This window comes from Platalea leucorodia, assembly GCF_965183815.1.
Source record: "Platalea leucorodia genome assembly, contig: HAP1_HAP1_SCAFFOLD_155, whole genome shotgun sequence".
Taxonomy (NCBI): Eukaryota; Metazoa; Chordata; class Aves; order Pelecaniformes; family Threskiornithidae; genus Platalea; species Platalea leucorodia.
Window position 1 is genome coordinate 43756 of NW_028121391.1, and position 71667 is coordinate 115422.

The 71667-nt window shown below is 53.0% G+C and overlaps 1 protein-coding gene across 2 annotated transcripts; it reads right to left on the bottom strand.

Annotated features, from left to right (window-relative positions):
• Positions 1-8436: 8436 nt before the first annotated feature.
• On the bottom strand, positions 8437-13104 carry LOC309603623 (uncharacterized protein). 2 transcript variants are annotated; one of them, XR_014230797.1, is made up of 5 exons: positions 12411-13104; positions 11498-11689; positions 11139-11245; positions 8544-8907; positions 8437-8463 (listed from the first exon to the last, which is right to left on the bottom strand). XR_014230797.1 is itself a non-coding variant. In XM_082338420.1 (4 exons), exons 1-4 carry the CDS (start codon positions 12436-12438, stop codon positions 8896-8898), a joined length of 339 nt encoding a protein of 112 aa, XP_082194546.1. In that variant the 5' UTR covers positions 12439-13104; the 3' UTR covers positions 8482-8895. The 2 variants fall into 2 exon arrangements, 1 of the variants encoding a protein (XP_082194546.1); XM_082338420.1 differs by lacking the exon at positions 8437-8463 and having other exon boundaries at positions 8482-8907.
• Between the last annotated feature and the right edge of the window lie 58563 nt (positions 13105-71667).

Genomic DNA, 71667 nt, shown 5'->3' on the forward strand with positions numbered 1-71667 from the left:
ACAAAATGTTAAAGGCAACAGCACCAAGGAAAGAGAAGAAATAATTAAAAAATAAAGGCATCAAAAGTAATAAAAGTAAGCATAGGAAGAACATTTTAAAAGGGGGCGATAAGGGAAAAATTAAAACATAGAGACAGCAGGCTGGAACAGATTAAAATAGAACATATAAAAAGCAAAGGAACTAAAGAAAGGCAAGAAGTAATTAAAAGAACAGCATAATAAAGACTGGGAACAGGATAAAAGAAAATTTTAAAAAGTAACAGGAATTAGAGAAATAAATGGAAAAATTAAAAAATAGTGGCAGCGAACTTAAAGAGATGGAGAAGGAAAATTTAAAAAGTGAGGGCACTATGGAAAGACAAGAAATAATTACAACATAAATACAGGGAAATAATGACAGCTAATGGAATAAAAGGAGACAGAAAACTTTAAAAGAAACTGTGATTAAGGAAATAAGGATAACATTCAAAAATAGCATCACTGAATTAAAAGGGAGATGATGAAAGAAAATCTAAAAAGCAATAGCACTAAGGAAAGACAAGAAAGGACAATTAAAAACTAACAACAGCAAATGGGATAAAAGTAGAACATTTTAAAAGCCAAAGGACGGAGAAAGGAAAGAACTAAAAAACAGCAGCAGTGAACTACAATGCAGAAATAAAATAAAAAATGCACTAAGGAAATACAAGAAATCATTCAAAACTACAAACGGTGAACAGGAGAAAAGCGGGCATAGAAAGAAAATTTGCAAAGCCATGAGCATTAGGGAAAAGAAGGGGAGGGAACTAAAAACTAGGGACAGCAAACTAAAGGCGGAGCAAGAAAATTTAAAACGGGAGGGCCCTAAGGAAAGACAAGAAATAATTAACTACAGCACAATAAAGACAGCAAAGGGGATAAAAGGAGACAGAAAATTTAAAAGCAATGGAGATTAAAGACATATTGAGCAAATGAAAAAACAGCGATGGCAAACTCTAAGGAAAATAAGGAAAAAAATTAATCGAAACTGTGAACTGAAAGAGAGATGTAGAATTAAAAAATTGTAAAAGCAATGGCAGTAACGAAAAACAAGAAAAAATAATTAACATCTCATGACAGCAAAGGAGATAAAAGTAGAAAATTTTAAAAACCAATGATCAAGATTAAGAAAGGAAAAAAGGAAGAACCAAATATTAAGATTAAGAAAGGAAAGCACTAAAAATAGTGACAGCTAACTACAACACAGACATAAATAGAAATTTTAAAAAGCAAAGGCACTAAGGAAAGACAAGAAATCGTTAAAAAATAAAGACCGTGAACAGGATAAAAGTAGGCATAGAAAGAAAACTAAAAGAAAAAGAAAGCAAACTAAAAGAGAGCTGTGGAAAGAAAATTTTAAAAGGTAGGGCACTAAGGAAAGACAAAAAATAATTAAGGATAAATACATCAAAATAAAGACAGGAAATGGTATAAAAACAGACAAACTTTTAAAAGCAATGGTGATTAAGGAAATAAGGAAAAAATTTTAAAATCGCATTGGTGAACTAAAATGGAGATGGAAAAGAAGATTTAAAAAGTGATGGCACTAAGGAAAAACAAGAAAGAATAATTAAAAATTAATGACAGCAAACAAGATGCAAGTAGAAATTTTAAAAGCCAAAGGATTAAGGGAGGAAAGCAGTACAAAGCAGCAACATTGAACTAAAATGCAGACATAGACAGAAATTTTTAAAAGCAACAGTGCTAAGGAAAGACAAGAAATCATTAAAAATAAAGACAGTGAACAGAATAAAAGTAGGCATAGAAAGAAAACTTAAAAAGCAATGAGCATTAGGGACAGTGCACTAAAACAGAGATGCAGAAACAAAATTTTAAAAAGCGAGGGCACTAAGGAAAGACAAGAAAGAATTAAAGACAACAATTGGAATAAAAGCAGACAGAAAAATTTAGAAGCAATGGTGATTAAAGAAATAAGGAAAAGTTAATAAACAGTGATGGCAAACTAAAACAGAGATGTAGAAATAAAATTTTAAAAGTGAGGGCACTGAAGAAAGAGAAGAAATAATTAAAAGTAAAGACATCGAAGGGAAAAAAGTAGGCATAGAAAGAACATTTTTAAAGCAATGAGGATTAGGGAAATGAAGGGAAAAATTCAAAAATAGGGACAGCAAATTAAAAGAGATGGAGAAAGAAAATTTGATTTTTTTTTTAAGTTAAAGTACGCATGGAAATGTAACTTTAAAAGTGACAGGGTACACAACACAGGAATAAATTAAAAAATACAGATAGGGATCTTTATAAAATAGACATAGAATGAAAATTAAAAAAACAACGGGGTTCAGGACAGGCAGGGGAAAAATTAAAAATAAAGACAGTAAAATCGTTAAAGTAGACACAGAAAGAAAATTTTAAAAGCAACTGGGTAAAAGACAAGGAGGAAAAAAATTAAAAATGGGTAAAGAAAGCTGGTTAAAACTTGACATAGAAAGAAAATTTTAAAAGCAAAGGCATTAAGATGTGAAGAAAAATTAAAATAAGGGTAGGGTGATAGAGAGAGACATAGGAAGAAGATTATACAAGCGGAGGCATTAAGGAAAGACAAGGGAAAAGTTACAAAATAAGAATAGGGAGAAAAATACAGAGAGACATAGGAAGAAAATTTCAAAAGCAATTAGGTGCAAGACAGATGAGAAACAAATAAAAAGACAGTGAATTGGTTAAAGGAGACAGAAAATTTTAAAAGCTACAGGGTACAGGATAGACAGGAAAACAAAAAATAGGGACAGCAAAGTAGATAAACTTTGACGTAGAAAGAAAATGTAAAATGTGATGGCTTTAAGGAAAGACAGGAATAAATCAAAAAACAAGAATGGGGAAAAAACTAGAGACACATAAAAGTAAATTTTAAAGTCAACAGGGTACACAACACAGGAAAGAATTAAAAACTATGGATAGGGAGCTTGATAAAAGCAGACATAGAAAGAAAATTGAAGCAGCAACAGGGTACAGGACAGACAGGAGAGAATTAGAAAATAAAGACAGTAAACTGGCTAAAAGTAGCCATAAAACAAAATTTTAAATTGACAGAGTACTGACAGAAAAAAAAATAAAAAGAAGAACAGGAAACTACATAAATGGAGACATAGAAAGAAATTTTTTACAGCAACTGGGTACAGGACAGAGAGGGAGGAATTAAAAAATAGGGACAAGGAATCAGATAGCGGGAGACATAGAAAGAAATTTTAAAAAGCAACAGGCTACAAGAAATATAGGAAAGAATTAAAAAATAGGAACAGGGATGACAATAGAAGGAAATATTGAAAGGAAATTTTAAAAGCGAGGAGGTATGCAGATGAAAGGGAGGAATTAAAATTCAGGGAAAGGGAGCCAGATAAAAGGAATTCTTGAAAGAGACATCAAATAGCAATGGGGTACAAGAAATAGAGGGAAGAATTTTAAAAATCAAGAAAGGAAGCCTGATAGAGAGAGACCTAGAAGGAGTTTTAAAAAGCAACTAAGTACAAGAAACATAGACAAGAATTATAACATAGGGACAGGGAGATGGATAGAGGACAACGTAGAAAGAAAATTTAAACAGTGATCAGGTACAAGAAATGGGAATATTAGAAAAGCAGGGACAGGAAGATGGATAGAAGGAACCATAGAAAGAAAATGTTAAAAGCTATGGGGTGCAGGACAGAGGGAGGAATTAAAAAATAGGGACAAGGCACTGGAGAGAGGGAAATGTAGAGAGAGAAATTAAAATGCAATGGGGTACAAAAAATACAGGAAAGCATTAAAAAATAGGGAGAGGGAGCCAGAAAGAGGGAAACAGAAAAAAATTAATAGGTGAAGTGGTACAGGGCAGAGTTCATAGCAGAGTAACAAGCTTCGGGGAGCCACACAGGTAGGTGGGCCAGCAGAGAGGGAGACAGAAGCAGGGACAGGCAGGGAGGCAGGCAGGCAGAGATCTGGGGAAGGGCAGCAGAGATGGACCAGGATGCACACGAGAGAACACGCGACTCAACGCAGCTCCTGGCACCGGCAAGAGACCTTCACTGCCCTGACGCTTTTCTGTCTGCCTCGGCAGCAGGTGCCTCAACACTCCTCCACCACCAAGCTTCCCGGCGGCTCTCCCGTGCAGCCGATGGAGGCACTGAGCTCCCAGCACTGCGTGCTGGTAGTGCGCTCTGTCAGGGACGGCTCGGAGGGATGCTTCCTCGCTGCAGGCACTGGCCATTCATTGCTGGAGGCAACCGCCTGCAGGACTCCCTTGGATTCCCTCCTTGGACAGCTCCCCTTCATCAGCTCCCTCAGGCAGGCATGCCTGGACAGACCCTTCCCCAACCAAAGGGAGGGATTAAAAAAATAGGGACAGTGAGCCGCATAGTGGGAGACACAGAAATAAAACTTAAAAAGCAACGGGGTACAGGACAAATAGGAAAACATTAAGAAATAACGACAAGGAGACAAATAAGGGGATACACAGAAAGAGAAAGTGGCGGGGTACAGGAAACACAGGAAAGAATTTTAAAACAGGGACAGGGTGGAAGATAGAGGGACAAATAGAAAGAAAATTCAAAAAGCAATGGGATACAATTCGCACAGGCGAGAATTAAAAAATAAGGCCAGGGAGCTGGTGAGAGACATACATATATATAAAGGCATTTTAAAACAAACAGGGTGAAGGAAAGAGTGAGAAGAAATTAAAAATAGCAAAATGGAGCCAAATAGAGGGAGGCATAGAAAGTAAGTTTGAAAAGCAATGGGGTACAGAGCAGAGGGAGATATTAAAAAAGATAGGGTCAGGGAGCTGGATAGGGAGGAGATATAGAAATGAAAGTTTAAAAGTAATAGGCTACAAGGCAGTGCAGAAAAACTAAATAATAGGGAGAGGGAGCTGGCTAGAGACACACATAGAAAAAATTTAAAATGCAACGGGGTATTCTCCAGAGTTGGCAGAAGAATAACAAGTTTTGGGGAGCCATACAGGTAGGTGGGCAGAGAGGGAGATCGAGAAAGGGAGGCAGGCAGACATCTGGAGAAGGGTGGCAGAGATGGGCCAGGATGCAGAGGAGAGGACGCGTGACTCACCACAGCTCCTGGTGCCAGCAGGAGACCTTCATCGCCTCGACGCTTCTCTCTCTGCCTCTGCCCCTTCCTCCTCTGCAGTGCTGCATGCCGGGACCCTCGCCCATTCAGCAGCATGCAGCGGACACCTCTATGCTCCTCATCTGCAAGGCTTCCTCAATACCTGGTGGCTCACCCACATAGCCAACAGAGGCACTGAGCTCCTAGCACTGTGTGCTGGTGTCTGCCCTGTCAGGGACAGCTCGGAGGGATCCTTCCTCACCACACAGACTGGCCATTCCTTGCTGGAGGCACCTGCCTGCAGGACTCCCTCCTCAGCCCATTCCCCTTCATCAGCTTTCTCAAGCAGGCATGCCCAGGCAGCCTCCTTTACAGCTAAAGCCCCTTCACACAGCAGGGCCAGCCCCATCCTCAGCCTCACTGGCCACACCTGGGGCTGCCCCAGCGAGGGCCCATCAGGAATAGGGGCCATTGCCAAAGCCCCACAGCATATCACCCCCTCCCCTGCACCTCTCCACAGCCACATGCTCTGCACCCAGGGGCTGCAAACACATCCAGGGGCACAGACAAGGCAGGAAAAGTTTATTCACTAATGCACGTAAGAACTCTTGGCAGTGAGTTGGCTGCAAGGCTCAGTGCCCAAATGCAGCAGGACAGAGGGAGAAAAGAGAAAAGCAGGAGGAAGGACAGAGGGACATAGCGGTGTGGGACAGGGAGCCAGAAAATGGGATGCTGCGAACAAGAGAGGGACAGGGAGCAGGACAACTGTGTAGAGAGAGGAGAGCAGAAGAAAGACTGCAGGGGTGAACAGGGACAGAGAGATGGAGGAATAAATAAGAGAGACAGGGAGCAGGAGAGAGAGGCAGAAGGGACCAGCAGGACAACAAGACAGACAAGACAAGGGACAGGGAAAATTCTAAAGTGACAGGGGAAAGGAAACATAGGCAAGAAATAAAAAAATAGAAACAGCGGGATAGAGGTAGACGTAGAAAGAAAATTTTCTAAAAGCAACAGGGTACAAGAAACATAGGGAAGAACTAACACATAGGGACAGGGAGCTAGAAAGAGGGAGATGTAGAAAGTGTAAAAAGTGACAGGGTAGAGGACAGAGAGGGAAGAATTACCAATTAGAGACAGGAAGATGGATAGAGGGAGACATAAATAGATTTTACAAGCAACAGTATACAAGAATCATACACGAGAATTAAAAAAACAGGTACACGGAGCTGCAGAGAGGGAGAAGTAGGAAGAAAATTTGAAAAGCGATGGGGTACAAGAAACACTGGCAAGAAATTAAAATTAGGTCAGGGAGACAGAGAGAGGGAAAGGTAGCAAGAAAATTTAAAAAGCAACTGGGTTTGAGAAACCTATGCAAGAATTTAAAAAATAAGGATGGAGAAGTAGAAAGAAAGTTTCAAAAGCGATGGGGTACAAGAAACATAGGCAAGAATTAAAAGATGGGGACAGGGAGCCTGATAGAAGGCAACTGTGGTGCGTTGACCTCGGCTGGCCACCGGGTACTCACCAAGCCGCTCTATCGCTCCCCCTCCTCAACAAGACAGGGGGACAAAATACAACAAAAAAAACTTGGAGGTCAAGAACAGGACAGAGAGGTCACTCACCAATTACTGTAACAGGCAAAACAGACTCAGCTTGGGGAAATTAATTCCATTTATTGTCAATCAAAATCAAGAGTAGGACAAGATTTGTTGTTATCTTATTCTGTTTTGTTTTATTTGTTCTTATCTTATTTGTTCTTATCTTATCAACAGATAAGAACAAATCTAAAAACCGCCTTGCTCTTTTTTCCTGGGCTCATCTCCATGACTCCTGACTTCCCTACATCCCACCCCCAAGCAATGCAGGGGGACAGGGAGCAGGGGTCGCACTCAGTTCATCACACATCATCTCTGCCGCTCCTTCCTCCTCATGCTCTTCTTCTGCTCCAGTGTGGGCTCCTCTCCATGGGGCCACAGGTGCTGCCAGGAGCCTGCTCCAGCGCAAGCTCTCCATGGGGTCACAGCTTCCTTCAGGCACATCCACCTGTTGCGGCGTGGGGTCCTCCATGGGCTGCAAGTGCATGTCTGCTCCACCGCGGACCTCCACGGGCTCCAGGAGGACGACCTGCCTCACCATGGCCTTCACCACAGCCTGCAGGGGAATCTCTGCTCCGGTGCCTGGAGCACCTCCTCCCCCTCCTTCGTCACCGACCTTAGTGTCTGCAGGGCTGTTTCACACTCACGTTTTCCCTGTCACAGCATCTGCGCAGCATTTTTTACCCCTTCTTAAATGTCCATCCCAGAGGCACAACCAGCATTGCCGATGGACTCAGCTTGGACCGGCTGCAGATCCATCTCGGAGCTGGAAGTGGCTGTGCCTGACATAGGGGCAACTCCTGGTGTCTTCTCACAGAACCCACCCCTGCAGCCCCTGCCCTGCCCCAGCTAACAAAACCTTGCCACGTAAACCCAATCCAACAGCAATCGCCTACAGGACAGAGAAAGGGGACTGAAAAATAGGGAAATGGAACCACGGGGGGGGGGGGCGCGGAAATAGCGATGGGCTACAGGCCAGAGAGGAGGAAGCGACAAGGAATCAGCCTGAGAGAGATGGAGAAAAACAAAGAATAGCGATGGGCCACAGGGCAGAGAGGGAGGATTTTAAAAAGGGGACAGTGAGGTGGACAGAGATAAACTGAGAAATGCCAAAAAACCTTGATGAGCTGAAGGGGAAAGACTGAAGCTGAAGGGGAATTAAAGAATAGGGACATGGAGCCAGACAGAGAGAGAACAATAAAGACAAAAAGCAGCTGTGGGACAGAGAGGGAAGAAGTTAAAAGACAGGGACAGGGACCTGGAACAAGAGAATTGAAGAAAGAAAAAGTCTATTTAGAATACAGAGCAGGGATAAAGGAATTAAAAAATAGGGACATGAAGATAGAGAGGTAAGGGGTGGGAACTGTGAAGGGCTAAAGGGCAGGCGAGGAAAAATTTTCAAAGTTGGGATAGGAAGACAGACATAGATGAAAAAAGACAAAAATAGTTATGGGCTGCAGGACAGAGACAGAGGATGAAAAAAGGACAGGGAACAGGACAGAAGCACAGAGAGAGGAAAAAAACATAGGGGTAGAACAACAGATAAAGAGGGGGACTTGGAGAATGAGGGAGGGAGAGGTGCAGGGAAGCGGAAAAAAATGACAGCAGCGAGAGAAAGAGAAGGCGGGGCAGGGAAGGACCAGGATGCAGAATAGGGACGACACGGCCCCAAGGGTCCAGGACTCACTGCAGCTCCCGCTCTCCAAGCCGCTTGGAAAACTGGACAGCTCGGACGTGTCTTTGTCTCTCTCTCTCTCTCCCCTGGCCCCATGGCTCCGGTTGCTTGACTGTCATCCACCTACGAGAACAGACTGGTGTCTTACAGCTCTTACAATACAAGGCTTCCCAGATACGTAGCCTCACACGTGCACGTGTTACCTGGCTGTACTGTGCTTCCAGTTACGCATACGGACCCTGCAGTGCACGTTGGCAATTGGGTCTGCTGAGGGCTACACTAAGAGGGATCCTTCCTCACACTGAGAGGCAGGCTGTCTCCTGTCTGCAGCTGGAGGCAGCTGCCGGCTGGCTCCTCTTTATTTTATTCTTCAGCTGCTTTACCTTTTTCTGGCCTCTCCAGCTTCAGCTGCGGCAGCTCCTGTCCACAGCCAGGAAGCGTCCAGCTGTCCATTTTTGCCCATGCCGCTAGGAGAATGAAGCCAAAGGCAACCCACACAAACCTGAGCCAGATGCAATCACCAGCATCCCTGGAGAGGAACCGCCAACCGAGTCCTCAGTGCTGCCTCTGGGAGAGGGAAAGAACAAGCAACCATTATCCACAGGGATGACTGTAGCTTTCCTCAGGCAGAAACCCCTTCTTCTGCAGGAGCTGCTGGAGACGTCGCTCTTTCCCTGAACTGATGCTAATAGCACCTGCATTTAAGGAGAATAAAGCATATTCAAGGGCCAGCTTGCTGCCATGAGGACAGGGTTTGTGGGCAGACCATGCCTACAGGACAGGCTTCAGGGGAGGTGCTGGAGCTGGGGACAGCTGCATGGGGCGAGCAGGGCTGGAGAAGTTTTGCTGAGTTGGGGAGGCACCCAGTGCCTTTTCCAGAGGGTGGGCACCCAGAGGGGTGGGGGCAGCCATCTCCTGCCCCTCTTCCCGCATCCTCTCCACCAGCTCTCAGAAAATCCCTGGGACCTGCCCTGATGGGGCCTGACTCCAACTGACTTCAGCCTGTTGCACCGGTGGGTTGGAAACATCCTTGCAACTCATCAGCATTCTCCAGCAGGCATGCCCCAGCAGCACCATCCTCTGGGGCTGCAGCCCTTTTACACAGAGGGGCCATCACCATCAGCCTCACTGGCCCCCCTGGGGCTCCTCCAGCCCCAGCCCACAGCTGCAGCCATGGCCCCTGACACCCACCGTGTAACCTGCTCCCTTGGACTCTCTGACAGCCACTCACCAAGTACAAAGGAGTACAAGCACAGCCATGAGTGCAAAGGAGACAGCAAGTGCTTATTCATTAATGCGTAGAAGTCCCAGGAGTGAGTCTGCTATGGGGTTCGCTGCCTGTACCCTCATCCTTCCCCTAGGACAAGTTGGCAGTTGTTTCTGGAGCAGCAGATACAGAAAACGAAAATACAGCAATAGGGAGCAGGACAGAAGAACAGAAAGAGGAAAAATAAAATGAGGGAGGAGTGAGGAGCAGAGAAAGAAAGGTACAGGGAAAAGGACAGGGAGATGGATAAGTCAATAAAAAAGGGGATGAGGAGCCTGCAAGGACATGGCAGAAGAAAAACAGGGTCAGGGAGCAGGACAGAGGGAAAGAGAGAGAAAATGATGAGCAAGGAGCCAAACAGACAGATCAAGAGAGAAATCAAATGAGAGGAATAAGGGAGGGAGGGAGGGAGACAAAAAGACAGGGAACAAGCCAGAGGGATTGAAGAGAGAGATCGGGACAAAGAGAGGGAGAAAGAAAAACCATCGCTGGGCTGCAGGATGAGAAAAAAGGGAGCAGAACAGAGGGGAATAATGGGACAGCGAGCTGGGCCGGGGGGTTATAGTGAGAAACAATGGGAGAACAAGTGGTATGGAGATATACAGACAAAGAGTTACAGGGAAGATGGAGGACAGAGAGAAAAGAGAGAAGGAGCAGGGAGCAGGGAAGAGATGGTGAAAGAAACATTAGAGACAGAGAGAGGAGGAGAGTGACAGCAGCAAGGCAGAGAGACGACGAAAGAACGAACCAGTGACGGGTAGCAGGCCAGAGGGACAAGGAAAGACTGGAGGAAGGACAGAGCGATCTAGAAAACAGGTGAGGGACAGGGAGCCAGAAAGCGGGATACTGCAAGAGAGAGAGGGACAGGGAGCAGGATGCTGAGATGGAGAACATACGAGAGCAACAGAAAGAACAACAGAGAGGTGGACCACGAGAACAAACAGGAACAGAGAGGGGAAGCAATAAAAAATAGGGACAGGGAGCAGCACAAAGGGTCAGTAAGAGAAGAACAGGAAGGAGAACAGGGACAGTGAGATACAGAATAGAAAAAATTCGTAGCAACACTTAGCAACAGTGAGCAAGACAAGGGGATAGAGAGAGGAAGGGAAGAAGGGAGGGAGGACAGACACAGGGAGGCAGGGACACAGAGCGGCATGTACAGGTGCAAAGAGGAAAAGAACATCAGGGAACAGGACAGAAAAAGAGATGGATTCAGATCAGGACAAAAAGATGGAAAAGGGAAAAACAACAATGGGCTGCAGGACAGAGACAGAGGATAACAAAAGGAAGGAGAAGGAGCAGGCCAAAGGTGCAGAGAGAGAAAAAAAAGCAGGGGGTGGTAGAACAAGATGGATGAAGGGAGAGAGGAAAAGGGAGCAGGACAGAAGAACAGTGAAAAGAGAACAGGTACAGGGAAGAACAAAAAAAGAAAAATCACAGCAGCACGCAAAAGAGAGAGGGCCAGGGAAGGGGCAGGGAGGGACCAGGGCACAGACAAGGGGTGACAGGTCCCTGAGGGGCCGGGGCTCACCACAGCTCTCGCTCTCAGTGCTGCTGGGAGAATTGGCCAGTTCAGATGCTTCTTCCTCCTTCTCTCCTCCCTTCCTCTTCTGTAACTCCAGTCACTCGGCTGTCCACCTAAAAGAATACGTGGATGTCTTACAGCTCTTACGAGACAAGGTTTCCTAGACACGTAGCCTCGCTTGCTCGTGCACTACGCGGCTGTACCACGCTTTGGGTTATGCCTACAGGCCCTGTGGTGCACACTGGTGGTCTGGCCTGTGGTGCACTACACAGAGAGATCCCTTCCCACCCGGAGAGGCAGGCTCTCTCTTGCCTGCAGCGGGAGGCAGCGGTCAGCCAGATGGCCTTCCGTTTCTTCTTCTTTACCTTTCTCCAGCTTCTCCGGCTTCAGCCGCAGCAGCTCCTGTCCGCAGCCAGTAAGCGCTCCTCCTGTCCCTTTTCGCCCCCACACCACGAGGAGAGCGAGGTCAGGCAGAGACAACCCACGCAAGCCTGAGGCAGGTGCTGTCAGCAGCATCCCCACGGGAGGAATGGACAACCGCGTCCTCAGCGCGGCCTCTGGGACAGGGAAAGAAGAAGCGGCGACCGTTATTACCATAGGTCGCACCTGGCCAAAGCCCTTCCTTCTGCAGGGGCTTCTGGAGACGCTGCTCCTTCCCCGCACTGCTGGTAACGGCACCCGCATTAAGAGAGAATCCAGCCCACTTGAGAGCCAGCTTGTGGTCTTCACAACAGGGCTTGGGGGCAATCTCGTGCTATGGGACAGGCTTCAGGGGAGGTGCTGGAGCAGGGGGCAGCTGCACGGGGTGAGCAGGGCCAGGAGAGGCTCAGGGGGAGCTCTGGCGAGTCGGGGAGGCGCCCCGCCTCTGCGCCTAGGGGATATCCGCCTCCTTCCTCTCTTCCCTTCTATCAGCTTTTAGGTAACTCCCTGGGGCTGCCCTGGCCCAGCTCGCCTGCAGCAGACCAAGAGCCTGCTGCAGCGGGCAGGTTGAAGCTTCCTGTCCCACCACCCCCGGGCAGCCAGCAGGCAGGAGACACCCCTGCACACTCAAAGGAGCTCGCTCGCCTCCCTGGTGCTCCTGGCCCTCACCCACCACCGCCAATCGCGCCCGGCACGCCACCACGCTGTGGTAACAGCGAAGAAGGTGGCGTCGGCGGCAGCAGCGAGCACCCAGTGCACAGCGCTTGCCCAGGGGCGGCGGCAGCGCTGCCGTCTGCGTTTTGGGCGCCAAGCACCTGCCGACAGCGCGCCCGTGGGGCGGAAGCGGCGTTTCCTTACCGGCAGGCAGCAACAATCGCAGCGGCATGACTCCACAGGCACCGCAGTATCACACTGCCGTTACCGGTGCTGGCAGCATGGATCATGTGGGCTGCACTGCGCCTGCGCAGATCCCGGGCGGCAGCACTGAGAGTCCGGAGGCGCGCCGCTTCTTGGGGAGTAGCCATAGCTGGAAGCCCGCAGAAAACCACAGAAAACCTGCAACAAAACTGCACCTCGTGCCGCAGGGGCCACAGCGGTAGCAACGACTACGGTGCACCGAAAGTGCCCGAGAGCAGTCCGGCTTCCAGGCAGCCACGTCCATATAAACTACACCTCCCGGCATGCCCCGGGGAACGAACATGGCCGACCGGAAGCCCCGTGCAGCAATCCATGCTTTCTGAGCCTGCGGGGACACCGTTCCCCTTGCCGCCGACGTACCCGGAAGCCCTGCCGAGACCCCCCGCGGCTCCGGGTACCCCCACCGCCGGCAACGACCCAGGGCAGCGCCAACCTGCCCGGCTCGGGGCAGCCCCTCCCGCTCGGCTCCGGCCAGGGGCAGTGCAGAAAGTCCCTCGCCTTTCTCTGTGCCAGGTCCCCAGGGAACAGGGTCTCGGTCAGACTGGAGCATGCAGCAGCCTCCGGTCGTCCCAGCCCCTCGCCCGTCCAGAAAGCGCCTGCCTGTAGCAGCGGCAGAACCGCTGCTGCCCAGGGGGGAAAGGAACGGCTCGGGGTGAAGCTCCCCAGGCTGCCCGTGGCCCATGCGGAGCTGGGGGTCCAGAAGCAAAGGGGTTAGGGGAGGGGTGGAGCAGGGGAGCGGGGGCGCGAGACTGGAGGGCAGGGGACGCGGGGGGCACGGCCCAGGGAAAAAAAAAAAAACAAACCCGCACGGGGGGAAAAACCTTGTGTGGGGGGACGTTCGGGTGGAGAGCACTCGGGAGGGCGGAGAGACACGCAGAGGAGGACAGGGGGGAGGAGACGGACACGGACGGACGGCGGCTATGTGTGGGTACAAAGGTGCACGGGGGGACACGGGTGGGGATGACCTACACCAGGGGGTCCACCCGGCATAATCCACAGCAGATAACTCACCTGGGATAACCCGCAACGGATATTCCGCTCCGGAGAAGGAATCCACGCCAGATAATCCCCAGCAATGCCCCTCAAACTGTCCGCGGTTCACCCCAGATTTGGCCCAAATTGGCGCCGGTTTTTCGTTTGGGGTTTTTTTGTTTGTTGTTGTTGTTGTTTTTTGTTTTTTCTTTTACATCATACAAAACTTGGGGGTTTCTGCTTTTCCAAAATATTCAGTTCTGGGGTTTTCCGGCGCTTTTCCACATCATAACAATGGGTCATTTTTGGTTTTCTGCGTTAAAATGCGGGGGGGCGGGGGGGGTGTGAGTGTGTGCGTGTGCGGTGTGGTGTGTTTGTGCTTGCTTTCCAGCTGCACAAATCCAGGCGGATTCAGCTTTCCTGGGAGCCCCAAACTGTGTTGCTCTTGGATATTGGATATTTTGCTCTTGGACTTGCATATTTTGACACTTTGATATCTTCGACTTCTCTCTTTAGACTTCGGTATCTACTTACAATCCTACCTCTTTAGACTTAGTTATCTGTTTACACTTCCATAGAACCTTTACTTCGATTACACGGGATACCTACTTAGGCTTACTCGGTGACACAGGGTAAGCGTAGGTACTTCTACCTATCCAGACTGACTTCTGGTTTAAATTCCTTCACCTACATCATCTCTTTTTGCAATTTAAACTCCTTTATTTCTTAACATAGAGACAAGTTCTTTTTTATTTTAAAACCTTATCTATCTCCATTGAGATTTTTTAATAATTTCTATAACATAGCAGGTACAGGTTTGTATTTTGAAATCCTTTTACATATATACACACACATAAAAACGAATATTATTTTTCAATATATATATATATATATAAAGGCGAGAGATTTTTTTCTACTGCAATGCCTCGCACCCGTATTTCCAGTTCTTCACATGGTTAATCACACACACACACACACACACGAGTTTTCAGGCATTTTGGGACTGTGACCCCCCTTCTCTGGGGGGAAACCTCCCCGTGACACCTTCATCCCCCACTCACCTGCTCCTCTGTTTCATCATCACGCCCCCGCCCCCCGTGACGTTGGGGGGCCCCAAATGACATCATCACCCCCCAGGCCCCTCCACACTTTTTAATCACCCCCCCCAAAAAGGCACAGAACAAGGAAAACAGCTACTTTAATAATGCCATTTACATATGTAGGCGCCCCCCCGAAAAGGGGAGCTCCGCCAGAAAAATAAAATGGGGGCAGCCCCCCCAAACGGCTGCAGCCCCCCCCGGCCCCCGTCCCGCAAGCCGGCGGCTGCCCCACGCCGCGGGGGGAGCCTGCCGGGGGACGGTGCCGCACCTCTCGCTCAGGCTCTGCTCTGCCGTGCTCCCCCTCCGTTCCCGCGCTGGGACGGGCTCCCCGGGGCAACGAACCTCCCCGCTCCCTCTTGGCCCGGGACTCGCCCCACCACGCAGCCCTCGCTGCCGCACCCGCGGGGCACCCGCCGGAGACAGAGCCGGGAGCCTCCAGGCACGGGGCCGGCCCCTTACCCTCGGGACGCTTCACGACAGGCAGGCCAACCTGGGCCGGGGGGTACCTAGCGAGCACCACGAGACGCTTGCAACAAGACACCTGAAAAACAAAAAGCCCAAGCGATATTTCAGCATGTGAAAAAAATAGCACAGCAGCGAGTACAGGAATTCAGTCAGAGCAAGGGAGAGGAGAGCAGCTGAGCTCAAGGAGGATTCGAGGTAAGCAGGTCAGCTCCAAATACAAGACATCCTTTAAAAGCTAGAGCGACCTGAACGCTTCCCATCAGCATTAAGACTAACCGGTACGATTCCGAACATGTTCTTCGCATACAAGCACACGCTCTTGCCGGCGTTGGAAAACGTCTCACCCCTTCCTTACGGCACGGCTGCAGGGAGACGTCCCTGCGAGGCTGCAGGACGAGGGCGTACCGCAATCAGAATCTACGCTTACAGGTCCGCCGCAACAGCTACGGCCCTCGCAGCTGCTGCTGCACATCTTGCTGGCTCGGTCGACAAAGCTGGAAGCGAAGCGTAACGCTTTCGAGGGGAAAAGGAAAAGCAAAGGACAAATCGCAGCAATTCGCTTCATACTAAAAAAGCTGTGCGTGTGTTTATAAACATCCAATAAAAATACTTCTGCTGGAGAAGGACTGGATTTTCCTTTGGCGTTAATTTAACTTGCACAGCTGTGAATCGATACCAGTAGATTATCTGTCTCCAAGATACGCAGTTATCATTTGACCAGGGGTTTTTTGCGCCTTACGTCATTAGGAGCGACATCTGGCCAGCCACGCCGCCCAAGAGAGATGCTGCTGAACTGCCAGAGAAACGCACCCTTGAAAGCCAGACAGAAAGAAAGTACTTCAGAGCACTCCGTCAAAAGAGCGGGGGGGAAAACACCCCGTAACGTTCAGTTGCCTCTCCTGGTCAACGTTCAGAACAAATACCTAACTGCTTAAACACACCTAAGCAATTGTACGCCACAGCTAGTTGGTAGTTACAGCTGAAACAACGCAAGGCAGTTTCTAGATCCAATTTTAACTTTTTTTTCCTGAAGTTACATCTAGGAGAGAAAAATCCGTGACAGAAGAGATCCCCCATACGGTTTTACTTTGGGGGCAGAATCCAATCCCCGGGGCTGCAACGCGTAAGGCTACCAAAAAGGACCGGCAGATTTGCTAACGCTTTTGGCTGCGCCGAAGCACGCAGAGGAACGCGTGTTGATGACATCTCGGCTGTTGCAACTGAGAACCAGCGATGCCATCAACTTCTGGAAGACGTGCTGTGCTCGGGTCTTTGGAAGCAAACGGACTTTTTTTTTTTTTTTTTTTTAAGAGAGTGGAAAGTCTTGCTGCTGCTGACTTCCACTGCCAAGCGCATCATCTCTGAAGATCCCCACTCTGATGGGGAGCTCATAAAACACAACTTCTTTGAATGAGAAAGATTTCCATTCTGGAAAATCTCTTTCCAGCTGAAGTAAGAAATCACACGCTGTAGGTTAAGAAAAAAGGATGCTGCCGAAGCAGTAACTCACCGAAACCACGTCAGGACTCGCTGTCGCTACTTACAAGGCTGGCAATGCTTCTCGGGAAAGCGACGCCGATTCCTCCTCTTTTGTCCACGTCTCTCCTTGGACCTTGATCGCTTTTAGTACGGACGCTAGTATCGCAGTAAGCTTTTCAAGACCTACTGTAAGATATTTTAAAAACTTATTGACTGAAAAAGCACACAGCTTTTATGACAAAAACAAAGCCTGTTTCTTCCGAACGCCTGAACTCTCACAAACATTGCCTTTCCTCTTTTCGGATAAAATTGTTTTCCCGATATCCTTTCCTAGTAAGCGCACAGAAACACAAGATTGCGCTTTCGGGAAGGCAAAATAAACGGAGGGAAGCCGACTTTGCACAGGCGTTAACACGCTCCAGCGCAGACCTTCTTTGACTTTTAGTATCTGCCTTAAAACAGTTCCTAGAAAAACTACAGAAGGAAGGAGAGCCGGCACATTCTTGACGTTAACTTTGAAGTCCGTACTACAAGCGCCTTAGGAAAAACGCGGACACGCATCGCGGACGTACCTTGTACTCGCAGACCGCTATGGAGCCTTTCCGTCCGTCTTGCACTTTCACGGCAGAAGAAAGGGCGACCACGGTGAAACGGCGGCAGCTGACACTCTGCTGAGAGAGGAAAAAAAAAAAACCCGTAGCATAAAGCTGGGTAGGAGTCCCAAGCTTCCTGGTTTTGTGAAGTTTTGCAAAGACTACAACCGAGGGAAGGAAAAAATAGCCGTTTGGAACATGTTGCCAAACAACATTTGGCCGTAAAACTCGGATGCGTTTGACACGCGCCCATTTTTTGGGAACTTGCTATTTGCTTCCCGTTATCGTTGTTCTTCCTTCAGAACCTCTGCTTGTAGCCAACTTGATTTGCTACCGGTTCAAGCGCTTCCCTTCCCGGTATTACTGGCACACGGACCCAGGCAAGTCACTGAACCGCTCTTCTGAACTTCTCCAAACGACAATTACAGCCACGAAAGAGGAGTTCAAGAGAGGAAAAGGAGAGGTCGGGCAGCAAAAGAGCCCTGCAGGCTGCCACCAGTCAACACTGCGCTCTTTTTTTTCTTTTAAATCCACCCCCCCCCCCCGCCCCCAAATACAAACAAAACCAACCCCCACGACCTTGTATTTTTTGCCTTTGGGAGCTCATCCCTGTCTCAGCACGAAGCGCAGACGACCTGTATCCCGATTTGCACGTGACGAATCCGTGTTCGGAAGAAATAGGCCAGATCCGTAAGACTGGTGTTATTTTGCGGGTTTTAACAATCGCAACGCAATCGCATCGACCGACGCGTTTGTGACAAAACTCATTAACTTCTAAACGTAGCACCTCCTTGGGTAAAAAAACGTGTTTGAGACTGAAAACAAAATGATGATTCAGAGCTCCCGCTCCTGATGGAGCCGTGGGGGAAGGAAGGAAAGTGAAGACAAACAGCAGCAACATCAAGTGAAATTCGCCTCCAATTCCGAGCACGTGCCTAAGAGACTCTGCAAGTCCACACCTCAATCCTAGGAGCGACTAGCCCTTTTCTGGAAGGACAAACTTCCTTACTTCAAAGTCCTAGACCGAAGGCTCCACGGAACAGAACGTGGACCGAGCCACAGGACACCGTGCCATCCACGCCCGTACGGCAAAGAAAAATCACGGAAAACTAAATTTAAGTATCAGTTCCCATCGAGCTTCATTCCTTACGTTTCCACTGGCACCTGGGTGCTCAAAAATGAACTCTACTGACACCGCGTATTACTAACAATTGACTTCTGCGTATCAAAACAAAAGGCTATTTCCAGCTCGCCCATCCAATTAGCACGACCAACCAGAAGTGAAACACCGGAGCCTAAAGAAGGGAACAGGCAGCTCTTCATTTCTCCTAAGGCAAAGTCTGTTCTTTTGCCTGGAAGGCAAACATCCGTAACTCCCAAGGGAGCACTGCAGGAACGAGGTGCGCTCTCTTACCTGCAGTTTGTCCTCGGCTTTTCTGCACGGGCAGCAGATTTGCCTTTCCTCTGGCTTTGATGTGGCGCACCTGTGGCGTCCTTGAACCGGCAAGTGTTTCTCCCCGCTCCCGCAGCCCCAGACGCGCCATTACCTGAGCAGCGAGCGGAATCAAGCACGCAGGATTTTCTGCACGGGACGCAGAAGGTGACACTGGAAAGGAGGAGGCAAAAAGAGAAGCGGTTTGCCCGGCAGCCACGACCATAGAAACTACACCTGCCGGCACGGCCCGGGGAACCAACGTGGCCGACCAAAAGCCCCGGGCTCCAAGATGCCGCGAGACGCAGCCCTCCCTGCTTTTGACCCTGCGGGGACACCGTTCCCCACGCCATCGCCGCACGTGGAAGCCCCGCCGAGCCCCCAGCACGGCTCCGGGCAGCCCCCGCCACCGGCTCCGGCCGGCCTCCCACCACCGGCGCCGACCCGCCGACCCCCGCCGCCCGGCCCCGAAGCGGCGCGGTGCCCCCCGCCGCCCGGCCCCGGAGCGGCGCGGCGCAGCGCCTCCCCGCCGCCCGGCCCCGGAGCGGCGCGGCGCGGCTCGGCGCCTCCCCGCCGCCCGGCCCCGGAGCGGAGCGGCTCGGCGCCCGGCCCCGGAGCGGCTCGGCGCGGCGCGGCGCCTCCCCGCCGCCCGGCCCCGGAGCGGCGCGGCTCGGCGCCCGGCCCCGGAGCGGCGCGGCCCCCCCCCCCGCCGCCCGTCCCGGAGCGGCGCGGCTCGGCGCGGCGCCTCCCCGCCGCCCGGCCCCGGAGCGGCGCGGCTCGGCGTCCGGCCCCGGAGCGGCTCGGCGCCTCCCCGCCGCCCGGCCCCGGAGCGGCGCGGCTCGGCGCCCGGCCCCGGAGCGGCTCGGCGCGGCGCGGCGCCTCCCCGCCGCCCGGCCCCGGAGCGGCGCGGCTCGGCGCCCCCCCGCCGCCTGGCCCCGGAGCGGCGCGGCTCGGCGCCCGGCCCCGGAGCGGCGCGGCGCCTCCCCGCCGCCCGGCCCCGGAGCGGCACGGCTCCCCCCCGCCGCCCGGCCCCGGAGCGGCACGGCTCCCCCCCGCCGCCCGGCCCCGGAGCGGCGCGGCCCCCCCCCCGCCGCCAGGCCCCGGAGCGGCGCGGCTCGGCTCGGCGCCCCCCCGCCGCCCGGCCCCCGAGCGGAGCGGCGCGGCGCCCCCGGCCCCGACCGGCTCCAGGAAGCTCCGCCCGCCGGCTCCCACACGGCACCGCACCTTCCCCGCTCCGTGCCTCCCGCCGGCCCGGCCGCTCCCCCGCAGGCACCGCCGTCCTCCTCGGGGCTTTCCCCGCTCACCTCCTCGCTGCCTGCAGCCGCAGCCCAACGACCGCGCCGCTCCGCTCCGCGCGGGGAACCTCCGCCCACCGCCCCATGCCCGCCCCCGACGCACCGCGCATGCGCCGGTTGGGACCGCCAGTTTAATCTCGAGGCGCTCGGCGACCTTCTGGATCATCCAGGGGACCTCTGGTTTCATCTCTATGCTCTGGACGACCTTCTCTATCGTCTGGGTCGACTTTCGCTGTCATCTCGATGGTCTGCGGAGCCGCTCTATACTCCGGGAGGACTTCTCCTTGCAGCTCTATGGTCTGAAGGACAGTCTTTCTCATCGGGGAGGACTTTCTGGCTCATCTCTATGCTCTGGAGGACCTTCTCTGTCATCCGGGAGGACTGTGTCGGCTAGTTTGGTGCTTTGGACGAGTTCGGTTTTTGCCGCGCTGGGTTTTGCTTTTTACACTTTTGTGTGCTGTGTACAATTTTGTTTGAATGATTGTGGTTGCATTTCTCGTTGTTTATTGTTTCTTTTGTTTTGTAGGGGGTGCCAGAGAAATGTAACTGCTTTGAATAATTAGTTGATTCAGTTTCATAACAAGATGGTAATTGCCCTTCCATGTGGGAGGAATGAATTGTTATAGGAAGATGTGGTGTTACTAGTTTAATCATTGCTTCCTCCCACCTGGGAGGGTGTATGTATATATTTGTATACATATTTATATAGTACAAAGGAAAAAAAAACCAAATAACAAACACTATAAAAAAAATGAACTAAAAAAAAAATTAAAAAATGGTAAGGCTGGTGCAGCAGTAGCAACCAGCTCCTACCCTGGGAGTAATTTTTTTTTTAATTTAAATTAATTATGACTCCCAGGGATAATTGTCATAATTGTCATTTTGTTTTCATTTCTACATGTCTGCAAAGGAAAAATTTCAATTCCACCTGGAACCTGCAAAGAAACAAAGCACCCCCACACCATCATAAAAGGTTAGATACATTCCAAACGCACCGCTCATTCAGCTACCACCCAAACCACGCCTCGGTCTCGGCCGATCCATTCCACCACCAGCACGCCACAACGGACCGTCGCCCTGCCTCTGCGGCGCTCCCTGGGAACGGTGTTCCCGAGGGCCTCAAAAAAAAAAAAAAAAAAAATCGCCCTGCCTGAGAAAACCCCGGCCCGAGCCTGACCTCCGCCCAAACCTTGGCGATGATCATCGCCTCGCAGAGCAGCCGGGACCGGGGGAAAAAAAACGCAGCGGGGGGGAGGGAAATGCCCCAGCTGGGGTTTTTTTATTCTATAGTATATATGAAATAAATTACTCTCAACATTACATACGACCTGCAATAAAATACTTCACACGTACAAGGTTAGGCACATTCAGGAACCGAACAATCCTTCAACCACCGCTCACTCAAACCACTACACTTACACCACCCAGCTGCCACTGCAGCACAGCCCCCCGGTTCCAGAGCTATCCCTGCAACTGCCTCGCCGCGCACCTCTAAACAACCTTGGGCTCCGTACGATTCCCAAGTTTCACCTTCCGCTACGGCAAGGCGAAGAAGACGCTTCGCTACGTGCGCCGGTCCAGCCTCCGGCACCCGCAAAACACAACAGAAGTAACTGCGGCACCTGTCTACAGCTGCTTGCCTCGAGATGGCCCGTACAATCTTTGCCTACAGATACTGTACAAATGGACGTATCACCGTGAGGCTATGCTACCCCCAACTCCAATATCGCAACGCTCCTGGGCAGAGCGGCTCCAACCCCGACACACAGACAGACACTGCACACAGATGCCACAAACGACGTGACCTCGAGACCCGAGAAGATCACGAGCGGGAACGACTCCGGTAGGGAAGACGCCTCCGGCACGGAACCCCTACGGTGCCTGCCGTGGCCCAGGAGATAAAACTACCATCTAAAAAAGATAAATGGATGCATGACAAGCCAGGATTTAAGACCTAAGACCATTAAGGAACCAGGGATGAAACCCCTGAAGACGACCGTAGAAACGTAACTCTCAAAAGCAGACCTGCGGAGACCGCCCGGCCGGCCACCGCAACAGACGATCCCTCGGAAACATCTGGAACGCGACGCTTCCCGGACACGTCCGTGCTTTAAGCTACGACGGCAAGATAAGCAGGGCTCAAGAAACGCTATGCCGATGAGGCGATGCGTTCGAGACGCCCTCGAGGTAAGCCTCCCGAGGGGCCCGATGATCACAAAGAGCTACGGAAACATCGAGACCTGAGAAAGCCATGGTACGAGACACAGAAGACAGACAGACTACGCAAAAGCAAAACGCACAGACACAGGATGGAACTGCCCTGCTCAGCAAACGTCAGCAGCGCGCTAACAACAGTAACCCGCTCCTTTGCCCTTCCCAAAGGAGACTGCTCCTGGACAGGCCTCTCCCCGACACCAACTTTATAACCCCTCCCTGCAATTCCTATCCTTGTTACCTCCTCAGCCCTGATCCCGCAACTGAGCTTTCAGAGGGCCAGGGATCTGAATCCACCCTCAAAAAAAAAAGAAAACCACCACACACCTAACTAGAACATTCCTGCACTCACCCAGTTCCTCTTCGTCATCTAAAACAAAACAAAAAAAACACAAAAACCACACAACAAAAAAAACAAAAAAAACCAAACCAAAACAAAAAACCACAGAAACCACAGAAACCACAGAAACCACAGAAACCACAGAAACCACACAAACCACAGAAACCACAGAAACCACAGAAACCACAGAAACCACACAAACCACAGAAACCACACAAACCACACAAACCACACAAACCACAGAAACCACACAAACCACACAAACCACAGAAACCACACAAACCACACAAACCACACAAACCACACAAACCACAGAAACCACAGAAACCACACAAACCACACAAACCACACAAACCACACAAACCACACAAACCACACAAACCACACAAACCACACAAACCACACAAACCACACAAACCACACAAACCACACAAACCACACAAACCACACAAACCACACAAACCACACAAACCACACAAACCACACAAACCACACAAAAACAACAAAAAAACCCAAAACAAACAAAAAAACCAACACCAAACTCCCAACCCACAAACCCACAACCCACTAACAAACTAAAACACAGCGCTGGTATTCAGCATCGGTCTGGTTACTGCCAACCGCTTCTGCGACACCCTCCTCCTCAAAAGCACCCTACCGCTCCGCTCACCTGCTCCACGCCTATTCTAAAGAAAGATGCTGCGACTGTCACTCGGTGCGCCTAGGATGCCAGGAGACACAAAGTGTCCGTGGCGCTCGGGTGAAATAGCCAGCCCCGGGTGCCTCCCCTCTACAACCCAGCTCACCTCAAATTCTCAGCTGATTCTAAAGGCAGCCAGCACAGCTCCCACAAAACCAAAAGGTAAATGATTAATCAACGTGCCATTTCATACTTTACTATTAAATGATGACCCGGCTGACAACCACCTCGCCTCCTCCAACCGCTCCTCAGCGGGAAGCTACGCCCCCTCCGAGGCTGTTAAAAGGGAGGACCCTAAGGAAAGAGAAGAACTAACTGCAAACTAAAGACAGGGAACGGGATAAAAGCAAAAAAAAATTCAAGAGTGACGGGAATTAGGGCAACAAAGAGAAAAAAATGAAAAACAGGGACAGTGAACTAAAAGAGAGACGTAGGAAGAAAACGGACAAAGCAAAGGTACTAATAGAGACAAGGAAGAATTAAAAAATGGAAACGGCAGACGGAATACAAGTCGACAGAAGCTTTTGTCGTGGTTTAACCCCAGCCAGCAGCTAAGCACCACGCAGCCGCTACGCGGGAGAAAATTGCAAGGGTCGAAGTCAGAAAACTCGGGGGTTAAGGTAAGAACAGTTTAACAATTGAAGGAAAAGACAACAGAATAGTAGTAACACTAGTAGTAGCAGTAGTAGCAGTAATAAACCAATAAGAGTATACAAAGCAAGCGCTTCACTAGACAGGGGCTCACCACTCGCCGACCGATGCCAAGCACGTCCCCGAGCTGCCATCGCTGACTCCTGGCCAACGCCCCCCCAGTTTCCATACCGAGCGTGACGTCCCACGGTAGGGAATAGCGCTGCAGCCGGTCTGGGGCAGCTGAGCTGCCTGTGGCGCCTCCCAGCTTCTTGCGCACCGGGCAGAGCACGGGAAGCTGAAAGGTCCTTGAGTGGTGTCAGCGCTACTTAGCGACAAACAAAACGTCAGCGCGTTACCAACATGATGCTCATCCGAAATCCAAACGGCAGCACTGTGCCAGCTACTAGGAAGAACCTTAACTCTCTGCCAGCCGAAAGCAGGACGTTTGAACAACAAGGGCGACGGAAGAAATAAGGAAAAAACTTAATAAATAGCGACAGGGAGCTCCATCGGGGAAGGAAAATTTAGAAAGCGAGGGCACTGAGGGAACACTAAGGGAAGAGAAGAAACAATTAAACCCAGCTAAACCCCCAGGGGAAAAGTCAACCTAGAACATGGAAAAAGCCACAGGGATTAGGGAAATAAATGGGAAAATTAAAAAACAGGACAGCGAACTAGAGGGACGGAGAAGGAAGATTCAAAAAACGAGGGCCCTAAGGAAAGACAAGAAAGAATTAAAACAGAAATACAGGGGAATAAAGGCAGCAGCAAAGAGGAGAAAAGGAGTCAGGAAAGTGTTTAAAGGAAGCGGCGATTAAGAACATCGGGAAGTGATTTAAAAACCCGCATGGGTGAACTAAAACGGAGACGGAAAAAAGGGAAAAAGACAGAAAATTATTTTTTAATAATTTATATAATACAGCAGATACAGGTTTGTATTTTGAAATCCTCCTTTTTAAAAACTTATTGACTGAAAAAGCACACAGCTTTTATGACAAAAACAAAGCCTGTTTCTTCTGAACTCTTGCAAACATTGCCTTTCCTCTTTTCGGATAAAATTGTTTTCCCGATATCCTTTCCTAGTAAGCGCACAGAAACACAAGATTGCGCTTTCGGGAAGGCAAAATAAACGGAGGGAAGCCGACTTTGCACAGGCGTTAACACGCTCCAGCGCAGACCTTCTTTGACTTTTAGTATCTGCCTTAAAACAGTTCCTAGAAAAACTACAGAAGGAAGGAGAGCCGGCACATTCTTGACGTTAACTTTGAAGTCCGTACTACAAGCGCCTTAGGAAAAACGCGGACACGCATCGCGGACGTACCTTGTACTCGCAGACCGCTATGGAGCCTTTCCGTCCGTCTTGCACTTTCACGGCAGAAGAAAGGGCGACCACGGTGAAACGGCGGCAGCTGACGCTCTGCTGAGAGAGGAAAAAAAAAAAACCCGTAGCATAAAGCTGGGTAGGAGTCCCAAGCTTCCTGGTTTTGTGAAGTTTTGCAAAGACTACAACCGAGGGAAGGAAAAAATAGCCGTTTGGAACATGTTGCCAAACAACATTTGGCCGTAAAACTCGGATGCGTTTGACACGCGCCCATTTTTTGGGAACTTGCTATTTGCTTCCCGTTATCGTTGTTCTTCCTTCAGAACCTCTGCTTGTAGCCAACTTGATTTGCTACCGGTTCAAGCGCTTCCCTTCCCGGTATTACTGGCACACGGACCCAGGCAAGTCACTGAACCGCTCTTCTGAACTTCTCCAAACGACAATTACAGCCACGAAAGAGGAGTTCAAGAGAGGAAAAGGAGAGGTCGGGCAGCAAAAGAGCCCTGCAGGCTGCCACCAGTCAACACTGCGCTCTTTTTTTTCTTTTAAATCCACCCCCCTCCGCCCCCAAATACAAACAAAACCAACCCCCACGACCTTGTATTTTTTGCCTTTGGGAGCTCATCCCTGTCTCAGCACGAAGCGCAGACGACCTGTATCCCGATTTGCACGTGACGAATCCGTGTTCGGAAGAAATAGGCCAGATCCGTAAGACTGGTGTTATTTTGCGGGTTTTAACAATCGCAACGCAATCGCATCGACCGACGCGTTTGTGACAAAACTCATTAACTTCTAAACGTAGCACCTCCTTGGGTAAAAAAACGTGTTTGAGACTGAAAACAAAATGATGATTCAGAGCTCCCGCTCCTGATGGAGCCGTGGGGAAAGGAAGGAAAGTGAAGACAAACAGCAGCAACATCAAGTGAAATTCGCCTCCAATTCCGAGCACGTGCCTAAGAGACTCTGCAAGTCCACACCTCAATCCTAGGAGCGACTAGCCCTTTTCTGGAAGGACAAACTTCCTTACTTCAAAGTCCTAGACCGAAGGCTCCACGGAACAGAACGTGGACCGAGCCACAGGACACCGTGCCATCCACGCCCGTACGGCAAAGAAAAATCACGGAAAACTAAATTTAAGTATCAGTTCCCATCGAGCTTCATTCCTTACGTTTCCACTGGCACCTGGGTGCTCAAAAATGAACTCTACTGACACCGCGTATTACTAACAATTTACTTCTGCGTATCAAAACAAAAGGCTATTTCCAGCTCGCCCATCCAATTAGCACGACCAACCAGAAGTGAAACACCGGAGCCTAAAGAAGGGAACAGGCAGCTCTTCATTTCTCCTAAGGCAAAGTCTGTTCTTTTGCCTGGAAGGCAAACATCCGTAACTCCCAAGGGAGCACTGCAGGAACGAGGTGCGCTCTCTTACCTGCAGTTTGTCCTCGGCTTTTCTGCACGGGCAGCAGATTTGCCTTTCCTCTGGCTTTGATGTGGCGCACCCGTGGCGTCCTTGAACCGGCAAGTGTTTCTCCCCGCTCCCGCAGCCCCAGACGCGCCATTACCTGAGCAGCGAGCGGAATCAAGCACGCAGGATTTTCTGCACGGGACGCAGAAGGTGACACTGGAAAGGAGGAGGCAAAAAGAGAAGCGGTTTGCCCGGCGGCCACGACCATAGAAACTACACCTGCCGGCACGGCCCGGGGAACCAACGTGGCCGACCAAAAGCCCCGGGCTCCAAGATGCCGCGAGACGCAGCCCTCCCTGCTTTTGACCCTGCGGGGACACCGTTCCCCACGCCATCGCCGCACGTGGAAGCCCCGCCGAGCCCCCAGCACGGCTCCGGGCAGCCCCCGCCACCGGCTCCGGCCGGCCTCCCACCACCGGCGCCGACCCGCCGACCCCCGCCGCCCGGCCCCGAAGCGGCGCGGTGCCCCCCGCCGCCCGGCCCCGGAGCGGCGCGGCGCAGCGCCTCCCCACCGCCCGGCCCCGGAGCGGCGCGGCGCGGCTCGGCGCCTCCCCGCCGCCCGGCCCCGGAGCGGAGCGGCTCGGCGCCCGGCCCCGGAGCGGCTCGGCGCGGCGCGGCGCCTCCCCGCCGCCCGGCCCCGGAGCGGCGCGGCTCGGCGCCCGGCCCCGGAGCGGCGCGGCCCCCCCCCCCGCCGCCCGGCCCCGGAGCGGCGCGGCTCGGCGCGGCGCCTCCCCGCCGCCCGGCCCCGGAGCGGCGCGGCTCGGCGTCCGGCCCCGGAGCGGCTCGGCGCCTCCCCGCCGCCCGGCCCCGGAGCGGCGCGGCTCGGCGCCCGGCCCCGGAGCGGCTCGGCGCGGCGCGGCGCCTCCCCGCCGCCCGGCCCCGGAGCGGCGCGGCTCGGCGCCCGGCCCCGGAGCGGCGCGGCTCGGCGCCCCCCCCGCCGCCCGGCCCCGGAGCGGCGCGGCTCGGCGCCCGGCCCCGGAGCGGCGCGGCGCCTCCCCGCCGCCCGGCCCCGGAGCGGCACGGCTCCCCCCCCGCCGCCCGGCCCCGGAGCGGCGCGGCCCCCCCCCGCCGCCAGGCCCCGGAGCGGCGCGGCTCGGCTCGGCGCCCCCCCCGCCGCCCGGCCCCCGAGCGGAGCGGCGCGGCGCCCCCGGCCCCGACCGGCTCCAGGAAGCTCCGCCCGCCGGCTCCCACACGGCACCGCACCTTCCCCGCTCCGTGCCTCCCGCCGGCCCGGCCGCTCCCCCTCGGGGCTTTCCCCGCTCACCTCCTCGCTGTCTGCAGCCGCAGCCCAACGACCGCGCCGCTCCGCTCCGCGCGGGGAACCTCCGCCCACCGCCCCATGCCCGCCCCCGACGCACCGCGCATGCGCCGGTTGGGACCGCCAGTTTAATCTCGAGGCGCTCGGCGACCTTCTGGATCATCCAGGGGACCTCTGGTTTCATCTCTATGCTCTGGACGACCTTCTCTATCGTCTGGGTCGACTTTCGCTGTCATCTCGATGGTCTGCGGAGCCGCTCTATACTCCGGGAGGACTTCTCCTTGCAGCTCTATGGTCTGAAGGACAGTCTTTCTCATCGGGGAGGACTTTCTGGCTCATCTCTATGCTCTGGAGGACCTTCTCTGTCATCCGGGAGGACTGTGTCGGCTAGTTTGGTGCTTTGGACGAGTTCGGTTTTTGCCGCGCTGGGTTTTGCTTTTTACACTTTTGTGTGCTGTGTACAATTTTGTTTGAATGATTGTGGTTGCATTTCTCGTTGTTTATTGTTTCTTTTGTTTTGTAGGGGGTGCCAGAGAAATGTAACTGCTTTGAATAATTAGTTGATTCAGTTTCATAACAAGATGGTAATTGCCCTTCCATGTGGGAGGAATGAATTGTTATAGGAAGATGTGGTGTTACTAGTTTAATCATTGCTTCCTCCCACCTGGGAGGGTGTATGTATATATTTGTATACATATTTATATAGTACAAAGGAAAAAAAAACCAAATAACAAACACTATAAAAAAAATGAACTAAAAAAAAAATTAAAAAATGGTAAGGCTGGTGCAGCAGTAGCAACCAGCTCCTACCCTGGGAGTAATTTTTTTTTTAATTTAAATTAATTATGACTCCCAGGGATAATTGTCATAATTGTCATTTTGTTTTCATTTCTACATGTCTGCAAAGGAAAAATTTCAATTCCACCTGGAACCTGCAAAGAAACAAAGCACCCCCACACCATCATAAAAGGTTAGATACATTCCAAACGCACCGCTCATTCAGCTACCACCCAAACCACGCCTCGGTCTCGGCCGATCCATTCCACCACCAGCACGCCACAACGGACCGTCGCCCTGCCTCTGCGGCGCTCCCTGGGAACGGTGTTCCCGAGGGCCTCAAAAAAAAAAAAAAAAAAAATCGCCCTGCCTGAGAAAACCCCGGCCCGAGCCTGACCTCCGCCCAAACCTTGGCGATGATCATCGCCTCGCAGAGCAGCCGGGACCGGGGGAAAAAAAACGCAGCGGGGGGGAGGGAAATGCCCCAGCTGGGGTTTTTTTATTCTATAGTATATATGAAATAAATTACTCTCAACATTACATACGACCTGCAATAAAATACTTCACACGTACAAGGTTAGGCACATTCAGGAACCGAACAATCCTTCAACCACCGCTCACTCAAACCACTACACTTACACCACCCAGCTGCCACTGCAGCACAGCCCCCCGGTTCCAGAGCTATCCCTGCAACTGCCTCGCCGCGCACCTCTAAACAACCTTGGGCTCCGTACGATTCCCAAGTTTCACCTTCCGCTACGGCAAGGCGAAGAAGACGCTTCGCTACGTGCGCCGGTCCAGCCTCCGGCACCCGCAAAACACAACAGAAGTAACTGCGGCACCTGTCTACAGCTGCTTGCCTCGAGATGGCCCGTACAATCTTTGCCTACAGATACTGTACAAATGGACGTATCACCGTGAGGCTATGCTACCCCCAACTCCAATATCGCAACGCTCCTGGGCAGAGCGGCTCCAACCCCGACACACAGACAGACACTGCACACAGATGCCACAAACGACGTGACCTCGAGACCCGAGAAGATCACGAGCGGGAACGACTCCGGTAGGGAAGACGCCTCCGGCACGGAACCCCTACGGTGCCTGCCGTGGCCCAGGAGATAAAACTACCATCTAAAAAAGATAAATGGATGCATGACAAGCCAGGATTTAAGACCTAAGACCATTAAGGAACCAGGGATGAAACCCCTGAAGACGACCGTAGAAACGTAACTCTCAAAAGCAGACCTGCGGAGACCGCCCGGCCGGCCACCGCAACAGACGATCCCTCGGAAACATCTGGAACGCGACGCTTCCCGGACACGTCCGTGCTTTAAGCTACGACGGCAAGATAAGCAGGGCTCAAGAAACGCTATGCCGATGAGGCGATGCGTTCGAGACGCCCTCGAGGTAAGCCTCCCGAGGGGCCCGATGATCACAAAGAGCTACGGAAACATCGAGACCTGAGAAAGCCATGGTACGAGACACAGAAGACAGACAGACTACGCAAAAGCAAAACGCACAGACACAGGATGGAACTGCCCTGCTCAGCAAACGTCAGCAGCGCGCTAACAACAGTAACCCGCTCCTTTGCCCTTCCCAAAGGAGACTGCTCCTGGACAGGCCTCTCCCCGACACCAACTTTATAACCCCTCCCTGCAATTCCTATCCTTGTTACCTCCTCAGCCCTGATCCCGCAACTGAGCTTTCAGAGGGCCAGGGATCTGAATCCACCCTCAAAAAAAAAAGAAAACCACCACACACCTAACTAGAACATTCCTGCACTCACCCAGTTCCTCTTCGTCATCTAAAACAAAACAAAAAAAACACAAAAACCACACAACAAAAAAAACAAAAAAAACCAAACCAAAACAAAAAACCACAGAAACCACAGAAACCACAGAAACCACAGAAACCACAGAAACCACAGAAACCACAGAAACCACAGAAACCACAGAAACCACAGAAACCACACAAACCACACAAACCACACAAACCACACAAACCACACAAACCACACAAACCACACAAACCACACAAACCACACAAACCACACAAACCACACAAACCACAGAAACCACAGAAACCACAGAAACCACAGAAACCACAGAAACCACACAAACCACACAAACCACACAAACCACACAAACCACACAAACCACACAAACCACACAAACCACACAAACCACACAAACCACACAAACCACACAAACCACACAAACCACACAAACCACACAAACCACACAAACCACACAAACCACACAAACCACACAAACCACACAAACCACACAAACCACACAAACCACACAAACCACACAAACCACACAAACCACACAAACCACACAAAAACAACAAAAAAACCCAAAACAAACAAAAAAACCAACACCAAACTCCCAACCCACAAACCCACAACCCACTAACAAACTAAAACACAGCGCTGGTATTCAGCATCGGTCTGGTTACTGCCAACCGCTTCTGCGACACCCTCCTCCTCAAAAGCACCCTACCGCTCCGCTCACCTGCTCCACGCCTATTCTAAAGAAAGATGCTGCGACTGTCACTCGGTGCGCCTAGGATGCCAGGAGACACAAAGTGTCCGTGGCGCTCGGGTGAAATAGCCAGCCCCGGGTGCCTCCCCTCTACAACCCAGCTCACCTCAAATTCTCAGCTGATTCTAAAGGCAGCCAGCACAGCTCCCACAAAACCAAAAGGTAAATGATTAATCAACGTGCCATTTCATACTTTACTATTAAATGATGACCCGGCTGACAACCACCTCGCCTCCTCCAACCGCTCCTCAGCGGGAAGCTACGCCCCCTCCGAGGCTGTTAAAAGGGAGGACCCTAAGGAAAGAGAAGAACTAACTGCAAACTAAAGACAGGGAACGGGATAAAAGCAAAAAAAAATTCAAGAGTGACGGGAATTAGGGCAACAAAGAGAAAAAAATGAAAAACAGGGACAGTGAACTAAAAGAGAGACGTAGGAAGAAAACGGACAAAGCAAAGGTACTAATAGAGACAAGGAAGAATTAAAAAATGGAAACGGCAGACGGAATACAAGTCGACAGAAGCTTTTGTCGTGGTTTAACCCCAGCCAGCAGCTAAGCACCACGCAGCCGCTACGCGGGAGAAAATTGCAAGGGTCGAAGTCAGAAAACTCGGGGGTTAAGGTAAGAACAGTTTAACAATTGAAGGAAAAGACAACAGAATAGTAGTAACGCTAGTAGTAGCAGTAGTAGCAGTAATAAACCAATAAGAGTATACAAAGCAAGCGCTTCACTAGACAGGGGCTCACCACTCGCCGACTGATGCCAAGCACGTCCCCGAGCTGCCATCGCTGACTCCTGGCCAACGCCCCCCCAGTTTCCATACCGAGCGTGACGTCCCATGGTAGGGAATAGCGCTGCAGCCGGTCTGGGGCAGCTGAGCTGCCTGTGGCGCCTCCCAGCTTCTTGCGCACCGGGCAGAGCACGGGAAGCTGAAAGGTCCTTGAGTGGTGTCAGCGCTACTTAGCGACAAACAAAACGTCAGCGCGTTACCAACATGATGCTCATCCGAAATCCAAACGGCAGCACTGTGCCAGCTACTAGGAAGAACCTTAACTCTCTGCCAGCCGAAAGCAGGACGTTTGAACAGCAAGGGCGACGGAAGAAATAAGGAAAAAACTTAATAAATAGCGACAGGGAGCTCCATCGGGGAAGGAAAATTTAGAAAGCGAGGGCACTGAGGGAACACTAAGGGAAGAGAAGAAACAATTAAACCCAGCTAAACCCCCAGGGGAAAAGTCAACCTAGAACATGGAAAAAGCCACAGGGATTAGGGAAATAAATGGGAAAATTAAAAAACAGGACAGCGAACTAGAGGGACGGAGAAGGAAGATTCAAAAAACGAGGGCCCTAAGGAAAGACAAGAAAGAATTAAAACAGAAATACAGGGGAATAAAGGCAGCAGCAAAGAGGAGAAAAGGAGTCAGGAAAGTGTTTAAAGGAAGCGGCGATTAAGAACATCGGGAAGTGATTTAAAAACCCGCATGGGTGAACTAAAACGGAGACGGAAAAAAGGGAAAAAGACAGAAAATTATTTTTTAATAATTTATATAATACAGCAGATACAGGTTTGTATTTTGAAATCCTCCTTTTTAAAAACTTATTGACTGAAAAAGCACACAGCTTTTATGACAAAAACAAAGCCTGTTTCTTCTGAACTCTTGCAAACATTGCCTTTCCTCTTTTCGGATAAAATTGTTTTCCCGATATCCTTTCCTAGTAAGCGCACAGAAACACAAGATTGCGCTTTCGGGAAGGCAAAATAAACGGAGGGAAGCCGACTTTGCACAGGCGTTAACACGCTCCAGCGCAGACCTTCTTTGACTTTTAGTATCTGCCTTAAAACAGTTCCTAGAAAAACTACAGAAGGAAGGAGAGCCGGCACATTCTTGACGTTAACTTTGAAGTCCGTACTACAAGCGCCTTAGGAAAAACGCGGACACGCATCGCGGACGTACCTTGTACTCGCAGACCGCTATGGAGCCTTTCCGTCCGTCTTGCACTTTCACGGCAGAAGAAAGGGCGACCATGGTGAAACGGCGGCAGCTGACGCTCTGCTGAGAGAGGAAAAAAAAAAACCCGTAGCATAAAGCTGGGTAGGAGTCCCAAGCTTCCTGGTTTTGTGAAGTTTTGCAAAGACTACAACCGAGGGAAGGAAAAAATAGCCGTTTGGAACATGTTGCCAAACAACATTTGGCCGTAAAACTCGGATGCGTTTGACACGCGCCCATTTTTTGGGAACTTGCTATTTGCTTCCCGTTATCGTTGTTCTTCCTTCAGAACCTCTGCTTGTAGCCAACTTGATTTGCTACCGGTTCAAGCGCTTCCCTTCCCGGTATTACTGGCACACGGACCCAGGCAAGTCACTGAACCGCTCTTCTGAACTTCTCCAAACGACAATTACAGCCACGAAAGAGGAGTTCAAGAGAGGAAAAGGAGAGGTCGGGCAGCAAAAGAGCTCTGCAGGCTGCCACCAGTCAACACTGCGCTCTTTTTTTTCTTTTAAATCCACCCCCCCCCGCCCCCAAATACAAACAAAACCAACCCCCACGACCTTGTATTTTTTGCCTTTGGGAGCTCATCCCTGTCTCAGCACGAAGCGCAGACGACCCGTATCCCGATTTGCACGTGACGAATCCGTGTTCGGAAGAAATAGGCCAGATCCGTAAGACTGGTGTTATTTTGCGGGTTTTAACAATCGCAACGCAATCGCATCGACCGACGCGTTTGTGACAAAACTCATTAACTTCTAAACGTAGCACCTCCTTGGGTAAAAAAACGTGTTTGAGACTGAAAACAAAATGATGATTCAGAGCTCCCGCTCCTGATGGAGCCGTGGGGAAAGGAAGGAAAGTGAAGACAAACAGCAGCAACATCAAGTGAAATTCGCCTCCAATTCCGAGCACGTGCCTAAGAGACTCTGCAAGTCCACACCTCAATCCTAGGAGCGACTAGCCCTTTTCTGGAAGGACAAACTTCCTTACTTCAAAGTCCTAGACCGAAGGCTCCACGGAACAGAACGTGGACCGAGCCACAGGACACCGTGCCATCCACGCCCGTACGGCAAAGAAAAATCACGGAAAACTAAATTTAAGTATCAGTTCCCATCGAGCTTCATTCCTTACGTTTCCACTGGCACCTGGGTGCTCAAAAATGAACTCTACTGACACCGCGTATTACTAACAATTGACTTCTGCGTATCAAAACAAAAGGCTATTTCCAGCTCGCCCATCCAATTAGCACGACCAACCAGAAGTGAAACACCGGAGCCTAAAGAAGGGAACAGGCAGCTCTTCATTTCTCCTAAGGCAAAGTCTGTTCTTTTGCCTGGAAGGCAAACATCCGTAACTCCCAAGGGAGCACTGCAGGAACGAGGTGCGCTCTCTTACCTGCAGTTTGTCCTCGGCTTTTCTGCACGGGCAGCAGATTTGCCTTTCCTCTGGCTTTGATGTGGCGCACCCGTGGCGTCCTTGAACCGGCAAGTGTTTCTCCCCGCTCCCGCAGCCCCAGACGCGCCATTACCTGAGCAGCGAGCGGAATCAAGCACGCAGGATTTTCTGCACGGGACGCAGAAGGTGACACTGGAAAGGAGGAGGCAAAAAGAGAAGCGGTTTGCCCGGCGGCCACGACCATAGAAACTACACCTGCCGGCACGGCCCGGGGAACCAACGTGGCCGACCAAAAGCCCCGGGCTCCAAGATGCCGCGAGACGCAGCCCTCCCTGCTTTTGACCCTGCGGGGACACCGTTCCCCACGCCATCGCCGCACGTGGAAGCCCCGCCGAGCCCCCAGCACGGCTCCGGGCAGCCCCCGCCACCGGCTCCGGCCGGCCTCCCACCACCGGCGCCGACCCGCCGACCCCCGCCGCCCGGCCCCGAAGCGGCGCGGTGCCCCCCGCCGCCCGGCCCCGGAGCGGCGCGGCGCAGCGCCTCCCCGCCGCCCGGCCCCGGAGCGGCGCGGCGCGGCTCGGCGCCTCCCCGCCGCCCGGCCCCGGAGCGGAGCGGCTCGGCGCCCGGCCCCGGAGCGGCTCGGCGCGGCGCGGCGCCTCCCCGCCGCCCGGCCCCGGAGCGGCGCGGCTCGGCGCCCGGCCCCGGAGCGGCGCGGCCCCCCCCCCCGCCGCCCGGCCCCGGAGCGGCGCGGCTCGGCGCGGCGCCTCCCCGCCGCCCGGCCCCGGAGCGGCGCGGCTCGGCGTCCGGCCCCGGAGCGGCTCGGCGCCTCCCCGCCGCCCGGCCCCGGAGCGGCGCGGCTCGGCGCCCGGCCCCGGAGCGGCTCGGCGCGGCGCGGCGCCTCCCCGCCGCCCGGCCCCGGAGCGGCGCGGCTCGGCGCCCGGCCCCGGAGCGGCGCGGCTCGGCGCCCCCCCGCCGCCCGGCCCCGGAGCGGCGCGGCTCGGCGCCCGGCCCCGGAGCGGCGCGGCGCCTCCCCGCCGCCCGGCCCCGGAGCGGCACGGCTCCCCCCCGCCGCCCGGCCCCGGAGCGGCGCGGCCCCCCCCCCGCCGCCAGGCCCCGGAGCGGCGCGGCTCGGCTCGGCGCCCCCCCCGCCGCCCGGCCCCCGAGCGGAGCGGCGCGGCGCCCCCGGCCCCGACCGGCTCCAGGAAGCTCCGCCCGCCGGCTCCCACACGGCACCGCACCTTCCCCGCTCCGTGCCTCCCGCCGGCCCGGCCGCTCCCCCGCAGGCACCGCCGTCCTCCTCGGGGCTTTCCCCGCTCACCTCCTCGCTGCCTGCAGCCGCAGCCCAACGACCGCGCCGCTCCGCTCCGCGCGGGGAACCTCCGCCCACCGCCCCATGCCCGCCCCCGACGCACCGCGCATGCGCCGGTTGGGACCGCCAGTTTAATCTCGAGGCGCTCGGCGACCTTCTGGATCATCCAGGGGACCTCTGGTTTCATCTCTATGCTCTGGACGACCTTCTCTATCGTCTGGGTCGACTTTCGCTGTCATCTCGATGGTCTGCGGAGCCGCTCTATACTCCGGGAGGACTTCTCCTTGCAGCTCTATGGTCTGAAGGACAGTCTTTCTCATCGGGGAGGACTTTCTGGCTCATCTCTATGCTCTGGAGGACCTTCTCTGTCATCCGGGAGGACTGTGTCGGCTAGTTTGGTGCTTTGGACGAGTTCGGTTTTTGCCGCGCTGGGTTTTGCTTTTTACACTTTTGTGTGCTGTGTACAATTTTGTTTGAATGATTGTGGTTGCATTTCTCGTTGTTTATTGTTTCTTTTGTTTTGTAGGGGGTGCCAGAGAAATGTAACTGCTTTGAATAATTAGTTGATTCAGTTTCATAACAAGATGGTAATTGCCCTTCCATGTGGGAGGAATGAATTGTTATAGGAAGATGTGGTGTTACTAGTTTAATCATTGCTTCCTCCCACCTGGGAGGGTGTATGTATATATTTGTATACATATTTATATAGTACAAAGGAAAAAAAAACCAAATAACAAACACTATAAAAAAAATGAACTAAAAAAAAAATTAAAAAATGGTAAGGCTGGTGCAGCAGTAGCAACCAGCTCCTACCCTGGGAGTAATTTTTTTTTTAATTTAAATTAATTATGACTCCCAGGGATAATTGTCATAATTGTCATTTTGTTTTCATTTCTACATGTCTGCAAAGGAAAAATTTCAATTCCACCTGGAACCTGCAAAGAAACAAAGCACCCCCACACCATCATAAAAGGTTAGATACATTCCAAACGCACCGCTCATTCAGCTACCACCCAAACCACGCCTCGGTCTCGGCCGATCCATTCCACCACCAGCACGCCACAACGGACCGTCGCCCTGCCTCTGCGGCGCTCCCTGGGAACGGTGTTCCCGAGGGCCTCAAAAAAAAAAAAAAAAAAAATCGCCCTGCCTGAGAAAACCCCGGCCCGAGCCTGACCTCCGCCCAAACCTTGGCGATGATCATCGCCTCGCAGAGCAGCCGGGACCGGGGGAAAAAAAACGCAGCGGGGGGGAGGGAAATGCCCCAGCTGGGGTTTTTTTATTCTATAGTATATATGAAATAAATTACTCTCAACATTACATACGACCTGCAATAAAATACTTCACACGTACAAGGTTAGGCACATTCAGGAACCGAACAATCCTTCAACCACCGCTCACTCAAACCACTACACTTACACCACCCAGCTGCCACTGCAGCACAGCCCCCCGGTTCCAGAGCTATCCCTGCAACTGCCTCGCCGCGCACCTCTAAACAACCTTGGGCTCCGTACGATTCCCAAGTTTCACCTTCCGCTACGGCAAGGCGAAGAAGACGCTTCGCTACGTGCGCCGGTCCAGCCTCCGGCACCCGCAAAACACAACAGAAGTAACTGCGGCACCTGTCTACAGCTGCTTGCCTCGAGATGGCCCGTACAATCTTTGCCTACAGATACTGTACAAATGGACGTATCACCGTGAGGCTATGCTACCCCCAACTCCAATATCGCAACGCTCCTGGGCAGAGCGGCTCCAACCCCGACACACAGACAGACACTGCACACAGATGCCACAAACGACGTGACCTCGAGACCCGAGAAGATCACGAGCGGGAACGACTCCGGTAGGGAAGACGCCTCCGGCACGGAACCCCTACGGTGCCTGCCGTGGCCCAGGAGATAAAACTACCATCTAAAAAAGATAAATGGATGCATGACAAGCCAGGATTTAAGACCTAAGACCATTAAGGAACCAGGGATGAAACCCCTGAAGACGACCGTAGAAACGTAACTCTCAAAAGCAGACCTGCGGAGACCGCCCGGCCGGCCACCGCAACAGACGATCCCTCGGAAACATCTGGAACGCGACGCTTCCCGGACACGTCCGTGCTTTAAGCTACGACGGCAAGATAAGCAGGGCTCAAGAAACGCTATGCCGATGAGGCGATGCGTTCGAGACGCCCTCGAGGTAAGCCTCCCGAGGGGCCCGATGATCACAAAGAGCTACGGAAACATCGAGACCTGAGAAAGCCATGGTACGAGACACAGAAGACAGACAGACTACGCAAAAGCAAAACGCACAGACACAGGATGGAACTGCCCTGCTCAGCAAACGTCAGCAGCGCGCTAACAACAGTAACCCGCTCCTTTGCCCTTCCCAAAGGAGACTGCTCCTGGACAGGCCTCTCCCCGACACCAACTTTATAACCCCTCCCTGCAATTCCTATCCTTGTTACCTCCTCAGCCCTGATCCCGCAACTGAGCTTTCAGAGGGCCAGGGATCTGAATCCACCCTCAAAAAAAAAAGAAAACCACCACACACCTAACTAGAACATTCCTGCACTCACCCAGTTCCTCTTCGTCATCTAAAACAAAACAAAAAAAACACAAAAACCACACAACAAAAAAAACAAAAAAAACCAAACCAAAACAAAAAACCACAGAAACCACAGAAACCACAGAAACCACAGAAACCACAGAAACCACACAAACCACAGAAACCACAGAAACCACAGAAACCACAGAAACCACACAAACCACACAAACCACACAAACCACACAAACCACACAAACCACACAAACCACACAAACCACACAAACCACACAAACCACACAAACCACACAAACCACACAAACCACACAAACCACACAAACCACACAAACCACACAAACCACACAAACCACACAAACCACACAAACCACACAAACCACACAAACCACACAAACCACACAAACCACACAAACCACACAAACCACACAAACCACACAAACCACACAAACCACACAAAAACAACAAAAAAACCCAAAACAAACAAAAAAACCAACACCAAACTCCCAACCCACAAACCCACAACCCACTAACAAACTAAAACACAGCGCTGGTATTCAGCATCGGTCTGGTTACTGCCAACCGCTTCTGCGACACCCTCCTCCTCAAAAGCACCCTACCGCTCCGCTCACCTGCTCCACGCCTATTCTAAAGAAAGATGCTGCGACTGTCACTCGGTGCGCCTAGGATGCCAGGAGACACAAAGTGTCCGTGGCGCTCGGGTGAAATAGCCAGCCCCGGGTGCCTCCCCTCTACAACCCAGCTCACCTCAAATTCTCAGCTGATTCTAAAGGCAGCCAGCACAGCTCCCACAAAACCAAAAGGTAAATGATTAATCAACGTGCCATTTCATACTTTACTATTAAATGATGACCCGGCTGACAACCACCTCGCCTCCTCCAACCGCTCCTCAGCGGGAAGCTACGCCCCCTCCGAGGCTGTTAAAAGGGAGGACCCTAAGGAAAGAGAAGAACTAACTGCAAACTAAAGACAGGGAACGGGATAAAAGCAAAAAAAAATTCAAGAGTGACGGGAATTAGGGCAACAAAGAGAAAAAAATGAAAAACAGGGACAGTGAACTAAAAGAGAGACGTAGGAAGAAAACGGACAAAGCAAAGGTACTAATAGAGACAAGGAAGAATTAAAAAATGGAAACGGCAGACGGAATACAAGTCGACAGAAGCTTTTGTCGTGGTTTAACCCCAGCCAGCAGCTAAGCACCACGCAGCCGCTACGCGGGAGAAAATTGCAAGGGTCGAAGTCAGAAAACTCGGGGGTTAAGGTAAGAACAGTTTAACAATTGAAGGAAAAGACAACAGAATAGTAGTAACGCTAGTAGTAGCAGTAGTAGCAGTAATAAACCAATAAGAGTATACAAAGCAAGCGCTTCACTAGACAGGGGCTCACCACTCGCCGACTGATGCCAAGCACGTCCCCGAGCTGCCATCGCTGACTCCTGGCCAACGCCCCCCCAGTTTCCATACCGAGCGTGACGTCCCATGGTAGGGAATAGCGCTGCAGCCGGTCTGGGGCAGCTGAGCTGCCTGTGGCGCCTCCCAGCTTCTTGCGCACCGGGCAGAGCACGGGAAGCTGAAAGGTCCTTGAGTGGTGTCAGCGCTACTTAGCGACAAACAAAACGTCAGCGCGTTACCAACATGATGCTCATCCGAAATCCAAACGGCAGCACTGTGCCAGCTACTAGGAAGAACCTTAACTCTCTGCCAGCCGAAAGCAGGACGTTTGAACAGCAAGGGCGACGGAAGAAATAAGGAAAAAACTTAATAAATAGCGACAGGGAGCTCCATCGGGGAAGGAAAATTTAGAAAGCGAGGGCACTGAGGGAACACTAAGGGAAGAGAAGAAACAATTAAACCCAGCTAAACCCCCAGGGGAAAAGTCAACCTAGAACATGGAAAAAGCCACAGGGATTAGGGAAATAAATGGGAAAATTAAAAAACAGGACAGCGAACTAGAGGGACGGAGAAGGAAGATTCAAAAAACGAGGGCCCTAAGGAAAGACAAGAAAGAATTAAAACAGAAATACAGGGGAATAAAGGCAGCAGCAAAGAGGAGAAAAGGAGTCAGGAAAGTGTTTAAAGGAAGCGGCGATTAAGAACATCGGGAAGTGATTTAAAAACCCGCATGGGTGAACTAAAACGGAGACGGAAAAAAGGGAAAAAGACAGAAAATTATTTTTTAATAATTTATATAATACAGCAGATACAGGTTTGTATTTTGAAATCCTCCTTTTTAAAAACTTATTGACTGAAAAAGCACACAGCTTTTATGACAAAAACAAAGCCTGTTTCTTCTGAACTCTTGCAAACATTGCCTTTCCTCTTTTCGGATAAAATTGTTTTCCCGATATCCTTTCCTAGTAAGCGCACAGAAACACAAGATTGCGCTTTCGGGAAGGCAAAATAAACGGAGGGAAGCCGACTTTGCACAGGCGTTAACACGCTCCAGCGCAGACCTTCTTTGACTTTTAGTATCTGCCTTAAAACAGTTCCTAGAAAAACTACAGAAGGAAGGAGAGCCGGCACATTCTTGACGTTAACTTTGAAGTCCGTACTACAAGCGCCTTAGGAAAAACGCGGACACGCATCGCGGACGTACCTTGTACTCGCAGACCGCTATGGAGCCTTTCCGTCCGTCTTGCACTTTCACGGCAGAAGAAAGGGCGACCACGGTGAAACGGCGGCAGCTGACGCTCTGCTGAGAGAGGAAAAAAAAAAAACCCGTAGCATAAAGCTGGGTAGGAGTCCCAAGCTTCCTGGTTTTGTGAAGTTTTGCAAAGACTACAACCGAGGGAAGGAAAAAATAGCCGTTTGGAACATGTTGCCAAACAACATTTGGCCGTAAAACTCGGATGCGTTTGACACGCGCCCATTTTTTGGGAACTTGCTATTTGCTTCCCGTTATCGTTGTTCTTCCTTCAGAACCTCTGCTTGTAGCCAACTTGATTTGCTACCGGTTCAAGCGCTTCCCTTCCCGGTATTACTGGCACACGGACCCAGGCAAGTCACTGAACCGCTCTTCTGAACTTCTCCAAACGACAATTACAGCCACGAAAGAGGAGTTCAAGAGAGGAAAAGGAGAGGTTGGGCAGCAAAAGAGCCCTGCAGGCTGCCACCAGTCAACACTGCGCTCTTTTTTTTCTTTTAAATCCACCCCCCTCCGCCCCCAAATACAAACAAAACCAACCCCCACGACCTTGTATTTTTTGCCTTTGGGAGCTCATCCCTGTCTCAGCACGAAGCGCAGACGACCTGTATCCCGATTTGCACGTGACGAATCCGTGTTCGGAAGAAATAGGCCAGATCCGTAAGACTGGTGTTATTTTGCGGGTTTTAACAATCGCAACGCAATCGCATCGACCGACGCGTTTGTGACAAAACTCATTAACTTCTAAACGTAGCACCTCCTTGGGTAAAAAAACGTGTTTGAGACTGAAAACAAAATGATGATTCAGAGCTCCCGCTCCTGATGGAGCCGTGGGGAAAGGAAGGAAAGTGAAGACAAACAGCAGCAACATCAAGTGAAATTCGCCTCCAATTCCGAGCACGTGCCTAAGAGACTCTGCAAGTCCACACCTCAATCCTAGGAGCGACTAGCCCTTTTCTGGAAGGACAAACTTCCTTACTTCAAAGTCCTAGACCGAAGGCTCCACGGAACAGAACGTGGACCGAGCCACAGGACACCGTGCCATCCACGCCCGTACGGCAAAGAAAAATCACGGAAAACTAAATTTAAGTATCAGTTCCCATCGAGCTTCATTCCTTACATTTCCACTGGCACCTGGGTGCTCAAAAATGAACTCTACTGACACCGCGTATTACTAACAATTGACTTCTGCGTATCAAAACAAAAGGCTATTTCCAGCTCGCCCATCCAATTAGCACGACCAACCAGAAGTGAAACACCGGAGCCTAAAGAAGGGAACAGGCAGCTCTTCATTTCTCCTAAGGCAAAGTCTGTTCTTTTGCCTGGAAGGCAAACATCCGTAACTCCCAAGGGAGCACTGCAGGAACGAGGTGCGCTCTCTTACCTGCAGTTTGTCCTCGGCTTTTCTGCACGGGCAGCAGATTTGCCTTTCCTCTGGCTTTGATGTGGCGCACCCGTGGCGTCCTTGAACCGGCAAGTGTTTCTCCCCGCTCCCGCAGCCCCAGACGCGCCATTACCTGAGCAGCGAGCGGAATCAAGCACGCAGGATTTTCTGCACGGGACGCAGAAGGTGACACTGGAAAGGAGGAGGCAAAAAGAGAAGCGGTTTGCCCGGCGGCCACGACCATAGAAACTACACCTGCCGGCACGGCCCGGGGAACCAACGTGGCCGACCAAAAGCCCCGGGCTCCAAGATGCCGCGAGACGCAGCCCTCCCTGCTTTTGACCCTGCGGGGACACCGTTCCCCACGCCATCGCCGCACGTGGAAGCCCCGCCGAGCCCCCAGCACGGCTCCGGGCAGCCCCCGCCACCGGCTCCGGCCGGCCTCCCACCACCGGCGCCGACCCGCCGACCCCCGCCGCCCGGCCCCGAAGCGGCGCGGTGCCCCCCGCCGCCCGGCCCCGGAGCGGCGCGGCGCAGCGCCTCCCCGCCGCCCGGCCCCGGAGCGGCGCGGCGCGGCTCGGCGCCTCCCCGCCGCCCGGCCCCGGAGCGGAGCGGCTCGGCGCCCGGCCCCGGAGCGGCTCGGCGCGGCGCGGCGCCTCCCCGCCGCCCGGCCCCGGAGCGGCGCGGCTCGGCGCCCGGCCCCGGAGCGGCGCGGCCCCCCCCCCCGCCGCCCGGCCCCGGAGCGGCGCGGCTCGGCGCGGCGCCTCCCCGCCGCCCGGCCCCGGAGCGGCGCGGCTCGGCGTCCGGCCCCGGAGCGGCTCGGCGCCTCCCCGCCGCCCGGCCCCGGAGCGGCGCGGCTCGGCGCCCGGCCCCGGAGCGGCTCGGCGCGGCGCGGCGCCTCCCCGCCGCCCGGCCCCGGAGCGGCGCGGCTCGGCGCCCGGCCCCGGAGCGGCGCGGCTCGGCGCCCCCCCGCCGCCCGGCCCCGGAGCGGCGCGGCTCGGCGCCCGGCCCCGGAGCGGCGCGGCGCCTCCCCGCCGCCCGGCCCCGGAGCGGCACGGCTCCCCCCCGCCGCCCGGCCCCGGAGCGGCGCGGCCCCCCCCCCGCCGCCAGGCCCCGGAGCGGCGCGGCTCGGCTCGGCGCCCCCCCGCCGCCCGGCCCCCGAGCGGAGCGGCGCGGCGCCCCCGGCCCCGACCGGCTCCAGGAAGCTCCGCCCGCCGGCTCCCACACGGCACCGCACCTTCCCCGCTCCGTGCCTCCCGCCGGCCCGGCCGCTCCCCCGCAGGCACCGCCGTCCTCCTCGGGGCTTTCCCCGCTCACCTCCTCGCTGCCTGCAGCCGCAGCCCAACGACCGCGCCGCTCCGCTCCGCGCGGGGAACCTCCGCCCACCGCCCCATGCCCGCCCCCGACGCACCGCGCATGCGCCGGTTGGGACCGCCAGTTTAATCTCGAGGCGCTCGGCGACCTTCTGGATCATCCAGGGGACCTCTGGTTTCATCTCTATGCTCTGGACGACCTTCTCTATCGTCTGGGTCGACTTTCGCTGTCATCTCGATGGTCTGCGGAGCCGCTCTATACTCCGGGAGGACTTCTCCTTGCAGCTCTATGGTCTGAAGGACAGTCTTTCTCATCGGGGAGGACTTTCTGGCTCATCTCTATGCTCTGGAGGACCTTCTCTGTCATCCGGGAGGACTGTGTCGGCTAGTTTGGTGCTTTGGACGAGTTCGGTTTTTGCCGCGCTGGGTTTTGCTTTTTACACTTTTGTGTGCTGTGTACAATTTTGTTTGAATGATTGTGGTTGCATTTCTCGTTGTTTATTGTTTCTTTTGTTTTGTAGGGGGTGCCAGAGAAATGTAACTGCTTTGAATAATTAGTTGATTCAGTTTCATAACAAGATGGTAATTGCCCTTCCATGTGGGAGGAATGAATTGTTATAGGAAGATGTGGTGTTACTAGTTTAATCATTGCTTCCTCCCACCTGGGAGGGTGTATGTATATATTTGTATACATATTTATATAGTACAAAGGAAAAAAAAACCAAATAACAAACACTATAAAAAAAATGAACTAAAAAAAAAATTAAAAAATGGTAAGGCTGGTGCAGCAGTAGCAACCAGCTCCTACCCTGGGAGTAATTTTTTTTTTAATTTAAATTAATTATGACTCCCAGGGATAATTGTCATAATTGTCATTTTGTTTTCATTTCTACATGTCTGCAAAGGAAAAATTTCAATTCCACCTGGAACCTGCAAAGAAACAAAGCACCCCCACACCATCATAAAAGGTTAGATACATTCCAAACGCACCGCTCATTCAGCTACCACCCAAACCACGCCTCGGTCTCGGCCGATCCATTCCACCACCAGCACGCCACAACGGACCGTCGCCCTGCCTCTGCGGCGCTCCCTGGGAACGGTGTTCCCGAGGGCCTCAAAAAAAAAAAAAAAAAAAATCGCCCTGCCTGAGAAAACCCCGGCCCGAGCCTGACCTCCGCCCAAACCTTGGCGATGATCATCGCCTCGCAGAGCAGCCGGGACCGGGGGAAAAAAAACGCAGCGGGGGGGAGGGAAATGCCCCAGCTGGGGTTTTTTTATTCTATAGTATATATGAAATAAATTACTCTCAACATTACATACGACCTGCAATAAAATACTTCACACGTACAAGGTTAGGCACATTCAGGAACCGAACAATCCTTCAACCACCGCTCACTCAAACCACTACACTTACACCACCCAGCTGCCACTGCAGCACAGCCCCCCGGTTCCAGAGCTATCCCTGCAACTGCCTCGCCGCGCACCTCTAAACAACCTTGGGCTCCGTACGATTCCCAAGTTTCACCTTCCGCTACGGCAAGGCGAAGAAGACGCTTCGCTACGTGCGCCGGTCCAGCCTCCGGCACCCGCAAAACACAACAGAAGTAACTGCGGCACCTGTCTACAGCTGCTTGCCTCGAGATGGCCCGTACAATCTTTGCCTACAGATACTGTACAAATGGACGTATCACCGTGAGGCTATGCTACCCCCAACTCCAATATCGCAACGCTCCTGGGCAGAGCGGCTCCAACCCCGACACACAGACAGACACTGCACACAGATGCCACAAACGACATGACCTCGAGACCCGAGAAGATCACGAGCGGGAACGACTCCGGTAGGGAAGACGCCTCCGGCACGGAACCCCTACGGTGCCTGCCGTGGCCCAGGAGATAAAACTACCATCTAAAAAAGATAAATGGATGCATGACAAGCCAGGATTTAAGACCTAAGACCATTAAGGAACCAGGGATGAAACCCCTGAAGACGACCGTAGAAACGTAACTCTCAAAAGCAGACCTGCGGAGACCGCCCGGCCGGCCACCGCAACAGACGATCCCTCGGAAACATCTGGAACGCGACGCTTCCCGGACACGTCCGTGCTTTAAGCTACGACGGCAAGATAAGCAGGGCTCAAGAAACGCTATGCCGATGAGGCGATGCGTTCGAGACGCCCTCGAGGTAAGCCTCCCGAGGGGCCCGATGATCACAAAGAGCTACGGAAACATCGAGACCTGAGAAAGCCATGGTACGAGACACAGAAGACAGACAGACTACGCAAAAGCAAAACGCACAGACACAGGATGGAACTGCCCTGCTCAGCAAACGTCAGCAGCGCGCTAACAACAGTAACCCGCTCCTTTGCCCTTCCCAAAGGAGACTGCTCCTGGACAGGCCTCTCCCCGACACCAACTTTATAACCCCTCCCTGCAATTCCTATCCTTGTTACCTCCTCAGCCCTGATCCCGCAACTGAGCTTTCAGAGGGCCAGGGATCTGAATCCACCCTCAAAAAAAAAAGAAAACCACCACACACCTAACTAGAACATTCCTGCACTCACCCAGTTCCTCTTCGTCATCTAAAACAAAACAAAAAAAACACAAAAACCACACAACAAAAAAACCAAAAAAAACCAAACCAAAACAAAAAACCACAGAAACCACAGAAACCACAGAAACCACAGAAACCACAGAAACCACACAAACCACACAAACCACACAAACCACACAAACCACACAAACCACACAAACCACACAAACCACACAAACCACACAAACCACACAAACCACACAAACCACACAAACCACACAAACCACACAAACCACACAAACCACACAAACCACACAAACCACACAAACCACACAAACCACACAACAAAAAAAACAACAAAAAAACCCAAAACAAACAAAAAAACCAACACCAAACTCCCAACCCACAAACCCACAACCCACTAACAAACTAAAACACAGCGCTGGTATTCAGCATCGGTCTGGTTACTGCCAACCGCTTCTGCGACACCCTCCTCCTCAAAAGCACCCTACCGCTCCGCTCACCTGCTCCACGCCTATTCTAAAGAAAGATGCTGCGACTGTCACTCGGTGCGCCTAGGATGCCAGGAGACACAAAGTGCCCGTGGCGCTCGGGTGAAATAGCCAGCCCCGGGTGCCTCCCCTCTACAACCCAGCTCACCTCAAATTCTCAGCTGATTCTAAAGGCAGCCAGCACAGCTCCCACAAAACCAAAAGGTAAATGATTAATCAACGTGCCATTTCATACTTTACTATTAAATGATGACCCGGCTGACAACCACCTCGCCTCCTCCAACCGCTCCTCAGCGGGAAGCTACGCCCCCTCCGAGGCTGTTAAAAGGGAGGACCCTAAGGAAAGAGAAGAACTAACTGCAAACTAAAGACAGGGAACGGGATAAAAGCAAAAAAAAATTCAAGAGTGACGGGAATTAGGGCAACAAAGAGAAAAAAATGAAAAACAGGGACAGTGAACTAAAAGAGAGACGTAGGAAGAAAACGGACAAAGCAAAGGTACTAATAGAGACAAGGAAGAATTAAAAAATGGAAACGGCAGACGGAATACAAGTCGACAGAAGCTTTTGTCGTGGTTTAACCCCAGCCAGCAGCCAAGCACCACACAGCCGCTACGCGGGAGAAAATTGCAAGGGTCGAAGTCAGAAAACTCGGGGGTTAAGGTAAGAACAGTTTAACAATTGAAGGAAAAGACAACAGAATAGTAGTAACACTAGTAGTAGCAGTAGTAGCAGTAATAAACCAATAAGAGTATACAAAGCAAGCGCTTCACTAGACAGGGGCTCACCACTCGCCGACCGATGCCAAGCACGTCCCCGAGCTGCCATCGCTGACTCCTGGCCAACGCCCCCCCAGTTTCCATACCGAGTGTGACGTCCCACGGTAGGGAATAGCACTGCAGCCGGTCTGGGGCAGCTGAGCTGCCTGTGGCGCCTCCCAGCTTCTTGCGCACCGGGCAGAGCACGGGAAGCTGAAAGGTCCTTGAGTGGTGTCAGCGCTACTTAGCGACAAACAAAACGTCAGCGCGTTACCAACATGATGCTCATCCGAAATCCAAACGGCAGCACTGTGCCAGCTACTAGGAAGAACCTTAACTCTCTGCCAGCCGAAAGCAGGACGTTTGAACAGCAAGGGCGACGGAAGAAATAAGGAAAAAACTTAATAAATAGCGACAGGGAGCTCCATCGGGGAAGGAAAATTTAGAAAGCGAGGGCACTGAGGGAACACTAAGGGAAGAGAAGAAACAATTAAACCCAGCTAAACCCCCAGGGGAAAAGTCAACCTAGAACATGGAAAAAGCCACAGGGATTAGGGAAATAAATGGGAAAATTAAAAAACAGGACAGCGAACTAGAGGGACGGAGAAGGAAGATTCAAAAAACGAGGGCCCTAAGGAAAGACAAGAAAGAATTAAAACAGAAATACAGGGGAATAAAGGCAGCAGCAAAGAGGAGAAAAGGAGTCAGGAAAGTGTTTAAAGGAAGCGGCGATTAAGAACATCGGGAAGTGATTTAAAAACCCGCATGGGTGAACTAAAACGGAGACGGAAAAAAGGGAAAAAGACAGAAAATTATTTTTTAATAATTTATATAATACAGCAGATACAGGTTTGTATTTTGAAATCCTCCTTTTTAAAAACTTATTGACTGAAAAAGCACACAGCTTTTATGACAAAAACAAAGCCTGTTTCTTCTGAACTCTTGCAAACATTGCCTTTCCTCTTTTCGGATAAAATTGTTTTCCCGATATCCTTTCCTAGTAAGCGCACAGAAACACAAGATTGCGCTTTCGGGAAGGCAAAATAAACGGAGGGAAGCCGACTTTGCACAGGCGTTAACACGCTCCAGCGCAGACCTTCTTTGACTTTTAGTATCTGCCTTAAAACAGTTCCTAGAAAAACTACAGAAGGAAGGAGAGCCGGCACATTCTTGACGTTAACTTTGAAGTCCGTACTACAAGCGCCTTAGGAAAAACGCGGACACGCATCGCGGACGTACCTTGTACTCGCAGACCGCTATGGAGCCTTTCCGTCCGTCTTGCACTTTCACGGCAGAAGAAAGGGCGACCACGGTGAAACGGCGGCAGCTGACACTCTGCTGAGAGAGGAAAAAAAAAAAACCCGTAGCATAAAGCTGGGTAGGAGTCCCAAGCTTCCTGGTTTTGTGAAGTTTTGCAAAGACTACAACCGAGGGAAGGAAAAAATAGCCGTTTGGAACATGTTGCCAAACAACATTTGGCCGTAAAACTCGGATGCGTTTGACACGCGCCCATTTTTTGGGAACTTGCTATTTGCTTCCCGTTATCGTTGTTCTTCCTTCAGAACCTCTGCTTGTAGCCAACTTGATTTGCTACCGGTTCAAGCGCTTCCCTTCCCGGTATTACTGGCACACGGACCCAGGCAAGTCACTGAACCGCTCTTCTGAACTTCTCCAAACGACAATTACAGCCACGAAAGAGGAGTTCAAGAGAGGAAAAGGAGAGGTCGGGCAGCAAAAGAGCCCTGCAGGCTGCCACCAGTCAACACTGCGCTCTTTTTTTTCTTTTAAATCCACCCCCCCCCCCCGCCCCCAAATACAAACAAAACCAACCCCCACGACCTTGTATTTTTTGCCTTTGGGAGCTCATCCCTGTCTCAGCACGAAGCGCAGACGACCTGTATCCCGATTTGCACGTGACGAATCCGTGTTCGGAAGAAATAGGCCAGATCCGTAAGACTGGTGTTATTTTGCGGGTTTTAACAATCGCAACGCAATCGCATCGACCGACGCGTTTGTGACAAAACTCATTAACTTCTAAACGTAGCACCTCCTTGGGTAAAAAAACGTGTTTGAGACTGAAAACAAAATGATGATTCAGAGCTCCCGCTCCTGATGGAGCCGTGGGGGAAGGAAGGAAAGTGAAGACAAACAGCAGCAACATCAAGTGAAATTCGCCTCCAATTCCGAGCACGTGCCTAAGAGACTCTGCAAGTCCACACCTCAATCCTAGGAGCGACTAGCCCTTTTCTGGAAGGACAAACTTCCTTACTTCAAAGTCCTAGACCGAAGGCTCCACGGAACAGAACGTGGACCGAGCCACAGGACACCGTGCCATCCACGCCCGTACGGCAAAGAAAAATCACGGAAAACTAAATTTAAGTATCAGTTCCCATCGAGCTTCATTCCTTACGTTTCCACTGGCACCTGGGTGCTCAAAAATGAACTCTACTGACACCGCGTATTACTAACAATTGACTTCTGCGTATCAAAACAAAAGGCTATTTCCAGCTCGCCCATCCAATTAGCACGACCAACCAGAAGTGAAACACCGGAGCCTAAAGAAGGGAACAGGCAGCTCTTCATTTCTCCTAAGGCAAAGTCTGTTCTTTTGCCTGGAAGGCAAACATCCGTAACTCCCAAGGGAGCACTGCAGGAACGAGGTGCGCTCTCTTACCTGCAGTTTGTCCTCGGCTTTTCTGCACGGGCAGCAGATTTGCCTTTCCTCTGGCTTTGATGTGGCGCACCCGTGGCGTCCTTGAACCGGCAAGTGTTTCTCCCCGCTCCCGCAGCCCCAGACGCGCCATTACCTGAGCAGCGAGCGGAATCAAGCACGCAGGATTTTCTGCACGGGACGCAGAAGGTGACACTGGAAAGGAGGAGGCAAAAAGAGAAGCGGTTTGCCCGGCGGCCACGACCATAGAAACTACACCTGCCGGCACGGCCCGGGGAACCAACGTGGCCGACCAAAAGCCCCGGGCTCCAAGATGCCGCGAGACGCAGCCCTCCCTGCTTTTGACCCTGCGGGGACACCGTTCCCCACGCCATCGCCGCACGTGGAAGCCCCGCCGAGCCCCCAGCACGGCTCCGGGCAGCCCCCGCCACCGGCTCCGGCCGGCCTCCCACCACCGGCGCCGACCCGCCGACCCCCGCCGCCCGGCCCCGAAGCGGCGCGGTGCCCCCCGCCGCCCGGCCCCGGAGCGGCGCGGCGCAGCGCCTCCCCGCCGCCCGGCCCCGGAGCGGCGCGGCGCGGCTCGGCGCCTCCCCGCCGCCCGGCCCCGGAGCGGAGCGGCTCGGCGCCCGGCCCCGGAGCGGCTCGGCGCGGCGCGGCGCCTCCCCGCCGCCCGGCCCCGGAGCGGCGCGGCTCGGCGCCCGGCCCCGGAGCGGCGCGGCCCCCCCCCCCGCCGCCCGTCCCGGAGCGGCGCGGCTCGGCGCGGCGCCTCCCCGCCGCCCGGCCCCGGAGCGGCGCGGCTCGGCGTCCGGCCCCGGAGCGGCTCGGCGCCTCCCCGCCGCCCGGCCCCGGAGCGGCGCGGCTCGGCGCCCGGCCCCGGAGCGGCTCGGCGCGGCGCGGCGCCTCCCCGCCGCCCGGCCCCGGAGCGGCGCGGCTCGGCGCCCCCCCCGCCGCCTGGCCCCGGAGCGGCGCGGCTCGGCGCCCGGCCCCGGAGCGGCGCGGCGCCTCCCCGCCGCCCGGCCCCGGAGCGGCACGGCTCCCCCCCGCCGCCCGGCCCCGGAGCGGCACGGCTCCCCCCCCGCCGCCCGGCCCCGGAGCGGCGCGGCCCCCCCCCCGCCGCCAGGCCCCGGAGCGGCGCGGCTCGGCTCGGCGCCCCCCCCGCCGCCCGGCCCCCGAGCGGAGCGGCGCGGCGCCCCCGGCCCCGACCGGCTCCAGGAAGCTCCGCCCGCCGGCTCCCACACGGCACCGCACCTTCCCCGCTCCGTGCCTCCCGCCGGCCCGGCCGCTCCCCCGCAGGCACCGCCGTCCTCCTCGGGGCTTTCCCCGCTCACCTCCTCGCTGCCTGCAGCCGCAGCCCAACGACCGCGCCGCTCCGCTCCGCGCGGGGAACCTCCGCCCACCGCCCCATGCCCGCCCCCGACGCACCGCGCATGCGCCGGTTGGGACCGCCAGTTTAATCTCGAGGCGCTCGGCGACCTTCTGGATCATCCAGGGGACCTCTGGTTTCATCTCTATGCTCTGGACGACCTTCTCTATCGTCTGGGTCGACTTTCGCTGTCATCTCGATGGTCTGCGGAGCCGCTCTATACTCCGGGAGGACTTCTCCTTGCAGCTCTATGGTCTGAAGGACAGTCTTTCTCATCGGGGAGGACTTTCTGGCTCATCTCTATGCTCTGGAGGACCTTCTCTGTCATCCGGGAGGACTGTGTCGGCTAGTTTGGTGCTTTGGACGAGTTCGGTTTTTGCCGCGCTGGGTTTTGCTTTTTACACTTTTGTGTGCTGTGTACAATTTTGTTTGAATGATTGTGGTTGCATTTCTCGTTGTTTATTGTTTCTTTTGTTTTGTAGGGGGTGCCAGAGAAATGTAACTGCTTTGAATAATTAGTTGATTCAGTTTCATAACAAGATGGTAATTGCCCTTCCATGTGGGAGGAATGAATTGTTATAGGAAGATGTGGTGTTACTAGTTTAATCATTGCTTCCTCCCACCTGGGAGGGTGTATGTATATATTTGTATACATATTTATATAGTACAAAGGAAAAAAAAACCAAATAACAAACACTATAAAAAAAATGAACTAAAAAAAAAATTAAAAAATGGTAAGGCTGGTGCAGCAGTAGCAACCAGCTCCTACCCTGGGAGTAATTTTTTTTTTAATTTAAATTAATTATGACTCCCAGGGATAATTGTCATAATTGTCATTTTGTTTTCATTTCTACATGTCTGCAAAGGAAAAATTTCAATTCCACCTGGAACCTGCAAAGAAACAAAGCACCCCCACACCATCATAAAAGGTTAGATACATTCCAAACGCACCGCTCATTCAGCTACCACCCAAACCACGCCTCGGTCTCGGCCGATCCATTCCACCACCAGCACGCCACAACGGACCGTCGCCCTGCCTCTGCGGCGCTCCCTGGGAACGGTGTTCCCGAGGGCCTCAAAAAAAAAAAAAAAAAAAATCGCCCTGCCTGAGAAAACCCCGGCCCGAGCCTGACCTCCGCCCAAACCTTGGCGATGATCATCGCCTCGCAGAGCAGCCGGGACCGGGGGAAAAAAAACGCAGCGGGGGGGAGGGAAATGCCCCAGCTGGGGTTTTTTTATTCTATAGTATATATGAAATAAATTACTCTCAACATTACATACGACCTGCAATAAAATACTTCACACGTACAAGGTTAGGCACATTCAGGAACCGAACAATCCTTCAACCACCGCTCACTCAAACCACTACACTTACACCACCCAGCTGCCACTGCAGCACAGCCCCCCGGTTCCAGAGCTATCCCTGCAACTGCCTCGCCGCGCACCTCTAAACAACCTTGGGCTCCGTACGATTCCCAAGTTTCACCTTCCGCTACGGCAAGGCGAAGAAGACGCTTCGCTACGTGCGCCGGTCCAGCCTCCGGCACCCGCAAAACACAACAGAAGTAACTGCGGCACCTGTCTACAGCTGCTTGCCTCGAGATGGCCCGTACAATCTTTGCCTACAGATACTGTACAAATGGACGTATCACCGTGAGGCTATGCTACCCCCAACTCCAATATCGCAACGCTCCTGGGCAGAGCGGCTCCAACCCCGACACACAGACAGACACTGCACACAGATGCCACAAACGACGTGACCTCGAGACCCGAGAAGATCACGAGCGGGAACGACTCCGGTAGGGAAGACGCCTCCGGCACGGAACCCCTACGGTGCCTGCCGTGGCCCAGGAGATAAAACTACCATCTAAAAAAGATAAATGGATGCATGACAAGCCAGGATTTAAGACCTAAGACCATTAAGGAACCAGGGATGAAACCCCTGAAGACGACCGTAGAAACGTAACTCTCAAAAGCAGACCTGCGGAGACCGCCCGGCCGGCCACCGCAACAGACGATCCCTCGGAAACATCTGGAACGCGACGCTTCCCGGACACGTCCGTGCTTTAAGCTACGACGGCAAGATAAGCAGGGCTCAAGAAACGCTATGCCGATGAGGCGATGCGTTCGAGACGCCCTCGAGGTAAGCCTCCCGAGGGGCCCGATGATCACAAAGAGCTACGGAAACATCGAGACCTGAGAAAGCCATGGTACGAGACACAGAAGACAGACAGACTACGCAAAAGCAAAACGCACAGACACAGGATGGAACTGCCCTGCTCAGCAAACGTCAGCAGCGCGCTAACAACAGTAACCCGCTCCTTTGCCCTTCCCAAAGGAGACTGCTCCTGGACAGGCCTCTCCCCGACACCAACTTTATAACCCCTCCCTGCAATTCCTATCCTTGTTACCTCCTCAGCCCTGATCCCGCAACTGAGCTTTCAGAGGGCCAGGGATCTGAATCCACCCTCAAAAAAAAAAGAAAACCACCACACACCTAACTAGAACATTCCTGCACTCACCCAGTTCCTCTTCGTCATCTAAAACAAAACAAAAAAAACACAAAAACCACACAACAAAAAAAACAAAAAAAACCAAACCAAAACAAAAAACCACAGAAACCACAGAAACCACAGAAACCACAGAAACCACAGAAACCACAGAAACCACAGAAACCACAGAAACCACAGAAACCACAGAAACCACAGAAACCACACAAACCACAGAAACCACAGAAACCACAGAAACCACACAAACCACACAAACCACACAAACCACACAAACCACAGAAACCACACAAACCACAGAAACCACACAAACCACAGAAACCACACAAACCACACAAACCACACAAACCACACAAACCACACAAACCACACAAACCACACAAACCACACAAACCACACAAACCACACAAACCACACAAACCACACAAACCACACAAACCACACAAACCACACAAACCACACAAACCACACAAACCACACAAACCACACAAACCACACAAACCACACAAACCACACAACAAAAAAAACAACAAAAAAACCCAAAACAAACAAAAAAACCAACACCAAACTCCCAACCCACAAACCCACAACCCACTAACAAACTAAAACACAGCGCTGGTATTCAGCATCGGTCTGGTTACTGCCAACCGCTTCTGCGACACCCTCCTCCTCAAAAGCACCCTACCGCTCCGCTCACCTGCTCCACGCCTATTCTAAAGAAAGATGCTGCGACTGTCACTCGGTGCGCCTAGGATGCCAGGAGACACAAAGTGCCCGTGGCGCTCGGGTGAAATAGCCAGCCCCGGGTGCCTCCCCTCTACAACCCAGCTCACCTCAAATTCTCAGCTGATTCTAAAGGCAGCCAGCACAGCTCCCACAAAACCAAAAGGTAAATGATTAATCAACGTGCCATTTCATACTTTACTATTAAATGATGACCCGGCTGACAACCACCTCGCCTCCTCCAACCGCTCCTCAGCGGGAAGCTACGCCCCCTCCGAGGCTGTTAAAAGGGAGGACCCTAAGGAAAGAGAAGAACTAACTGCAAACTAAAGACAGGGAACGGGATAAAAGCAAAAAAAAATTCAAGAGTGACGGGAATTAGGGCAACAAAGAGAAAAAAATGAAAAACAGGGACAGTGAACTAAAAGAGAGACGTAGGAAGAAAACGGACAAAGCAAAGGTACTAATAGAGACAAGGAAGAATTAAAAAATGGAAACGGCAGACGGAATACAAGTCGACAGAAGCTTTTGTCGTGGTTTAACCCCAGCCAGCAGCTAAGCACCACGCAGCCGCTACGCGGGAGAAAATTGCAAGGGTCGAAGTCAGAAAACTCGGGGGTTAAGGTAAGAACAGTTTAACAATTGAAGGAAAAGACAACAGAATAGTAGTAACGCTAGTAGTAGCAGTAGTAGCAGTAATAAACCAATAAGAGTATACAAAGCAAGCGCTTCACTAGACAGGGGCTCACCACTCGCCGACTGATGCCAAGCACGTCCCCGAGCTGCCATCGCTGACTCCTGGCCAACGCCCCCCCAGTTTCCATACCGAGCGTGACGTCCCATGGTAGGGAATAGCGCTGCAGCCGGTCTGGGGCAGCTGAGCTGCCTGTGGCGCCTCCCAGCTTCTTGCGCACCGGGCAGAGCACGGGAAGCTGAAAGGTCCTTGAGTGGTGTCAGCGCTACTTAGCGACAAACAAAACGTCAGCGCGTTACCAACATGATGCTCATCCGAAATCCAAACGGCAGCACTGTGCCAGCTACTAGGAAGAACCTTAACTCTCTGCCAGCCGAAAGCAGGACGTTTGAACAGCAAGGGCGACGGAAGAAATAAGGAAAAAACTTAATAAATAGCGACAGGGAGCTCCATCGGGGAAGGAAAATTTAGAAAGCGAGGGCACTGAGGGAACACTAAGGGAAGAGAAGAAACAATTAAACCCAGCTAAACCCCCAGGGGAAAAGTCAACCTAGAACATGGAAAAAGCCACAGGGATTAGGGAAATAAATGGGAAAATTAAAAAACAGGACAGCGAACTAGAGGGACGGAGAAGGAAGATTCAAAAAACGAGGGCCCTAAGGAAAGACAAGAAAGAATTAAAACAGAAATACAGGGGAATAAAGGCAGCAGCAAAGAGGAGAAAAGGAGTCAGGAAAGTGTTTAAAGGAAGCGGCGATTAAGAACATCGGGAAGTGATTTAAAAACCCGCATGGGTGAACTAAAACGGAGACGGAAAAAAGGGAAAAAGACAGAAAATTATTTTTTAATAATTTATATAATACAGCAGATACAGGTTTGTATTTTGAAATCCTCCTTTTTAAAAACTTATTGACTGAAAAAGCACACAGCTTTTATGACAAAAACAAAGCCTGTTTCTTCTGAACTCTTGCAAACATTGCCTTTCCTCTTTTCGGATAAAATTGTTTTCCCGATATCCTTTCCTAGTAAGCGCACAGAAACACAAGATTGCGCTTTCGGGAAGGCAAAATAAACGGAGGGAAGCCGACTTTGCACAGGCGTTAACACGCTCCAGCGCAGACCTTCTTTGACTTTTAGTATCTGCCTTAAAACAGTTCCTAGAAAAACTACAGAAGGAAGGAGAGCCGGCACATTCTTGACGTTAACTTTGAAGTCCGTACTACAAGCGCCTTAGGAAAAACGCGGACACGCATCGCGGACGTACCTTGTACTCGCAGACCGCTATGGAGCCTTTCCGTCCGTCTTGCACTTTCACGGCAGAAGAAAGGGCGACCACGGTGAAACGGCGGCAGCTGACGCTCTGCTGAGAGAGGAAAAAAAAAAAACCCGTAGCATAAAGCTGGGTAGGAGTCCCAAGCTTCCTGGTTTTGTGAAGTTTTGCAAAGACTACAACCGAGGGAAGGAAAAAATAGCCGTTTGGAACATGTTGCCAAACAACATTTGGCCGTAAAACTCGGATGCGTTTGACACGCGCCCATTTTTTGGGAACTTGCTATTTGCTTCCCGTTATCGTTGTTCTTCCTTCAGAACCTCTGCTTGTAGCCAACTTGATTTGCTACCGGTTCAAGCGCTTCCCTTCCCGGTATTACTGGCACACGGACCCAGGCAAGTCACTGAACCGCTCTTCTGAACTTCTCCAAACGACAATTACAGCCACGAAAGAGGAGTTCAAGAGAGGAAAAGGAGAGGTTGGGCAGCAAAAGAGCCCTGCAGGCTGCCACCAGTCAACACTGCGCTCTTTTTTTTCTTTTAAATCCACCCCCCTCCGCCCCCAAATACAAACAAAACCAACCCCCACGACCTTGTATTTTTTGCCTTTGGGAGCTCATCCCTGTCTCAGCACGAAGCGCAGACGACCTGTATCCCGATTTGCACGTGACGAATCCGTGTTCGGAAGAAATAGGCCAGATCCGTAAGACTGGTGTTATTTTGCGGGTTTTAACAATCGCAACGCAATCGCATCGACCGACGCGTTTGTGACAAAACTCATTAACTTCTAAACGTAGCACCTCCTTGGGTAAAAAAACGTGTTTGAGACTGAAAACAAAATGATGATTCAGAGCTCCCGCTCCTGATGGAGCCGTGGGGAAAGGAAGGAAAGTGAAGACAAACAGCAGCAACATCAAGTGAAATTCGCCTCCAATTCCGAGCACGTGCCTAAGAGACTCTGCAAGTCCACACCTCAATCCTAGGAGCGACTAGCCCTTTTCTGGAAGGACAAACTTCCTTACTTCAAAGTCCTAGACCGAAGGCTCCACGGAACAGAACGTGGACCGAGCCACAGGACACCGTGCCATCCACGCCCGTACGGCAAAGAAAAATCACGGAAAACTAAATTTAAGTATCAGTTCCCATCGAGCTTCATTCCTTACATTTCCACTGGCACCTGGGTGCTCAAAAATGAACTCTACTGACACCGCGTATTACTAACAATTGACTTCTGCGTATCAAAACAAAAGGCTATTTCCAGCTCGCCCATCCAATTAGCACGACCAACCAGAAGTGAAACACCGGAGCCTAAAGAAGGGAACAGGCAGCTCTTCATTTCTCCTAAGGCAAAGTCTGTTCTTTTGCCTGGAAGGCAAACATCCGTAACTCCCAAGGGAGCACTGCAGGAACGAGGTGCGCTCTCTTACCTGCAGTTTGTCCTCGGCTTTTCTGCACGGGCAGCAGATTTGCCTTTCCTCTGGCTTTGATGTGGCGCACCCGTGGCGTCCTTGAACCGGCAAGTGTTTCTCCCCGCTCCCGCAGCCCCAGACGCGCCATTACCTGAGCAGCGAGCGGAATCAAGCACGCAGGATTTTCTGCACGGGACGCAGAAGGTGACACTGGAAAGGAGGAGGCAAAAAGAGAAGCGGTTTGCCCGGCGGCCACGACCATAGAAACTACACCTGCCGGCACGGCCCGGGGAACCAACGTGGCCGACCAAAAGCCCCGGGCTCCAAGATGCCGCGAGACGCAGCCCTCCCTGCTTTTGACCCTGCGGGGACACCGTTCCCCACGCCATCGCCGCACGTGGAAGCCCCGCCGAGCCCCCAGCACGGCTCCGGGCAGCCCCCGCCACCGGCTCCGGCCGGCCTCCCACCACCGGCGCCGACCCGCCGACCCCCGCCGCCCGGCCCCGAAGCGGCGCGGTGCCCCCCGCCGCCCGGCCCCGGAGCGGCGCGGCGCAGCGCCTCCCCGCCGCCCGGCCCCGGAGCGGCGCGGCGCGGCTCGGCGCCTCCCCGCCGCCCGGCCCCGGAGCGGAGCGGCTCGGCGCCCGGCCCCGGAGCGGCTCGGCGCGGCGCGGCGCCTCCCCGCCGCCCGGCCCCGGAGCGGCGCGGCTCGGCGCCCGGCCCCGGAGCGGCGCGGCCCCCCCCCCCGCCGCCCGGCCCCGGAGCGGCGCGGCTCGGCGCGGCGCCTCCCCGCCGCCCGGCCCCGGAGCGGCGCGGCTCGGCGTCCGGCCCCGGAGCGGCTCGGCGCCTCCCCGCCGCCCGGCCCCGGAGCGGCGCGGCTCGGCGCCCGGCCCCGGAGCGGCTCGGCGCGGCGCGGCGCCTCCCCGCCGCCCGGCCCCGGAGCGGCGCGGCTCGGCGCCCGGCCCCGGAGCGGCGCGGCTCGGCGCCCCCCCGCCGCCCGGCCCCGGAGCGGCGCGGCTCGGCGCCCGGCCCCGGAGCGGCGCGGCGCCTCCCCGCCGCCCGGCCCCGGAGCGGCACGGCTCCCCCCCGCCGCCCGGCCCCGGAGCGGCGCGGCCCCCCCCCCGCCGCCAGGCCCCGGAGCGGCGCGGCTCGGCTCGGCGCCCCCCCGCCGCCCGGCCCCCGAGCGGAGCGGCGCGGCGCCCCCGGCCCCGACCGGCTCCAGGAAGCTCCGCCCGCCGGCTCCCACACGGCACCGCACCTTCCCCGCTCCGTGCCTCCCGCCGGCCCGGCCGCTCCCCCGCAGGCACCGCCGTCCTCCTCGGGGCTTTCCCCGCTCACCTCCTCGCTGCCTGCAGCCGCAGCCCAACGACCGCGCCGCTCCGCTCCGCGCGGGGAACCTCCGCCCACCGCCCCATGCCCGCCCCCGACGCACCGCGCATGCGCCGGTTGGGACCGCCAGTTTAATCTCGAGGCGCTCGGCGACCTTCTGGATCATCCAGGGGACCTCTGGTTTCATCTCTATGCTCTGGACGACCTTCTCTATCGTCTGGGTCGACTTTCGCTGTCATCTCGATGGTCTGCGGAGCCGCTCTATACTCCGGGAGGACTTCTCCTTGCAGCTCTATGGTCTGAAGGACAGTCTTTCTCATCGGGGAGGACTTTCTGGCTCATCTCTATGCTCTGGAGGACCTTCTCTGTCATCCGGGAGGACTGTGTCGGCTAGTTTGGTGCTTTGGACGAGTTCGGTTTTTGCCGCGCTGGGTTTTGCTTTTTACACTTTTGTGTGCTGTGTACAATTTTGTTTGAATGATTGTGGTTGCATTTCTCGTTGTTTATTGTTTCTTTTGTTTTGTAGGGGGTGCCAGAGAAATGTAACTGCTTTGAATAATTAGTTGATTCAGTTTCATAACAAGATGGTAATTGCCCTTCCATGTGGGAGGAATGAATTGTTATAGGAAGATGTGGTGTTACTAGTTTAATCATTGCTTCCTCCCACCTGGGAGGGTGTATGTATATATTTGTATACATATTTATATAGTACAAAGGAAAAAAAAACCAAATAACAAACACTATAAAAAAAATGAACTAAAAAAAAAATTAAAAAATGGTAAGGCTGGTGCAGCAGTAGCAACCAGCTCCTACCCTGGGAGTAATTTTTTTTTTAATTTAAATTAATTATGACTCCCAGGGATAATTGTCATAATTGTCATTTTGTTTTCATTTCTACATGTCTGCAAAGGAAAAATTTCAATTCCACCTGGAACCTGCAAAGAAACAAAGCACCCCCACACCATCATAAAAGGTTAGATACATTCCAAACGCACCGCTCATTCAGCTACCACCCAAACCACGCCTCGGTCTCGGCCGATCCATTCCACCACCAGCACGCCACAACGGACCGTCGCCCTGCCTCTGCGGCGCTCCCTGGGAACGGTGTTCCCGAGGGCCTCAAAAAAAAAAAAAAAAAAAATCGCCCTGCCTGAGAAAACCCCGGCCCGAGCCTGACCTCCGCCCAAACCTTGGCGATGATCATCGCCTCGCAGAGCAGCCGGGACCGGGGGAAAAAAAAACGCAGCGGGGGGGAGGGAAATGCCCCAGCTGGGGTTTTTTTATTCTATAGTATATATGAAATAAATTACTCTCAACATTACATACGACCTGCAATAAAATACTTCACACGTACAAGGTTAGGCACATTCAGGAACCGAACAATCCTTCAACCACCGCTCACTCAAACCACTACACTTACACCACCCAGCTGCCACTGCAGCACAGCCCCCCGGTTCCAGAGCTATCCCTGCAACTGCCTCGCCGCGCACCTCTAAACAACCTTGGGCTCCGTACGATTCCCAAGTTTCACCTTCCGCTACGGCAAGGCGAAGAAGACGCTTCGCTACGTGCGCCGGTCCAGCCTCCGGCACCCGCAAAACACAACAGAAGTAACTGCGGCACCTGTCTACAGCTGCTTGCCTCGAGATGGCCCGTACAATCTTTGCCTACAGATACTGTACAAATGGACGTATCACCGTGAGGCTATGCTACCCCCAACTCCAATATCGCAACGCTCCTGGGCAGAGCGGCTCCAACCCCGACACACAGACAGACACTGCACACAGATGCCACAAACGACGTGACCTCGAGACCCGAGAAGATCACGAGCGGGAACGACTCCGGTAGGGAAGACGCCTCCGGCACGGAACCCCTACGGTGCCTGCCGTGGCCCAGGAGATAAAACTACCATCTAAAAAAGATAAATGGATGCATGACAAGCCAGGATTTAAGACCTAAGACCATTAAGGAACCAGGGATGAAACCCCTGAAGACGACCGTAGAAACGTAACTCTCAAAAGCAGACCTGCGGAGACCGCCCGGCCGGCCACCGCAACAGACGATCCCTCGGAAACATCTGGAACGCGACGCTTCCCGGACACGTCCGTGCTTTAAGCTACGACGGCAAGATAAGCAGGGCTCAAGAAACGCTATGCCGATGAGGCGATGCGTTCGAGACGCCCTCGAGGTAAGCCTCCCGAGGGGCCCGATGATCACAAAGAGCTACGGAAACATCGAGACCTGAGAAAGCCATGGTACGAGACACAGAAGACAGACAGACTACGCAAAAGCAAAACGCACAGACACAGGATGGAACTGCCCTGCTCAGCAAACGTCAGCAGCGCGCTAACAACAGTAACCCGCTCCTTTGCCCTTCCCAAAGGAGACTGCTCCTGGACAGGCCTCTCCCCGACACCAACTTTATAACCCCTCCCTGCAATTCCTATCCTTGTTACCTCCTCAGCCCTGATCCCGCAACTGAGCTTTCAGAGGGCCAGGGATCTGAATCCACCCTCAAAAAAAAAAGAAAACCACCACACACCTAACTAGAACATTCCTGCACTCACCCAGTTCCTCTTCGTCATCTAAAACAAAACAAAAAAAACACAAAAACCACACAACAAAAAAACCAAAAAAAACCAAACCAAAACAAAAAACCACAGAAACCACAGAAACCACAGAAACCACAGAAACCACAGAAACCACAGAAACCACAGAAACCACAGAAACCACACAAACCACACAAACCACACAAACCACACAAACCACACAAACCACACAAACCACACAAACCACACAAACCACACAAACCACACAAACCACACAAACCACACAACAAAAAAAACAACAAAAAAACCCAAAACAAACAAAAAAACCAACACCAAACTCCCAACCCACAAACCCACAACCCACTAACAAACTAAAACACAGCGCTGGTATTCAGCATCGGTCTGGTTACTGCCAACCGCTTCTGCGACACCCTCCTCCTCAAAAGCACCCTACCGCTCCGCTCACCTGCTCCACGCCTATTCTAAAGAAAGATGCTGCGACTGTCACTCGGTGCGCCTAGGATGCCAGGAGACACAAAGTGCCCGTGGCGCTCGGGTGAAATAGCCAGCCCCGGGTGCCTCCCCTCTACAACCCAGCTCACCTCAAATTCTCAGCTGATTCTAAAGGCAGCCAGCACAGCTCCCACAAAACCAAAAGGTAAATGATTAATCAACGTGCCATTTCATACTTTACTATTAAATGATGACCCGGCTGACAACCACCTCGCCTCCTCCAACCGCTCCTCAGCGGGAAGCTACGCCCCCTCCGAGGCTGTTAAAAGGGAGGACCCTAAGGAAAGAGAAGAACTAACTGCAAACTAAAGACAGGGAACGGGATAAAAGCAAAAAAAAATTCAAGAGTGACGGGAATTAGGGCAACAAAGAGAAAAAAATGAAAAACAGGGACAGTGAACTAAAAGAGAGACGTAGGAAGAAAACGGACAAAGCAAAGGTACTAATAGAGACAAGGAAGAATTAAAAAATGGAAACGGCAGACGGAATACAAGTCGACAGAAGCTTTTGTCGTGGTTTAACCCCAGCCAGCAGCCAAGCACCACACAGCCGCTACGCGGGAGAAAATTGCAAGGGTCGAAGTCAGAAAACTCGGGGGTTAAGGTAAGAACAGTTTAACAATTGAAGGAAAAGACAACAGAATAGTAGTAACACTAGTAGTAGCAGTAGTAGCAGTAATAAACCAATAAGAGTATACAAAGCAAGCGCTTCACTAGACAGGGGCTCACCACTCGCCGACCGATGCCAAGCACGTCCCCGAGCTGCCATCGCTGACTCCTGGCCAACGCCCCCCCAGTTTCCATACCGAGTGTGACGTCCCACGGTAGGGAATAGCACTGCAGCCGGTCTGGGGCAGCTGAGCTGCCTGTGGCGCCTCCCAGCTTCTTGCGCACCGGGCAGAGCACGGGAAGCTGAAAGGTCCTTGAGTGGTGTCAGCGCTACTTAGCGACAAACAAAACGTCAGCGCGTTACCAACATGATGCTCATCCGAAATCCAAACGGCAGCACTGTGCCAGCTACTAGGAAGAACCTTAACTCTCTGCCAGCCGAAAGCAGGACGTTTGAACAGCAAGGGCGACGGAAGAAATAAGGAAAAAACTTAATAAATAGCGACAGGGAGCTCCATCGGGGAAGGAAAATTTAGAAAGCGAGGGCACTGAGGGAACACTAAGGGAAGAGAAGAAACAATTAAACCCAGCTAAACCCCCAGGGGAAAAGTCAACCTAGAACATGGAAAAAGCCACAGGGATTAGGGAAATAAATGGGAAAATTAAAAAACAGGACAGCGAACTAGAGGGACGGAGAAGGAAGATTCAAAAAACGAGGGCCCTAAGGAAAGACAAGAAAGAATTAAAACAGAAATACAGGGGAATAAAGGCAGCAGCAAAGAGGAGAAAAGGAGTCAGGAAAGTGTTTAAAGGAAGCGGCGATTAAGAACATCGGGAAGTGATTTAAAAACCCGCATGGGTGAACTAAAACGGAGACGGAAAAAAGGGAAAAAGACAGAAAATTATTTTTTAATAATTTATATAATACAGCAGATACAGGTTTGTATTTTGAAATCCTCCTTTTTAAAAACTTATTGACTGAAAAAGCACACAGCTTTTATGACAAAAACAAAGCCTGTTTCTTCTGAACTCTTGCAAACATTGCCTTTCCTCTTTTCGGATAAAATTGTTTTCCCGATATCCTTTCCTAGTAAGCGCACAGAAACACAAGATTGCGCTTTCGGGAAGGCAAAATAAACGGAGGGAAGCCGACTTTGCACAGGCGTTAACACGCTCCAGCGCAGACCTTCTTTGACTTTTAGTATCTGCCTTAAAACAGTTCCTAGAAAAACTACAGAAGGAAGGAGAGCCGGCACATTCTTGACGTTAACTTTGAAGTCCGTACTACAAGCGCCTTAGGAAAAACGCGGACACGCATCGCGGACGTACCTTGTACTCGCAGACCGCTATGGAGCCTTTCCGTCCGTCTTGCACTTTCACGGCAGAAGAAAGGGCGACCACGGTGAAACGGCGGCAGCTGACACTCTGCTGAGAGAGGAAAAAAAAAAAACCCGTAGCATAAAGCTGGGTAGGAGTCCCAAGCTTCCTGGTTTTGTGAAGTTTTGCAAAGACTACAACCGAGGGAAGGAAAAAATAGCCGTTTGGAACATGTTGCCAAACAACATTTGGCCGTAAAACTCGGATGCGTTTGACACGCGCCCATTTTTTGGGAACTTGCTATTTGCTTCCCGTTATCGTTGTTCTTCCTTCAGAACCTCTGCTTGTAGCCAACTTGATTTGCTACCGGTTCAAGCGCTTCCCTTCCCGGTATTACTGGCACACGGACCCAGGCAAGTCACTGAACCGCTCTTCTGAACTTCTCCAAATGACAATTACAGCCACGAAAGAGGAGTTCAAGAGAGGAAAAGGAGAGGTCGGGCAGCAAAAGAGCCCTGCAGGCTGCCACCAGTCAACACTGCGCTCTTTTTTTTCTTTTAAATCCACCCCCCCCCCCCGCCCCCAAATACAAACAAAACCAACCCCCACGACCTTGTATTTTTTGCCTTTGGGAGCTCATCCCTGTCTCAGCACGAAGCGCAGACGACCTGTATCCCGATTTGCACGTGACGAATCCGTGTTCGGAAGAAATAGGCCAGATCCGTAAGACTGGTGTTATTTTGCGGGTTTTAACAATCGCAACGCAATCGCATCGACCGACGCGTTTGTGACAAAACTCATTAACTTCTAAACGTAGCACCTCCTTGGGTAAAAAAACGTGTTTGAGACTGAAAACAAAATGATGATTCAGAGCTCCCGCTCCTGATGGAGCCGTGGGGGAAGGAAGGAAAGTGAAGACAAACAGCAGCAACATCAAGTGAAATTCGCCTCCAATTCCGAGCACGTGCCTAAGAGACTCTGCAAGTCCACACCTCAATCCTAGGAGCGACTAGCCCTTTTCTGGAAGGACAAACTTCCTTACTTCAAAGTCCTAGACCGAAGGCTCCACGGAACAGAACGTGGACCGAGCCACAGGACACCGTGCCATCCACGCCCGTACGGCAAAGAAAAATCACGGAAAACTAAATTTAAGTATCAGTTCCCATCGAGCTTCATTCCTTACGTTTCCACTGGCACCTGGGTGCTCAAAAATGAACTCTACTGACACCGCGTATTACTAACAATTGACTTCTGCGTATCAAAACAAAAGGCTATTTCCAGCTCGCCCATCCAATTAGCACGACCAACCAGAAGTGAAACACCGGAGCCTAAAGAAGGGAACAGGCAGCTCTTCATTTCTCCTAAGGCAAAGTCTGTTCTTTTGCCTGGAAGGCAAACATCCGTAACTCCCAAGGGAGCACTGCAGGAACGAGGTGCGCTCTCTTACCTGCAGTTTGTCCTCGGCTTTTCTGCACGGGCAGCAGATTTGCCTTTCCTCTGGCTTTGATGTGGCGCACCCGTGGCGTCCTTGAACCGGCAAGTGTTTCTCCCCGCTCCCGCAGCCCCAGACGCGCCATTACCTGAGCAGCGAGCGGAATCAAGCACGCAGGATTTTCTGCACGGGACGCAGAAGGTGACACTGGAAAGGAGGAGGCAAAAAGAGAAGCGGTTTGCCCGGCGGCCACGACCATAGAAACTACACCTGCCGGCACGGCCCGGGGAACCAACGTGGCCGACCAAAAGCCCCGGGCTCCAAGATGCCGCGAGACGCAGCCCTCCCTGCTTTTGACCCTGCGGGGACACCGTTCCCCACGCCATCGCCGCACGTGGAAGCCCCGCCGAGCCCCCAGCACGGCTCCGGGCAGCCCCCGCCACCGGCTCCGGCCGGCCTCCCACCACCGGCGCCGACCCGCCGACCCCCGCCGCCCGGCCCCGAAGCGGCGCGGTGCCCCCCGCCGCCCGGCCCCGGAGCGGCGCGGCGCAGCGCCTCCCCGCCGCCCGGCCCCGGAGCGGCGCGGCGCGGCTCGGCGCCTCCCCGCCGCCCGGCCCCGGAGCGGAGCGGCTCGGCGCCCGGCCCCGGAGCGGCTCGGCGCGGCGCGGCGCCTCCCCGCCGCCCGGCCCCGGAGCGGCGCGGCTCGGCGCCCGGCCCCGGAGCGGCGCGGCCCCCCCCCCCGCCGCCCGTCCCGGAGCGGCGCGGCTCGGCGCGGCGCCTCCCCGCCGCCCGGCCCCGGAGCGGCGCGGCTCGGCGCCTCCCCGCCGCCCGGCCCCGGAGCGGCGCGGCTCGGCGCCCGGCCCCGGAGCGGCTCGGCGCGGCGCGGCGCCTCCCCGCCGCCCGGCCCCGGAGCGGCGCGGCTCGGCGCCCCCCCGCCGCCTGGCCCCGGAGCGGCGCGGCTCGGCGCCCGGCCCCGGAGCGGCGCGGCGCCTCCCCGCCGCCCGGCCCCGGAGCGGCACGGCTCCCCCCCGCCGCCCGGCCCCGGAGCGGCACGGCTCCCCCCCCGCCGCCCGGCCCCGGAGCGGCGCGGCCCCCCCCCCGCCGCCAGGCCCCGGAGCGGCGCGGCTCGGCTCGGCGCCCCCCCGCCGCCCGGCCCCCGAGCGGAGCGGCGCGGCGCCCCCGGCCCCGACCGGCTCCAGGAAGCTCCGCCCGCCGGCTCCCACACGGCACCGCACCTTCCCCGCTCCGTGCCTCCCGCCGGCCCGGCCGCTCCCCCTCGGGGCTTTCCCCGCTCACCTCCTCGCTGTCTGCAGCCGCAGCCCAACGACCGCGCCGCTCCGCTCCGCGCGGGGAACCTCCGCCCACCGCCCCATGCCCGCCCCCGACGCACCGCGCATGCGCCGGTTGGGACCGCCAGTTTAATCTCGAGGCGCTCGGCGACCTTCTGGATCATCCAGGGGACCTCTGGTTTCATCTCTATGCTCTGGACGACCTTCTCTATCGTCTGGGTCGACTTTCGCTGTCATCTCGATGGTCTGCGGAGCCGCTCTATACTCCGGGAGGACTTCTCCTTGCAGCTCTATGGTCTGAAGGACAGTCTTTCTCATCGGGGAGGACTTTCTGGCTCATCTCTATGCTCTGGAGGACCTTCTCTGTCATCCGGGAGGACTGTGTCGGCTAGTTTGGTGCTTTGGACGAGTTCGGTTTTTGCCGCGCTGGGTTTTGCTTTTTACACTTTTGTGTGCTGTGTACAATTTTGTTTGAATGATTGTGGTTGCATTTCTCGTTGTTTATTGTTTCTTTTGTTTTGTAGGGGGTGCCAGAGAAATGTAACTGCTTTGAATAATTAGTTGATTCAGTTTCATAACAAGATGGTAATTGCCCTTCCATGTGGGAGGAATGAATTGTTATAGGAAGATGTGGTGTTACTAGTTTAATCATTGCTTCCTCCCACCTGGGAGGGTGTATGTATATATTTGTATACATATTTATATAGTACAAAGGAAAAAAAAACCAAATAACAAACACTATAAAAAAAATGAACTAAAAAAAAAATTAAAAAATGGTAAGGCTGGTGCAGCAGTAGCAACCAGCTCCTACCCTGGGAGTAATTTTTTTTTTAATTTAAATTAATTATGACTCCCAGGGATAATTGTCATAATTGTCATTTTGTTTTCATTTCTACATGTCTGCAAAGGAAAAATTTCAATTCCACCTGGAACCTGCAAAGAAACAAAGCACCCCCACACCATCATAAAAGGTTAGATACATTCCAAACGCACCGCTCATTCAGCTACCACCCAAACCACGCCTCGGTCTCGGCCGATCCATTCCACCACCAGCACGCCACAACGGACCGTCGCCCTGCCTCTGCGGCGCTCCCTGGGAACGGTGTTCCCGAGGGCCTCAAAAAAAAAAAAAAAAAAAATCGCCCTGCCTGAGAAAACCCCGGCCCGAGCCTGACCTCCGCCCAAACCTTGGCGATGATCATCGCCTCGCAGAGCAGCCGGGACCGGGGGAAAAAAAACGCAGCGGGGGGGAGGGAAATGCCCCAGCTGGGGTTTTTTTATTCTATAGTATATATGAAATAAATTACTCTCAACATTACATACGACCTGCAATAAAATACTTCACACGTACAAGGTTAGGCACATTCAGGAACCGAACAATCCTTCAACCACCGCTCACTCAAACCACTACACTTACACCACCCAGCTGCCACTGCAGCACAGCCCCCCGGTTCCAGAGCTATCCCTGCAACTGCCTCGCCGCGCACCTCTAAACAACCTTGGGCTCCGTACGATTCCCAAGTTTCACCTTCCGCTACGGCAAGGCGAAGAAGACGCTTCGCTACGTGCGCCGGTCCAGCCTCCGGCACCCGCAAAACACAACAGAAGTAACTGCGGCACCTGTCTACAGCTGCTTGCCTCGAGATGGCCCGTACAATCTTTGCCTACAGATACTGTACAAATGGACGTATCACCGTGAGGCTATGCTACCCCCAACTCCAATATCGCAACGCTCCTGGGCAGAGCGGCTCCAACCCCGACACACAGACAGACACTGCACACAGATGCCACAAACGACGTGACCTCGAGACCCGAGAAGATCACGAGCGGGAACGACTCCGGTAGGGAAGACGCCTCCGGCACGGAACCCCTACGGTGCCTGCCGTGGCCCAGGAGATAAAACTACCATCTAAAAAAGATAAATGGATGCATGACAAGCCAGGATTTAAGACCTAAGACCATTAAGGAACCAGGGATGAAACCCCTGAAGACGACCGTAGAAACGTAACTCTCAAAAGCAGACCTGCGGAGACCGCCCGGCCGGCCACCGCAACAGACGATCCCTCGGAAACATCTGGAACGCGACGCTTCCCGGACACGTCCGTGCTTTAAGCTACGACGGCAAGATAAGCAGGGCTCAAGAAACGCTATGCCGATGAGGCGATGCGTTCGAGACGCCCTCGAGGTAAGCCTCCCGAGGGGCCCGATGATCACAAAGAGCTACGGAAACATCGAGACCTGAGAAAGCCATGGTACGAGACACAGAAGACAGACAGACTACGCAAAAGCAAAACGCACAGACACAGGATGGAACTGCCCTGCTCAGCAAACGTCAGCAGCGCGCTAACAACAGTAACCCGCTCCTTTGCCCTTCCCAAAGGAGACTGCTCCTGGACAGGCCTCTCCCCGACACCAACTTTATAACCCCTCCCTGCAATTCCTATCCTTGTTACCTCCTCAGCCCTGATCCCGCAACTGAGCTTTCAGAGGGCCAGGGATCTGAATCCACCCTCAAAAAAAAAAGAAAACCACCACACACCTAACTAGAACATTCCTGCACTCACCCAGTTCCTCTTCGTCATCTAAAACAAAACAAAAAAAACACAAAAACCACACAACAAAAAAAACAAAAAAAACCAAACCAAAACAAAAAACCACAGAAACCACAGAAACCACAGAAACCACAGAAACCACAGAAACCACACAAACCACACAAACCACACAAACCACACAAACCACACAAACCACACAAACCACACAAACCACACAAACCACACAAACCACACAAACCACACAAACCACACAAACCACACAAACCACACAAACCACACAAACCACACAAACCACACAAACCACACAAACCACACAAACCACACAAACCACACAAACCACACAAACCACACAAACCACACAAACCACACAAACCACACAAACCACACAAACCACACAAACCACACAAACCACACAAACCACACAAACCACACAAACCACACAAACCACACAAACCACACAAACCACACAAACCACACAAACCACACAAACCACACAAACCACACAAACCACACAAACCACACAAACCACACAAACCACACAAACCACACAAACCACACAAAAACAACAAAAAAACCCAAAACAAACAAAAAAACCAACACCAAACTCCCAACCCACAAACCCACAACCCACTAACAAACTAAAACACAGCGCTGGTATTCAGCATCGGTCTGGTTACTGCCAACCGCTTCTGCGACACCCTCCTCCTCAAAAGCACCCTACCGCTCCGCTCACCTGCTCCACGCCTATTCTAAAGAAAGATGCTGCGACTGTCACTCGGTGCGCCTAGGATGCCAGGAGACACAAAGTGCCCGTGGCGCTCGGGTGAAATAGCCAGCCCCGGGTGCCTCCCCTCTACAACCCAGCTCACCTCAAATTCTCAGCTGATTCTAAAGGCAGCCAGCACAGCTCCCACAAAACCAAAAGGTAAATGATTAATCAACGTGCCATTTCATACTTTACTATTAAATGATGACCCGGCTGACAACCACCTCGCCTCCTCCAACCGCTCCTCAGCGGGAAGCTACGCCCCCTCCGAGGCTGTTAAAAGGGAGGACCCTAAGGAAAGAGAAGAACTAACTGCAAACTAAAGACAGGGAACGGGATAAAAGCAAAAAAAAATTCAAGAGTGACGGGAATTAGGGCAACAAAGAGAAAAAAATGAAAAACAGGGACAGTGAACTAAAAGAGAGACGTAGGAAGAAAACGGACAAAGCAAAGGTACTAATAGAGACAAGGAAGAATTAAAAAATGGAAACGGCAGACGGAATACAAGTCGACAGAAGCTTTTGTCGTGGTTTAACCCCAGCCAGCAGCTAAGCACCACGCAGCCGCTACGCGGGAGAAAATTGCAAGGGTCGAAGTCAGAAAACTCGGGGGTTAAGGTAAGAACAGTTTAACAATTGAAGGAAAAGACAACAGAATAGTAGTAACACTAGTAGTAGCAGTAGTAGCAGTAATAAACCAATAAGAGTATACAAAGCAAGCGCTTCACTAGACAGGGGCTCACCACTCGCCGACCGATGCCAAGCACGTCCCCGAGCTGCCATCGCTGACTCCTGGCCAACGCCCCCCCAGTTTCCATACCGAGCGTGACGTCCCACGGTAGGGAATAGCGCTGCAGCCGGTCTGGGGCAGCTGAGCTGCCTGTGGCGCCTCCCAGCTTCTTGCGCACCGGGCAGAGCACGGGAAGCTGAAAGGTCCTTGAGTGGTGTCAGCGCTACTTAGCGACAAACAAAACGTCAGCGCGTTACCAACATGATGCTCATCCGAAATCCAAACGGCAGCACTGTGCCAGCTACTAGGAAGAACCTTAACTCTCTGCCAGCCGAAAGCAGGACGTTTGAACAACAAGGGCGACGGAAGAAATAAGGAAAAAACTTAATAAATAGCGACAGGGAGCTCCATCGGGGAAGGAAAATTTAGAAAGCGAGGGCACTGAGGGAACACTAAGGGAAGAGAAGAAACAATTAAACCCAGCTA

Excerpts from the sequence above, each read along its gene's own strand:
- LOC309603623 (XM_082338420.1), bottom strand. The coding sequence starts at position 12,438 with ATGCCGCTGCGATTGTTGCTGCCTGCCG. Across the intron at positions 11,690-12,410 it reads GCGATTGTTGCTGCCTGCCG|AGGCCGCGCTGAGGACGCGG; the intron begins GTAAGGAAACGC and ends TCCCTGTCCCAG. Across the intron at positions 11,246-11,497 it reads GCCGGAGAAGCTGGAGAAAG|GTGGACAGCCGAGTGACTGG; the intron begins GTAAAGAAGAAG and ends GTATTCTTTTAG.